The 72089-nt window shown below is 41.4% G+C and overlaps 1 protein-coding gene across 1 annotated transcript; it reads left to right on the forward strand.

Moving 5' to 3' along the window:
- Nucleotides 1-26798: 26798 nt before the first annotated feature.
- On the forward strand, nt 26799-33359 carry b3galt2 (UDP-Gal:betaGlcNAc beta 1,3-galactosyltransferase, polypeptide 2). The gene is made up of 2 exons (XM_080860639.1): nt 26799-27475; nt 31058-33359. Exon 2 carries the CDS (start codon nt 31419-31421, stop codon nt 32706-32708), a length of 1290 nt encoding a protein of 429 aa, XP_080716765.1. The 5' UTR covers nt 26799-27475; nt 31058-31418; the 3' UTR covers nt 32709-33359.
- The last annotated feature ends 38730 nt before the right edge of the window (nt 33360-72089 follow it).

Genomic DNA, 72089 nt, shown 5'->3' on the forward strand with positions numbered 1-72089 from the left:
CGTAGTCGGCTACATTGTTGTCCTATAAGGCCTTACACTGCTACTTTTAACATGTGCATGCCTATGACGTACAGTGGGGAAAATAAGTATTTGAGCCCCTGCCGATTTTGCAAGTTTGGCTACTTGCAAAGAAATGCGTGATATATAATTGTGATGGTAGGTCTATTTTAACAGTGAGCGACAGAATATCAACAAGCACAGACATCAGACAGTTCTTCTAGTCGGTCACCAGGTTTACATGCATCTCAGGAGGGATTTTGGTCCACTCCTCTTTGCAGATCCTCTCCAAATCCTTAAGGTTGCGTTTTCAATGGGAGGGAATGAGGTTCACGCCTTTTATTCCAGGTAAGCTTGAAGGTGTGTTTCTTTTATACACGTCACCAGTTGAGATCAGGTGTACCTTGTTAGGCCTAATGAGGACTGATCTGTGTGCTTTGTGGGCATATAACTGGTCTGTGAAAGCCAGAATTCTCGCTGTTTGGTATAGGGGTTAAAATACTTATTTGCCACGATCAAATGCAAATCAATTCATAACTGCAGTTTTCTGGATGTTTTTGTTGATATTCTGTCTCTCCCTGTTAAAATAGACCTACCATTACAATTTATAGATCACGCATTACTTTGCAAGTGGCCAAACTTGTGAAATCGGCAGGGGGTCAAATACTTATTTCCCCCACTGTAGTTACTGGTAGAATTAATTTTGAAAGACTGTTAATGACTTAAAAATGTACGTATTAATCAAGTTCCTTGTATTAATAATAACCCTGTATGAATCATGTGCTTATGTAGGCAGCAACATGGCTTTTCTGTGTGTGTGTAACTTCAAAAAAGTCAAAACATTAAGGATATATATAAGAGAGATATATTCCTGTTCTAGTTAAAGGTATATACAAAAAGGGGTATTCCTGACTCTTTGTTGGTTGAAGTCAAAACAGTAAATAAAAATGGGAAAACAGGCATCTAAACTTGAAGTTATACTGTACATCAGTTAGATGTGGATGCGAAATTAATGGCCTGAAAGGTGGTTTACAGTGGCAAAAAACCAGACATGACTAATATCTAATTATAAGACTGATCTGCCTGGACCCGTAAACCAGTAGGGGACTGATCACCCCAGGAAAATTCCCTGGCCTCAACCTCCTCACAAAACGAGTGAGACAGGGGACCTCTGGTCAGGTATGGGTTGACTCAGCACTGCAATCCCAAAATGAACAGTGAGAGTCTGAAAGTAAAAACATAACTAACCCTAGTGTGGAGATCAGACAAAGGTAATAAATAAAGGTAATTTAAAGGTGTAAAGATCAGTTAGAGGTAATATGATAAATAAATACAAATACTTAAAATGGGTCAAAGTACGTCCAACTCAGAAGACGTACATGATGATGATAATGAGAGGTGGTTTAAAATGTCTACAACACAGACATAAGAGACTTCTCATTTGTCCGACTTGAATTGAATGCTCAGTCAGCAGCAAATGAATGTCATTCAGGATGAAAACACAATAATGAGTTCTCTTGTTATGTCTGTTCACATATTATAGTCTAATTAAAGTAAGATCTCTCTTCTTGGCCATAACAGAACTTGGCATTTTTGTAACATTGAAAGGGATGCTACCTTAGTGCTTATCCAACTGCAGAGCAGAAGCTTTGTGTTAATTTATTTGTGTGTGATTTGGGCTTGGCACAAGGTTTGGAGCAACTTCTCCACACCATGATTAATTAGTAAGTATTAAGAATGAGGCACATTCCACTTTACTCTATCGCTAAATCACAACTTGAGTGTAGACAGAACTACATGGCCTCTCTGTGTGCGGATAACATGTAATAGTATGCCATCACCTGGTCAATAAGGATACATTTTTCTTCCATAAATAATGGATAAAATGTCATCAAGCCGCAGACAAGGCTTCTCCACAGGAGGCATTTTAAGATTAGAACCTTTTAGTGATAAGGGAATCATTACCGTCGGGGAGAGAGCAGCTTATGCTATATCTCACATGAGCCGGCTGTTGCTGGATCAGTCGGATACATTGCAGAGATTCTAAAACACCCAGACTTTATCTCCACCACTCTGAACATTCTTACTTAAGTAATGGTTAAACGGTCATGACTTTGGAAATGTATCACGGCAAAATCAACATAGGCAAGGTTGTCTGACATAGTAATATAATAATAAAGATGCTAATAAACAGGTTTATTAGCAAGCGTTAATTTGCTATTTACCTTATAACCACTGTTTATCAGACATGCTGCTATGTGTGTAGACTAAAATGTAAAAACTACTTTTGTAGCATTTATAAAGAGGTAATAAAGATGTTATACCTTTCTCTACAGTAGAATACGATGTTCAAAGGCAGGTGTTTTTAAAAATTTACGTATTATTATGACTGCCGAGTTTTTTTCATTTTAATTTTTTTTTTGTTTGCCGATTTTCTGTCAACCATTCCCGGGACACTGAAACACCGGGGTGCACGAAATTTGGTGGGCATGTAGCCCCACTAGATTAGCGTGGAACCATTGATTTTCGTTTTGATCCGTTGCACCCCCGTCAGACTGGACCCCTTTTAAACAGGGTGGGGCGATTCAGTTTTCTGTGAATAAGTCGAAAACCGTAGGGCCTAGGAGGACCAAATTGTTTTGGTATGTTGGTCTTTAGAGGCCACGTCAACCATTCCACTACCACTTATTTCATGTATAGCGCCACCTAGTTACAAATGAAAAAGCAAAAATGGAGTCTTGTAAAAAATGTTAATTGTAAGTTGACAAGGTCAGAACTGCACGAAATCGGAGGTGTGGGATCATTATGACACCTTCTGATTGCACGTTAAAGGTGCAATAAGGATCAATAGCTATTGGCTAAAGGTATGCTAGCAGCTAAAACTAACGAAATCTCTTGAAATTTGCTGACTTTGACATTATGACAAACTAGTTACTCAACGACTGTCCTTACACAGTCAAACATCAAGCAAGTGCAAAACAAGACTAAGCAAGACGGCAAATAAGCTACTTACTAGATCGGCAGAAGGTAAACAACTCAGGTCGGCGGGCTGCGGCAATACACAGAACGCAGTTATATGCCTATCGACCCTGCTATGCCAATGGCACCGACGCTATTCTCCATATTAAATGTCATTGTAGCGCCCCAATTTTTTTTTAAGCTGTTATTTTAAGTTTAAACTGCTTATCCTAACCCTAATCCTGAAGCATAATTGTTGCATAATGCACCTTTAAGTTTCGTGGAATTCCGTTCACGGGGGGGCATGCAATACATTGATTTATATGGTTATACACCAACTGGCGCAACACAGTTTTCTTCGAATATCCCGAGAACCGTAGGGCCTAGGAGGGCCAAATTGCTCTTGTATGTTTGTGTTAAGGGGCCATGTCAACCCATACCATAACCAGTCATTACATGTATAGCGCCACCTAGTTAAAAATTAAAAAGCAAAAATTAGGTGTTTTAATCGCATATACGTCAAAGTGCTCGAAAAATTACCAAATTTGCCAGGGACATCAAGCCTGTAACCATCCATCTTCGGTAGAGTTTTTGTCCATGGATGGAGCTAAATGTCTCTGTAGCGCCCCCTAGAAACATTGCAAAAAAACCTGCGCATTGGGGTTATTTTGGCGTAGGTTGACGGAATTCGGTACACGTCTTCATCATGCTTGGACGCACCAAAAATTCTCTTGACGCCATGGTGGCAGGTCCACAGGAAGTCGGCCATTTGGAGTGGAAGATACGTTTTGATGGCGTTTGCACACCTCGCATCTGATCGAACTCCTCCGACAGATTTAATGGTAACGCCTTGAAATGTGGTAGTTTACTCTTCAGCCATGGGCGACTAAAAGTTATTTAAGATTTTCTCATTAGTTGGAAGGTGTGGGTGTGGCAGACCCTCAAACTTTGCCAACTTGTTAGTGCTTGCCACAAAACACAAAGTCTCTTATAACTCAATCGCATATATGTCAAAGTGCTCGAAAAATTACCAAATTTGCCAGGGACATCAAGCCTGTAACCATCCATCTTTGGTAGAGTTTTTGTCCATGGATGGAGCAAAATGACTCTGTAGCGCCCCCTAAAACATTGCAAAAAACCCTCCGCATTGGGGTTATTTTGGCGTAGCTTGACGGAATTCAGTACACGTCTTCATCATGCTTGGACGCACCAAAAAGTCTCTTGACGCCATGGTGGTAGGTCCATAGGAAGTCGGCCATTTTGAGTGGAAGATGCGTTTTGACGGCATTTGCACAACTCACATCTGATCAAACTCCTCCGTCGGATTTAATGGTAACGCCTTGAAATGTGGTCAGGTTACTCCTCAGCCATGGGCGACTAAAAGTTATATAAGATTTTCTCATTAGTCGGAAGGTGTGGGCGTGGCAGACCCTCAAACTTTGCCAACTCGCCAGTGCTTGCCACAAAACACAAAGTCTCTTATAACTCTTGCGTACATTGTTTGATCCAGAGAAAATGTCTTAGGGTGGACGCTGGATCTGGCCCGAACGTGTACATATGCCTGACTGATATCACCTATAGCGCCACCTGTTGGTGGTTGGAAACTTCACTTTGTTTCCACACCTCTTTATGTGACCTGTTTTAACAAACTACATTGCAAAAGAAAAATATACCAAAACAATCCACAAAAAAGTAGTACACAAAACATTCCATAACCAAATCATCAAAATCTATCACAAATAATTCCTTTAATACATAAAAATGAAACACAAACCAATTTACACACACAAAACACATACAAACACACTGACAACCATGACTCATTCTGTGCCAAAACCTACTAAACAGTTCGGCGGTCCTATTTTGTAAAGCTTTGCGTTCCGTCTAGTTTATTTTATTATTGTTTTATGTATTTCAAGTACATTCAGTATTGCACAGATCTGTTGTTGCTAAGGTCAAACAAGGGCAGAGCAAAGGCAAGCCATGCTCTGTCTACCCAGTTTTCATTTTGGTTTGTGCGGGGATATTTCCCAAACAGTAACAACAATGGCTCTAATGACTTTACAATGCAACGGCCCATGGCAAGAATATCAAACCAATCTATCGATTTATTCCTCTGCCTCAAAAGTGCAGTAAATGCTGACACATAGTCTCATGCATGTCATTTCCCTTGTATTACTGTTCTTCATTGGAATAGTCACAAGACAACCGTATGTCAGTTAAGCCGTTCCTTTTCATGAGTATCCTGAATAAAAACATTTGTTTGCGAGACCATATATAACTTATACAGTGTGCCTTGGACATGGTTATCAAGCCAATGCATTGACCACATCTAACTGCTGTCAGTGCATTTCAGTTTAATGGTAATATTGAAAATTCCCAAAGCACCTTGATATATTGTGTGCCTGCTTTCTCTCTAGTATGAAGGATATGAATGGGTTAGATTTGCTATTGCTGAAATATTCCACATTACATTCACATTTAAAGCATTGCATCTCCCTCCTAACACAGCTCTCCAGCAATACCCTGAAGCTTATCTTTCACAACTTCTTTGCACTGGCAAATTTCCACTTTTAGGCAAGTCATTAACTGATCTTCCCTTCATCATATGTTACGTGGTGAGAATCAATTACCATTTTGTTGGTGCTAATACAATTGCAGTACAGTTGCAGTTTCAGATTCATAGCCCTTATTACTTTTCCTGTTCAAATGGGAGCATGGCAAGTTCAACTGAGGTGATACAATTTTTATTGTCACTTTCTGTATTTCTTTAGCTACTGTGTAGCACCATTACTGGGGCCCACTGGCAAATCAATAATCATTAAAACTGCAAAATCACAGATACAAAAAGGCCTATTAGCAAACACATGGCTTTATTATGCAAAATTCTCACAGCGTAAGTATTACTTGATAGAATGAGAGACACTTCCATGAAGATAAACTGAGCAGTTTCTGTTGGCACAGTTGTCTCTAGAATGATGACTAGCTGACGTTTGCAGAAAATACTTGCATACTTGTACATTTAACCAAGTAAGGGCAGTTAGACTAAAGCTGCTGCATTGAAAGGGCCGTACGTGACAAACCGGTGCAGCTTCTGATGTCAGCTGTATTCACCATTGTGGGGTTGGAGGTAATTAAAAAAAATACCACCGTTTACTTTAGACTTGTACTGAAAGTCATTCTGAGATGAGCTTACTGGGTATCGACATCCCAGGTCCTCTCCCAAACAGAGTTATGCATTACCATGTGCTAATGAACACCTGCTGGTTCTCAACTCCTAATGGCTTGCACTGATGGTGGTCCATTGTTTTTTGTTAATTAGATCCAATCATACATTAACCACTTATTAGTATCTCAGGAGCTGTACAGGCATACTGAAAGTCAGTGTGTCTATTTTCCTATCTAACACTTCTTTACCGATGGTTTAGGAAAGCCTTGTTTCAACATGCATAGATAGAAAGCCTTATTTTCACAGAGGTGACCTAAAGCTGAGATCAAACATCTTATCTTGTTTAACACAAGGCAAAGTCCTTTGCCAGGCATGGGTCATATTATCAGAATGAAGGCCATTGTGTAAAACAGTGTTTTATGGGTTGTCGGCCTGAAATTGCCATGCATGCTTGCCCTTCCATATTTGGCACCCTTTAATAAATTGTGGACTACCTGTCAAAAAAGCCCAGTGGGAGTGACAGTATCATCTCCCCTGTGCATAATGCCTCACTTGGAGAGTGTGCAGCAAAAGATTGGACATGGCCCTGCATGTAAGCCTCTCAACATGGAGAATCGATGAGGCTGCCTTTAGTCTGTCTCACAATTGAGCCCTGGCATTGCGCTTATGTCATGTCGCTCAGGATACTTCTGATATGACAGCGCAGAATATTTATCATTTGAGTGGCTGTGACAAGCAATTCTCCACTGGAACAGAATAAAATAAGGAGACAGAGACTTTTTTCTGTGAAAGGGGCTAACCTTTATTATTCTGAGTGAGCATGTCGGTGAAATGGCACGCACGCACGCACGCACGCGCACACACACACACACACATACACACTGAGGCATTTACCATGCAGGTAGTGGTATCCTGCAGGAAGGGGGTTTATATAATGATGAAATAAGGTCACCTGAAAAAAATGAGTCTTCTTTCAAGAGGAAGTGTTTCAACGTGCAAGTACTGCATAAAGACAACAAAACACAGTTGTTTGAATGCTTCAAATGATTTCTACATACTGCAAGATCTGTAACGTCTGTAGGTTATATAATAGAATAGAATAGATATTATTAAAAGCAACCTTGTGTGTTCTCTATGTGCTGTTCTCTTTTCTAGTAATACTTATCTGCAGAAGCTATTTATTCAATTTACAAAAACGTTCCAGAAATTATTTCCTTTGTGCCAGGGTTTTAAATTCTTTCTCCCCACATTCTTTGGCTAATTTTCCAATTCAGGCATTTACTATTAAATATTCTTAAATGTGTTTGAAACTAGTGTAGACTCTATGTGAATTTGATCCCTCATTATTTTAGATGGACTGACAAAACAACACCCATTTTCCCTTTTTGTCTGACTCTCTAAGCAATATCACTTTTGTGGCTTGATTATAGAAATTACACAAGTAAATTCCCCTGAATACAAAACTGCCTGGGACAGCCATTTGGCAAGCACACCAAACAACAACATGGTTTTCATCGGCATTGTTAAAGCAATCTGTCCCCATCCAAAAGGTTGCTGAGAGTAGAGTGAAGATGACGATATGGGAGCTTCACACACACTTCAATAAGCCCAACTCATTGAGAATGTCCAACTCACTAAGAATGTCCAACTCACTGGGAATGTCCAACTCACTGGACATGCCTCCAGTGCTGAAGTGCTGAAGCCAGTTAAGGAATAGCCTGGGTCTGGCATTACAAGGCATGGGTTTAAAAGCAAAGTTGATTGAGCGCCAACCTTTTTGTGTTTATTATTTTGGTATTGCTTTTTGTAATTCTGTGTGTGTTGGGGGTGGTGGAAGCAGTACCTCATTATCCTCTACAGCTGTTGATGACAATAAACAGAATATGAGAATGCGCCAGACCAGGATACCAGGACCAGATCAACAGACCCAGATTCCAAACATCAAACAAATGAAAGAATCAGCCTCTCCTGCTTTGGCGAGCAACACACAGAGGCATCACTGCTCACGGTTGGACCTCAGAAATTTAGGATTTATTTATTTATTTGTTTCTTGGGTTGGTCACGTGGGCCCATAGTCATGGTCTTACGTGTAAGATCTGAGAGCTTTTCCTAATGGCCAAAGGGATCTTTATCCTCCGTCGAGTCGGACAGTCAACTTTGCACATCAATCCCTCTGAAATATAAATGGTGTGGCACAGGGGGAGTGAAAATCTGCACCATGTGCAAAGGCAGACTGAGCTCTCGGGTAGCGTGTTCATGCGTCATTCTCACTTCTCAGACAAATGAACAGTGGCATTTTTTTTGCTGTTGGATTTATTGTTTCAGTATAGATTTTTGCCAGATCCTGCAACAGCTATTGAAGGGTTTCTCTTTTTCTCCCCCTGTGCGGCTAAAATGTACCTCTGTCTCACAATGGGACGAATCAATGCTGATGTACCAGGGCGTTTAGCTTTACATACATCACACTGTCATAAAGTCTATGAGCTGTCAGATTGGTGCGCCACACATCAAATGGGGACTCCTCACACGTTATGTATATGAGTCTGACATCGAGATACTGTATGGTGGTCCCCTGTTTTCAAAAGCAATATGCTCTTTTTCATATTACATTTTCCACCAGATGGAGAAAACTCCCTGTATAGAAGTACACACAGTTCTCTTCCTCCAACCTCATCCAAACGGTCACAGATTCATGCACACATTACCAGTCGTGAAATTGGGGCTGCACTTCACTTACAAAGAGGAAGAATCTGCCTGTGCTTTCAAATATCTCTGCTTCTATGCCTTTAAAAAAAAAAGACGGTCTGCTGCCTGACTCATCTTTCTATTGATATCCACTTATTTCACGTAAAAAGAGACAGTGTGCGAGAAAATGAAAGAGAGAGATAGAGCGCATGTGACTGTTCCTTGATTATCTGAAAGATTTCCATATACAGTACTGTGCAAAAGTTTTAGGCAGGTGTGAAAAAATGCTATGAACTAAGAATGCTTTGAAAAATGTAAACAATAAATGTTTATTTTTTATCCATTTACATGGTAAGACTGAGCACAGCAACAAGACACAACGTAGTTATACTGCATCAGCAGGGTCTCTCCCAGACAAAGATTTCAAAGCAGACAGGGGTTTCAAAATGTGCAGTTCAAGCTCTTTTAAAGAAGACTTTGAGGATCGTAGACGCAGTGGTCAGCCAAGGAAACTTAATGCAGCTGATGAAAAACACATCAAGCTTATTTACCTTTGAAATCGGAAGATTTCAAGCAGTGGCATCAGCTCAGAACTGGCAGAAACCAGTGGTACCCAGGTACAGACATTTACTGTCCGGGGAAGTCTGGCCAGAAGTGGTCTTCATGGAAGAGTTGCAGCCAAAAAGCTCTACCCCGACAAGGAAACAAGGCCAAGTGACTGAACTAAGCACGGAAACATAGAAACTGGGGTGCAGAAACATGGCAGAAGGTGCTCTGGACTGATGAGTCAAAATTAGAAATATTTGGCTGTAGAAGAAGGCAGTTTGTTCGCCGAAGGGCTGGAGAGAGGCACAATAATGAGAGTCTGCAGGCAACAGTGAAGCATGGTAGAGGTTCCTTTCCAGTTTGGGGCTGCATTTCTGCAAGTGGAGTTGGAGATTGGGTCAGGATGAATGGTGTCCTCAATGCTGAGATACAGGCAGATACTAATCCATCATGCAATACCATCAGGGAGGCGTATGATTGGCACCAAATGTATTCTGCAGCAGGAACATAACCCCAAACATACAGCCAATGTCATTAACAACTATCTTCAGCTTAAAGAAGAACAGAAAGTCCTGCAAGTAACGTATGAGCCCTACAGAGCCCTGATCTCTACATCATCGAGTCTGTCTGGGTTTACATGAAGAGACAGAAGAATTTTAGGAAGCCTACATCCACAGAAGATCTGTGGTTAGTTCTCCAAGATGTTTGGAACAATTTACCGGCCGAGTTCCTTCAAAAACTGTGCGCAAGTGTATCTGGAAGAATTGATGCTATTTTGAAGGCAAAGGGTGGTCACACCAAATATTGTTTTAATTTAGAATTTTCTTCTGTTCCTTCACTACATTTTGTTAATTTATGAAGAATTGATGAAAATAAACTGTTAACACTTCCATTTTTGAAAGTATTCTTAGTTTACAGCATTTTTTCACACCTGCCTAAAACTTTTGCAAAGTACTGTATGTGTGGTTTGATGTATTGGAATTTATATTATGTCATAGCATCATCTTATGACATTGCTGACTTTGGGTTTCATATTCACCATTTTTATTGATGCATATACAATGTCATGTAACATGTCATATTATCTTTACAATACTGCCATAGGCTGACCATAAATACTCAGATGTTTCCCTTAGGTATTAATTTCAAAGTTCATGTCTGGGCTTTGACATCCCTATGTGCATACACATACCCGCGTCCCAATGTCTTCATTTTTGAAGCTGAAAAGAGCTAAACCTTTCAGTCAGCACATACGTATACTACACATGTAAAAGTTACACACTTGTATCTTAGGGGCCTCTGACATCTTTAGCATTTGGACTTGTATGATGTATATAAAACTGCTGTCCAGTTCAACTTTCAAATTTGCCTAAAGAGAAGAAAGCATGTTCGGGGATATCTCTATCCAGGGTCCTGAAGTGCATCGCAGGGATAGGGCAGGAGACTACTGCGCAGGCAGCATTCAAGCAGAATCCATGAATACACCCCAATGATTGCGCGTAGATAGGGAGACCCTGACCTGGGCGACGAGAACGTGTCTCAGCAGGAAAGCACGTGCTGAGCTTGTCTAAGAGTGGATAGATTAGATTAGTGCAAGGCATCTGTGGACCACCAGCCGAGAGTTTGAGAGTGTGTTCTGATAGACTGTTGTTTCCCCAGTGGTGGCTGCACCAATCATAAAATGGGTTGAGTAACGGTCTGCAGGTCTCCGTGTCAGGCCGTGGCATCATCAGAGGCATATATAGGGGTTTGATGGAGATGGAGACTGTAGACTGAGACCGGCCTTGTATTGAACCCACTGCCTTGTTAAAGACTGTTGCTGCGGGTCTACTGTTTGCAGAAAACTCTGTATAGTAGCAATATGAAACTAAAAGCACAAGGCACTGAGCACAAATTGGTTTATCAAAGACATGTGCTCCAACAGAAATGGCAACAATAATGCCTCAGTTATTAGTTATCATTAGGTGCCGTTCAGAAAAGGTAGTGGCACGGCTCCCAGGAAAGAGGGGTAAGAGATAACCAGAGAGACAGCCTGAACACGTTTCAGGCTGGCAAGAGATGAAAGGTGAAACGTGGCCACCCGGTCACCACATGGAGAGGAGGCAGAGGAAACAGCACAAATGTGGTAAACCAAGGCAAACCTAGAAGGCAAAGGTGTAGAAACGTAAAATGTATCTGACAAGGTAGAGGGGAGAGGAGCACCCTTAACTTGCTAAGCTCATAAAAGGCCAGGAATAAGTAGGAAACCTTTATGAAACTGATGAGAATTCAGAAAAGGGACAATGGAATTTAAACTAAAATGTTAGAATAAATTCAAGGCTTTAATTCACTGGCACTTTGAACACACAAAGGAGGCGAACAAACTCCTAGGTTCAAACATCCTCCCTTCATGGCCGTAAACAAAAGACATAAATGTACGACTTGTAGATTCACGACTTTAAAAAAAACTTGCGTGAACATCCACATATTTCCCACACTTTCATAGTATAACTACTGGTTGGTGGCGCAAATAAGATAGGCAGAGATGCTTTAAGCTGAGCCTATGGGATGGAACCGTTCCTGTCTAACTGAGAAGCTTCACAGCAGTCATCTGGCGTGCAGTGTTGCCATTGAGTGTTAGCCATCGATAGAAAACTCCCTTTAAAGTCAACTGAACCTGCTACACATCCCACACCATGTCCGATGGCAGTATCCAGAGAGCATCCAGCATCAACTTTCGCCTTTAACAAATTTCTCAATGGCCGAGACCAAGGCACACTATTTTGTGAAAGGAAATAACAGCCTATAGCCTGCCCAATCAATCACCTGGATGTTTATGATACTGGCTATCAACTTTAATATAACAGTCTTTTATTGGCCGGGGATAGGCCACACGTTTGAGAGCCATGTATTATTAGCAGACAAAAATGAGCACCGAAGCTTGACTGGGAATACAGAGGATGATGCTAGAGATGTGAAAAATTCTGTCACGCTCCCCCTGAACTTCTGTTTAGAACGCCATTTAAACAGTCCCTGATAATGCACACAGTATAACATACTGTATACAGTGCAGCAGATTTTGATCAAAAGTGATGGGCAAAACGGTGAATAAATACAAAGGTAAATGATAAGACGTGAAATAGGGCTGCAGCAAAGGCTTTGAAGAAGTATTTCTTTTTTTTGACTTCCACTTTGTCTCATCATTAGATCTCTGTCTCTTTTTGTATTTGCTCTGATGTCTCTGATTTCTTTTAACTCCTTCTTAAATGGTGTTGAGGGGTCAAATGTCCTCATCTCAGACCGGACTCAAGTGACCAAGGTTTTATAGCTCTCCTGTATTTAATAACTTCAGGGTAGCTGAATTCAGTGAATTATTTTTGCCTTTTTTTTTGCTTTTTTATATCAAGACAGACCAAATGAAGGTACTGAGGCCAGGCTGCCTCTATAGGTTCATTTAGAGGCTTCAGCTGTGGAATAGTGCACTATTTTCATCTTTATTTCATTAATGTGATGTACAAGACTGCTTCAGAGAGTATTCCCTTTCAAGCCCTCTCCAATTACTAAAAAATCTCTGTCTGCCCATTGAGGGATGACGGCAAAGGCGAGAGGTGAGAAAAGCTTTTTTTTTTTCTCCATTTAATCCAAACTGCTCTTCATGCCTTGAAAACACATTGTGGTCCGGAATTGCAATTATAAAACCTATTGTTAAACCATGACATTAGGCCCAGGGGAGACACATATATATGAATAGCATGGTAATTATATGTTCAGCTGAAAGCAAAGGGATGCTCGGTCCACTTCAATGCCCCTCAAGCCACGAGAATTTTTTTAGATAAAGCCAAAAACATGGGTCATTGCATATGCCTGTCAGATGTGCCACTGCAAACATGTTCCAGGAAAATCATTGGGTACCTGAAGCCTTGATTTGAAAGCCCTATGCCAAAATGAAACCTTCTTTTATTTCCAAAAAAGACTGTGAAGTCTGTTTAGGACTGCATGACATTTTGTCAGAAGTGATCCTACACAGCTTCGTGTCCACAATTGGCTTTTCTACCTGTCCTAATTAATCTGGTAAAAAGTAAAGAACAAAGGGACAACACAAAGACATAGAGAAAATGCTATTGCATGTCAGTGCCCCTGATGACATTGCTCTGAGATCGTAAGAAAGTGTAAACCTCAGAGACCCCCTTCTCCATTTGATGTTTGCAATGGACTTAAACACTTCAATCCTTGAGTAGTGCCTTGTTTTTGTGACTGGTACAGTCGTTTATGATAGCAGAGTTGTATCATGAATTGAGCAGGGGGCTTTGCCCTTGGCAATTATTATGTTTTTAGAGGAGTTCTAAGTTGTCTCCAGTAGGCACCGTGGTGCAGTGCCATGTACACACATACAGCCGCGGAAAAAATTAAGAGACCACTTCAAAATTATCAGTTTCTCTGGTTTTACTATTTATTGGTATGTGTTAAAGTAAAATGTACATTTTTGTTTTATTCTATAACCTACTGGCAACATTCCTACCAAATTTCAAATAAAAATATTGTCATTTAGATCATTTATTTGCAGAAAAATTACAATTGGTCAAAATAGCAAAAAAGATGCAGTGTCTTCAGATCTCGAATAATGCAAAGAAAACAAGCTCATATTCATTTTTAAACTACACAATACTAATGCTTTAACTTAGGAAGAGTTCAGAAATCAATATTTGGTGGAATAACCTTGATTTAAAATCACAACTTTCATGTGTCTTGGCATGCTCTCCACCAGTCTTTCACATTGCCGTTGGGTGACTTTATGCTACTCCTGGCGCAAGAATTCAAGCAGCTCTTGGCTCAGAGCAAAAGGAAGCAAGTTTTTCTTCCGGGACAACGTTGTACTTTGCCTGGCTGAGGTTTGTAAAAGACCATAAGGATTGAACCAAAGCGGACTGGAGGGTCTCCTAGTTCGTCTTCTCTGATGAGTCCAATTTTCAGCTTTGCCCAACACATGGTCGTCTGATAGTTAGACGGAGACCTGGAGAGGCCTACAAGCCACAGAGTCTTGCACCTACTGTGAAATTGGTTTCAATCCTTATGGTCTTTTACAAACCTCAGCCACGCAAAGTACAACGTTGTCCCGGAAGAAAAACTTGCTTCCTTTTGCTCTGACAATGTTCCCCAACTCTGAGAAGTGTTTTTTCCAGCAGGGCAATGCTCCATGCCACACAGCCAGGCCAGTAAAGGTGTGGATGGAGTATCACCAGATCAGGACCCTGTCATGGCCAGCCCAATTTCGAGACCTGAATCCCATAAAAAAAACTCTGAAATGTGATCAAGAGGAAGATGGATGGTCACAAGCCATGAAAAGAAGCCGAGCTGCTTGAATTCTTGCGCCAGGAGTAGCATAAAGTCACCCAACGGCAATGTGAAAGACTGGTGGAGAGCATGCCAAGACACATGAAAGTTGTGATTTTAAATCAAGGTTATTCCACCAAATATTGATTTCTGAACTCTTCCTAAGTTAAAGCATTAGTATTGTGTAGTTTAAAAATGAATATGAGCTTGTTTTCTTTGCATTATTCGAGATCTGAAGACACTGCATCTTTTTTGCTATTTTGACCAATTGTAATTTTTCTGCAAATAAATGATCTAAATGACAATATTTGTATTTGAAATTTGGTAGGAATGTTGCCAGTAGGTTATAGAATAAAACAAAAATGTACATTTTACTTTAACACATACCAATAAATAGTAAAACTGGAGAAACTGATAATTTTGAATTGGTCTCTTAATTTTTTCCGCGGCTGTATATTTATTTTTTTAATCCCTGTGGATTTTTAGTTGATGTAGAAAAGGTAATTGCTAAGTCAATAAACCCAAATTCAGGGATTCAAGAGTTTATGCCTCAGCCTTTTTAGCACTGTGCATTAGATTTAATCCTTTGTCGGAAAAAATAAATAAATGAAATAAATAAATAAATTGGCAAAACTCCATTTGCCAGCGGAACACTTAGTGAGATGAAAAAAACCCTGCCTCCTAACAGGCTTGTATTAATGTCTTTGTAGATTACACACAGCAAGGGGGCAGGGGGGGTCACCGCCAGAAGCAGGTAGTACAAGGCGCTCTCAGCCTGTGCCCCCTTTGCCAAACAGCTGGACTTACAATGCACCACTGGCGCCAGTGATTTAAAAGACTGCCCATGTCCTGCTGCTGACTTTCCAACTCCTGACAGGCCGTAAGGGGCATCTGTTTATTTGCTGGTTAGTGGGACTAATAACAAACAAGTAACAACCCTGGCTCCTCGGTAAGGTGCATACTTAGGATGGGGGGATGCACAGAGGGGGGTAAAAAAAAGAGGCCACCCCTCTCTGTGTTTGCCAGAGGCCTCATGTTTTTGAGTGAGGCTATTGAAGCGTTTCAACCAAAGGGAACAGGAATAACTAATTGTATATTTCAATTGCAAAAGCGCTCCCACTGGGGACTTTTGAAGGACTGCGTGAAACAGGATTTGCGTGTCTTTTCCCAGGGGAAGCCAATACATCTGCATGCCAAACACCCACCTCGCTTGAGTCAACATCGCAAAAAAAACAACCAAAAAACAAAAACAAAAACAATCAAATGGCAGCCATTATATTCCTCTTCCAAAATGCCTTGCTGGGGTTGATTAGAGTCTCTGTCACTGCAGCAACAGCAGCTGCATGAAGGCAACATAACCCCTCTCAGGGAGAGAGAGGAAAAAAAATTATGTCAAAATGTCACTGTTGTTTTACACATGCAATCCATTTTGCAATGCTGGATTTCTCCATTTTAGCATTGGTTCAGCTTGTCTACCGCAGAAATTCTTGAGACATGCTTGAGAGGCATCTGTACATGTCAGTCCTTCCTGTTCAAAGACGTTCATGCAATCCAAGTCTTTGATAAATAATATGGAATCAGATCAATGCCATAAATATTTTGTAATCTGTAATATAGATTTTGTATCTGTGAAACCATCTACACTTTCAAAACCTATCTACAGATACGGATTTCAAATACGAAATGTATCTACACTTTCAAAAACTATCTACACTTACAAAAACTATCTACACTTTCAAAATCTATCTGCAGATATGGATTTCAGTTACGGATTTCAGTTACGCATTACGGATACGGAGACGGATACGGATTTCAAGTACGAGTTACGGATTTCTGTTACGAATTACAAAATCTTTTTGGCACTGTCTTTACTTCCTTTCTAAAGAGCCAATCAGCGCTTTTGGCAGATTTTCTAAAGCGCCAATCAACACATTGTATCCTGTACTGACTAGCCAATCAGCGGCGCTAGCTTGCTGGTAACTGGGAAAGTTGAGTGAAACGGTGTATGCAGCAGTCATGGATCAGAGACCGAGAAATGGCACAAGTAAGAAGTCCTATATTTGGAGTTGTTAATAAAGTCATTGTAAAACGCACACTGATAGTCAGTGGTTTTCACTCCACACTTCGTTACACCTGTTTCAAAGATCCTTGTCGTTGTATGGAAGATATTAGGATCTGCTTTGGTAGCTAACGAAAGCCAACGTTAGCATTTTCGTGACCGATCTCCTATTCACATTTAATTAAGTTAACAATGAACAGTATTCATATGACCCATTATCACGATGAGAACATTTAGCAGACAGACTGCTATTGTCTTGTTCTCCAGACACATGCAAAGTGATGGTGGGGGTATACCGTTAAGTGCATATGCATCCTCAACAGCTGGATAATGACCAGCCTGATTTCAAAACCACCTTGTAATGTCATTTTCGTTTCTTTTCATGGCACTTTAGGGTAGGCTTGAAAACGTTTTATTGTGTATTTTGTGTGGAAGCGAGTTTTCTAGCGTCTCAGTGGAAGAGTTATATGAGACCAATTTCTTAGTTACAATGCGTTCTGCAGCCAAGCGATCTCTGAATCGCCAGAGCCTAAGATTAACTAAATAGTACAGGTGTTCATCAGCCCTTTGGGCCAGACATAAGGCATGCTTGTTTAACTTCCCCCACGGTGTTCGTACACCGAATTGTATTCAAACCGTGCGGGGGAGACCCCAGATCTCTCCCTAGGCAGAGCGGTGGCAGATTTAGGTTATAACTATTGAATAACGAGCGGGCCAGCAGCAGTTGCCAGCAAGCTAGCGCTGATTGGCTAGTCAGTAGAGGATACAATGTGTTGATTGGCGCTTTAGAAAATCTGCCAAAAGCGCTGATTGGCTCTTTAGAAAGGCAGTAAAGACAGTGCCAAAAAGATTTTGTAATTCGTAACAGAAATCCGTATCCCTATCCGTAATGCGTAACTGAAATCCGTATCTGCAAATAGATTTTGAAAGTGAAGATAGTTTTTGAAAGTGTAAATAGTTTTTGAAAGTGTAGATAGTTTTTGAAAGTGTAGATACATTTCGTATTTGAAATCTGTATCTGTAAATACATTTTGAAAGTGAAGATAGGTTTTGAAAGTGTAGATGGTTTCACAGATACTAAATCTATGTTACATATACAAAATCTATATTACAGATTACAAAATATATGGCATTGATCTGATTCCATAAAATGACTGCATGAGCGCAATCTTGGTCATCCTGTTATTTTTCTCTCTCTCTGTAGAACTGTCACTCGTTGTGTGATTGGCAGCTGTGGATGGTTTCATGGGTTGCGTAGGAGGTCTTTTTGGTATTAGGATTGATTAAAGATGTTGCAGCTCCAAGTATTATTTAACGTCTTGACAACAGAAAGCTACAAATGAAGAAGTGTGCAGACTTGTTCTCCCTTTATATATTTTTCTGTTTCATTTTCCCCCTTAACACAGTCCCAGAGCTCCAGAATTCCCACTGAGATTCTGAACTTCAAAGCCATTGGAAATTGATTAATGTATTCTCTTTGAGGGTTTCCATTAAATGGGCAATTTTTAACCCAGATCTGTATTTGGATACAAGTTAGAATACCACTGAGGTCCACATATAAATGAATACTCTTTGAAAATGAAGCTTTTTTCCCCCTCCAAAGACACATGAGAAGATGCATCTGCATAACACAATAACAACAGTAACAACAATGGCAGCACAGTTAGGAGAATTTAGGCCAATCATTGTATTCATTATGTCAATGTAATGAAAACAATGCATACAGTGATCCCGCATGCATACAACTCCTCCCTGCACATTCTTGTTATCGACAATCTGACTGATAACCACCACCAATTTTGGGATCAAAGCTGCCTCATTAACTAGGATCTGCAATGTATGTAAACACCAGAGCTTACCCTGAAACTGTGAGGCTATCTATTTACCTCAAGGGTCGTGACCTATTGGACTGTCTGTCAAAACGTAACGCTGTTTTGATTGAACTCAAAATCTCAAATGTTTGTTTCAACATTCATAATGCAAAAAAAGGTTCTGATTCTATGTTTGTCATTGACTGCTATTACAAATAACGTCAAGACTGGGGAAGGATCACAGACTTGAGACAGCTGGTGATATTCAACCTGCGTTGGTATTTTGTTTCTTTTGTCACCTTTTGGAACGTATCAAACAGCCATCTGACATTTGGGTCTCTATCTCCTTTTGGTTTGTTTGTGTGTATGTGTGTGTGTGTGTGTGTGTGTGTGAGTGAAAGCCCTGAGTGACAATAAGGGCCGAATGCAAACTGGATGGCAGCTACCTTCAAACAGACAACACTGCCTCTCTCACTGTTCATATGTAAATATCTTTGTCACTGACAATAACCTACAGTATAAATAAACTTGAAGATCATAGGTTACATTCACGCAGCTGCTGTTTTTTGTAATAGTTTTCTTTGTGATTTGTTTTAATTGTAAAGGCTTTCCACAATGTCGGCAAGTCCAGACAAGTGATTTATATAACCTTGGTCACCCCTTCTTTCCTAGTAGCCTGGAGTGGTGAAAGAAGTACTGAAGTTTAGTACTTAAGTAAAAGTCCAAGTACCCAGGAAAATAAGAGTAAAAGTAAAAGTACTACATCAACTTTCCTACTTAAGTAAAAGTAAAAACTACTTACTAATTACAGTGCATGAAATGCCCTGTATTGTTATTCCTAGGCTTCTTCTTCTTCTTCTTCTTCTTCTTCTTATTATTATTACAGTGCATGAAATGCCCTGTATTGTTATTCCTAGGCTTCTTCTTCTTCTTCTTCTTCTTCTTATTCTTGTTACCTTTTTCTGCGATCAATTCAGCCCGAACCACTTAACGTAGAAACTTCATTCAAACGTTGACGCGTAGGTCTTGTAAACGACACTTTTCTAAACTTTATACTTTTTAAGATATTAAAGAAAAACGAATATAAATGTCTCCCATTGACTTACATTGGGCCATTATGACATCATAATAGGGTCTTTAAACTGGCTTGCACCTGTGCTTTACTGACACCTGTGCCAAATCAAAGGAACCTCTTCTCTCTCTGTCCCTCTCAATTTAACTGTAACTAGGAACATTAAGACACCATCCATTCTCTATTTTTTTTTCTCTCCATCTCTCCATCTTTCTCTCTATCCCTCTCAGTCTACTTTCTCTCACACTCAATCTCTCTTCTTCACTCCATTTTTATCTCCTTTTTTCAATATTTTCACTCTCTTTTTCTCTTTATCCAGAGCCACTCTTGTTCACTCTTCTTTCCTTCTTCCACTCTTCTTTCCTTTCTTCTTCCACTCTTCTTTCCTTATTTCACTTTTCTTTCCTTTCTTCACTCTCCTTTCTTCTTTCCTTCTTTCACTCTTCTTTCCTTTCTTCTTTCCTTCTTTCACGCTTCTTTCTTTTCTTCTTTCCTTCTTTCACTCTTCTTTCCTTTTTTCACTCTTCTTCCCTTTCTTCACTCTTCTTTCTTTTCTTCTTTCCTTCTTCCACTCTTCTTTCCATCTTCCACTCTTCTTTCCTTCTTTCACTCTTCTTTCCTTTCTTCTTTCCTTCTTTCACTCTTCTTTCTTTTCTTCTTCCTTTCTTAACTTTTGCATTTCATGCACTGGTATTTCCTTCAGGAAATGCATTTTCTAGTTGTGCTTACCCTCTGTAATACTTTTCACACTCTATCTTACAATTCTGCGGATGACAAGTTATCTACCACGGATCATCTGCAAAGTTAATACCATTAAGCCAAACCAATAAAGACAACATGTTATATCTTTAAATATTGTATTTAATTGTAAACTTGAAAAAATGGAAACATGGAACATGAAAAACAAATGTAATTGTAAAACTGGACAGAACAAGGCATGCTAGCTTGACATAGCTAACCTACCAACTTTATCTTACCACTACAAATATAACAATAATAATATATATAATATAATATATATATATATATATAAGATACAAGCATGTTATTTTGATGCTATTGCTGTATGTCAACATGCATTTCGCTAGATAACAGTATAATATCATGTCAGTAACCAAATTAATATTCAAAAGTCAGGGACATTAACTTAGCATAGCAAGAACTCTGAAAACCTCCATGAGTCATTCTTGGGGCCTTTGAACTCGAACATATCTTTTAAATATGGCCAAGGGTGGCTCATATCAGGGCTCAGTTGAGGCTGACTCTGGATCCTTGTTGAATAGGCAGTTGGTCAGGCTGTCTGTTGAATGTTTAGTATAACATGCAAGGCTACCGCTAGTGCTGCTGCCAAACGCACATTCAGCTATCATTGGAGCTGATAGAGCCACCTGATTGGTTTTAACTTCCAAAACAACAACGCAATCCATATTTTGTGTAGGAAAATTTTGGCGAAACTGTTTTAACGGCAGAGTAACGACACAAATTGTAGAAATGTAGCGGAGTAAAAGTAAAGATAATAGCTGCAAAATGCAAAACTATACACTATTATTTTTACTTAAGTAAAGTACAGATACGTAAAAATGTACTGTGTTTGTGTAAGGTGCTATTTATTCTAAATTTTGTCATTATCTGGTGCACAAACTGTACATTGTGAGTGGGGAGTACGCCAATGATAATGACACAACTATTCCTTGCATCTGTCTTACACACATTTTACTTTGCATCATGGTCTTGGTTTGCTTAAGTCTGCTTAAGTTCTGCTTTTGTAAAATTAGATGACAACCTGATATGGCTCCACGCAAAAAGTTGAAGATTCAACGTTATGTAGTGAGGATTATGTCTTTCACGTAAGCACAGTAAATGTTTTGTCTGTTTTTTCTGTAATCTAATAGTCTATCAGCTTGAACATAATTTTCTTGGTGAAATCCAGTTTGCCACTGCTTTGAAAATTTAAATAATAAAGTAAAATAAAGTGCTCAAGACTCTATTCAAGATTTGTTACCTTACATTGCAGCCTACGTCTTGCCCTCCTGTCCACAGTGGGGTTAGTTTAGGCCCATCGCCCAACAAACCGAACAAGGGGCATTTTTTTTTCGCCACATTATTTGGACAATAAATCCCAGTTACTGCTAACCCAAACACTTACACTCATTACGCATACACACAACACAGTTAACAGAAAACGAATGCATTTGCATAGTGGTGTCCCGTTATGTTGTTAAGCATATTATGACGAGAAACACCACAAAAATGCATGGGTAATGCTGTTATAGTTGTTTTAAGAAGCCCTTTAGCTTCACAGCCAGTATTTTATTTTTTAACTCTGCCTTCTAACCAGGACTGTATGAAATCAATGAGCCAAATGGGCTACTATAAATCGGGTATTGGTCAAAAGCAGCAAATTGTGGTTTGTGTGCACAGAGACGTGCCTGGAATAGTTGGGTTGACCACAGAGGGTTGGTCCATATCTGGTGGCAGCAGACTGAACTGTACCCTTAATAAATCCATCCTCTCCCCCCTAAAGCAGTGGTCCATTTATAAGGTGCCACCACTCTACTTACCTTGGTACTACTCAAAAACAAAAATGCAAGACCATTTTTGGTGCATTTAATTGGTTTCCAAATAACAGAATCTAATCAGGATTACTGATGTCTTTATTACTGCAGTGAAATTAACATCATAATTGGAATGCTATAATAATACATCCTCTAGTGAGAATGAATTAGTTTGGATTTGGGATTCACTTTGTGGGTGTGTAAATCCCATTGTTAATTGCCTATAATTAGACACTATATTTTCTACAGTGAATAAGATGTTTTTATATTATTGAAAGCACTGTGTTGTACTATCAATGTATGTATTACATGTCTTTGTGTAAGAGCTTGAGAAGAGCATTTTAATAGCAAACATTTAATCTGCCAGTGGTTCTTACTGTAAGTCTCACCCACATGCCTTGTATCCATGGACAAGCTTCTATAATTAGGTAATCGCTCACATGTCACATGACAACCACAATTTGCACCACATTCGTAATGAAGGGTTCTGTAGTGTGTTCCACAATGTGCTGTATGAAATTTCACTTAACTGATGAAGTAAGGAAGTAGGTGTGAGCACATCCGGTTATACATTCATTCATTCTGTCTGTCAGTCCATCCATACATCTTTCAAGAATCACTAACATCTGAAATAAATCATGTGAACGCTATAGTTGTCTCAGAGGTCCAATGGCAGTCCTGAACGTTTCTCTTTTCTTTTTTGCCTTTGCCGAGGACCATAACTGTTTGCCAGAAAGAGGTTCTTGGGTTAAATCAGTCACCTTGCCTCTTCTGTTGCTTTGCTTCTCTTTTCACGCTTATGAATGTTTAATTGCGTCCAAAGCAGCATTGCATGATAGTGTATTTGGGCCATCTCTGTCTCTCAGTGCTTTGCCTGAAAAAAACGAAATATTACCCACCATAGTATTTTTTTTCCAGAAATCAAATAGCTGTGTTCTTCTGCTGTCATCACTGTTTATTTGTTTCGGTTCCACTGGGCACATTATCCCTGGAAACTGGTGGGAGGGATAAATCACACTAATGTGAGACATATAGTAGCTGATTTTCTCCAGGCGGAGGCAAGACAGACATCGTAAGCTTCTGTGTTTGCGTGTCTTAGAGGCAAGGAACACAGAGAGCAAAATGTACTCCAGAAGCACATGCACATTGCATCTCCTCTGAATACACAACCGGACACATTTCCAAGGCCTTAGGGTCAGATGTGCAAGGGTATATGTGCAAACATAAGGAGCAAACCGACGAAAGAACGAATATTCAGTGGTTACTCGGGATACAAAAACGCTGGATAAATTCAGCTAGTAGACAAGAATATGTGTGTTATTCAACAATGTTTCGTCATTGGGAAGAAGGCAAGGGGAGAGTAACTGAATCCTACTTATTGATCATCACTTCATGTTGTCATCCTAATTCAGTTGCAGCTTCCTCTGTCTTTGACACTTTGGAAGTGGCTTCTCTTGGTAACATACGTCTCTGTACGAGCTTCTGTCTTTCTGTAACATTATATATCTGCTTCACTGTTCTATTCGATATAAGTCACACAGTGCATATGAACACATTTGCTCATTCACAGGTCCAGTTTGTAATTGCTGTCCCTAGCTGTGCTACACACAGTCAGGGGCTCCTCTCGAATGCTCCCTTAAAATGTACAACTGCTATATTTCTGTATGGTCCATAGGTCATCATCAGATATTTAAGGTCCTGTGTGTAGTAGATGAAATGGAATATAATTATTTATGTTTTGATTAGTGTATAATTACCTGTAACTATGAATCATTGTGTTTTTTGTTAGCTTAGAATGAGCTCTTCGTATCTATAGGGGAGTGGGTCCTCTTCCACGGAGTTCACCATGTTTATACAGTAGCTCAGAATGGACAAACCAAAACACTGGTTTGAGATATGTCTTTTTGAATTGTTATGGTATGTGACGGCCACGTAGGTACTCACACACATTTGTAAAGGGAAGGGTATTCAGCTAGTTGCAATTCAGCAAACTCACCAGTAGACGCCACTAAAACCTATACACTGGACCTTTAAATAAAACAAACAACTAACTTTGTCTCAAATTGCTTTGGACAATGTCTATTGCCGTTATGCATCTCTTCTCATGCTCAATTTTACTTACACTGTCTCTAAGTAAAATGGAGATGAATATTTTCATGAAAACAAATACATTATGTTGAAATGATGACATTAGGGCATTTCATAAGCCTTCATAAGCACTTTGCTGAGTGCAATGTAATTAACTTGTCATAATGATCATTAGTGAATATTAATAATCATGACTAGCCTGTAATGACGAATCTCCCACTTCAAAACAACACTCTGTGGGGGGATGCTAATAGATGTAAAAAATAACCAAAGTGAAGAAGTATGCCTGTCTCAGGTTGCCACTCTTCACACTAGAAAACTGCATCACACACACCTATCCAGTCTTTTTTCCCCACATAATTTTCTTAAGATCTCAAGACGTCCCAAGACGTACTGCAACACTCCACCGACGGCTCCTCCTACGGCTGACCTGATATGTTTCATGAGTAACTACATTTAGAAGCATAACTACAGAAACACTACAGAGAGCAAAATGTCTTACATGTGAGTTAAGCTGGATTCCTCATGCCCTGCCCTCAGTTGCTGGCATTAAAAGGCTCAGGCTCTGAAGAAAAGTGAAGAAGAGTTAATGCTACAGTCTCAGGTCACAGGGTTTTTCAGTGACATTCATGGACCTTCAGCAATTGAACCATTTTTCAACACTTTTCTACCATTGACCCCCCCCCCCCCCACACACACACACACTCCCCTCACAACCCCCATATCACTCCCTCCCTCTGCCAAATTTCACAATTTCCCGGTATTCCTCCACCAAGGACCACCCTCTCCCTCACCAGAGAGAGAGAGAGAGAGAGTAAGAGATTTTCACAATTTCTCAACACTCTTCTGCTATTTATGTCCTGGCTTTTCTCACAGACTATCATGATTTTACTGGCCTGCTCTCCAGCTCTTGCTTGGAGCCATGCGTATTGCAGTGTGGGAGATGTAGATGACAGTATGTTTGTGCAGAGAACTTGACATACACACCCCCCAATGCTATGTCAACACAGTACTTTGGAGATGCACTGGTTCACATGGACAGCAAGGTTACATGCATAGAGAGAAACCCTTGCATAATCGGAGCTCAAAACAGTTGTAATTTCCCCAAGGAAAAGTACTTTCATCTAGCTCAAGGACTCGTAGACACCTTGGCTAGATTGGTGATTTTCTAGGCTACAGGTTAAAGGAAAGAGAGAAATTTCAGTTGTATCACTTTGTCCTGGCTGTAGATAATATAAAGTTTCTGTGTTATTCATTATTCATTTGCTGTCTCATTCTCTTACCTCCTGTGTATGAGTTTGTGAGTGTGTGAGTGTGTGTGTGGTTCTTTAGAGTGCAAACAATTAATGATGACAATTTGCATTCTGATACGCATCTCTTCCCAGAGCAAGCCAAGCCCGACGTTTAGGAAGTCGTATCTTTAATAGATGTCACCCGATATTAATGTGCAGACACCGATTCTAACCTGGCAGCCAGAGGGGAATCAATCATCCCCCCCTCCCGAATGTTACTTTCTTCTGACAAATATGCTGGTGCCGGCCAGATAGCCGAGCTAATGGCCTCCACAGTATTTCTGTCAACGGGAGGCCCTCCATTAATTATTCAATCTCCTGTGCTTCCGAACCGCTGTGATATCTTACAATATTTACAATGTGCCTACGCCTTGGAGACGCGGCTAGTCGCACAATGTGCAACACGAACCCCTTAGCTGGAGCTTTTCTTTTTTACTGGAGTCAATTTTCATACCCTGACCTTGCAAGCCAGGTTGGTTTGAAGTTTTGAGACCGGTGTATTGGGATCAGTGCACAGTGATTTCGAGCAAGGCTACACATGTGGTTTTCAGCTTCTTCTCCTTTTTAATTATTAGTCCAAACTAATTTAGTTTGTCAGCCAGCAAGGGATGTGTGTGTGGATAAAGCTAAGTAATACGGCACCTTATTTATTATTATTTTTTCCATTTTCAATACTCTAGTTACAAGAGGCTCAACACTACTGATATGTTCCAGCACACCGTCTATACTTACTGCAGACAATAGGCATAAAAATAATTCTACATTTAGGTCTGCAACTCATTCCTTTTTCCACAGCAATTCTTAGTCACAGTAAAATGAGCATGGTTTTGTTTTTATTTGCTATTCTTGAGACAGCAGATTTCCTTCATCAGAACACATGTACTTCATGAACAGATCCCTCTTTTTCTCACTCTCTCTCCTTCTCCTAGTCTCTCCCTCACCACTGTCTCCCCCTCTCTTCCCCAGCTTGCATTATGCGACCAGCGAGTTAAATTCCTTTTCTCTTTTTTTTCCCTCTCTCCTTCACGGAGAGGGGTTGGGGGTGGGAGTGAATCTAAATGGGTCACGTGGGATCCCCTGCTAAGTAGGCTGTGACGTCAGCTCCCCCAGTCACTGGAGCTGAGTCCGTCAGAGAGCATTTCAGCAGCTGCTTTTTCCCAGCCCCTATCTGCCACTACAGGGGGAGAGGAAAAGAGAGGAGGAGAAGAACGAAAGCCCTTCCCTTTGGCCAGCCCTGAACCAAAACAGAGGGGCAGTCTTCTTTGTGCCTCAGTCAAGCTGTTTCCCTTTTTTTCCTTTCATTTTTGTGTTATTTCTTTTTAGCTGGGAGGGAAAAAAGGACCAGGCAGCACGACCATCGTTAACATCAGTGCTGAGGCTGCTTTTGCCGCTGCTTGTTCTGCTGACTGCCTTCTCGTCTGTCTGAGGAGAGATTAATATCAGATGCGCACTGTCCACAGAGGAGAGGGCAAAAGAAGGGATGCTGAAGTTTTTTCCCCTCATTTTCTTCACTTCTTTTCACCCTTGTCTTTCTTCTTGGAGAGACGGAGGGAGACAGAGAGGGATTGATGTAGAGGGGGAGAAGTAGAAGTGCAACCAGGAGGCAATAAAAATAACCAGAGAGGAAAGGAGCAAGAAAAGAAAACAAATAGGCAGAAGCTCCGGAGCAGGCAAGCGCACAAACAGGAAATGATGGCCTCTGAAAGACCGTGGCAGATGGATGGGTTCGTGCGCCAAGACTGATGCATGCAGAATCAAGCCGCGGCTGATGTGCGCCGATGATTAGGGAAAAGGGGAAAGAAGCACATTATCCCAGATTAATCTTTTTTATCTCCAGAGGTAGTGGCAGAGAGGAGGGGGGGAGATGGCGTGCAGAGTGTGTCGACAGACGGCATCAACATCCGTTCACTCCAACTGCCTGCTAGGAATGGAGGTAGGTTTATTTAGCTCTTTTCCTTCATTTGTTTCTTTCTTCCTGCTTTTGAACTGTGTTTTGATTTGATACCCCCCCCCCAAAAAAAAACATTGAACGGCAAGTACTGCAAATTGCACCGGCATGACAAAAAAGAGCAGATCAATTCCACTTCAATTAGCGTTGTCACCCATCATGTACATCTCTCTTGGCTTATTCACTCCTCCGCAGCTGCTGTTGCGGATCAGTTGTTTTAATCAGCTGTTCAGAGTTCATCACACTCTAAAGCACATATAAGGAGTGACAGGAGAAGGGAGTCTTATTAAAAGAGAAGTTTGTTTGAAGTGGGTTGGACGCTGCAAAGTGACACGAAAGCGAGGCTGCTAAAAACCAGAGGGAAAATATCAAACATGCCCCAAATTCACTGTACTTAATCTGGTGCTCTTATCTAAAAACCGTTATACAACGTGATGAGTGTATTAGTGAGAATGTGTGTCTTGTTGAGAATGTGTGTTCCTGGCATACAGTGAATAAAACAAATCCTATCCATGCTTGCAAAGCCCATGTCAAAGGCTCTGATGACTTGCCCTACTTCTGACTGGCCCTCGGGCAATAAAAAATGGAGACACCTCTGCAAGCCCGGTGACATTAGTCAGCTGAGTCTCAGGACTGCTTCCCCAGAGATCATGCAGTTCATGGCAAAAGGGGGAGATTAATGCGTGAGTAGTTCTTTAGTGCGTCATGTTCCAATTTTGTTTTCTCAATTCTTCCTTAACCGCTAACCAGATACAAAACATAGCAGTATCTCCAAGTCAATAAACAACCAGGACAGTTAAGTCTACCTCTGCCGCATAACCCTATCTGTACAAAGGAGTATGAACATATCATAGCTATATCACATCAAATCAAATCTACACTATATATTTTGCAATATGTCACTGTAACTGAGCCTAGACTCAACAGGGGGTCTTTAAATATGTTCAGACATTTTAGCCTATTAAGAATTTAATCATTCTGAAGCTCTCTCTCAGTTCACAGCATTCCCTTGACCATGCTTGCATACTGATAAACATCTGGAAGTGCTGATGACATGTGTTCACATTTCCTTCCTCTCAGAGCCACTGAAGCAAAGTAATAAATTGCCAGTAAAGTAAAGTAGTTGAGTTCTCTATTTATTATCTTTTAGTCATAGCTTAGACCCACCCACCGCCAGTGAGCCATTTCCTGTGATCTGTAGTAAGGCCGTGTTGTGTGACCAAACTGGGGTTGGCTCATTGACACTTAGGGTACAGAAAAGTGTGGTGTGAGTCTACCATGCTCAAAAGCGTCTTCTCTGATGAAGAATGAGTCGTCATGAAAGGTTGGGCTTCAAAACTGCCGTGCCTGCTACGGATGAGTACACTAGTTGTTTGTTAACCATTTTAATCCTGTTTAATCTCTTTTCTGTCCAGCTAAAATATCAACATTGTGTGATTCTTATTTAGTCTTCTACACAGGTCGAAAAGACCCAGGGAATTTAAAGGGGTGTATTTATCATGGGTTTCATTTTGAAATTCAAGCATATGATAAAGTGATGAGTGGTGGTAGTTGCATATACGATGAAGACTGTTGAATAATGATGCGGATGGAGCAGTAGCTTTATAATATGTGAATACAAGATATAGCATTAATGGGAATATGTTTACGGCTCCATGGTGAAACAATTCTCTCTCTACACGTCGATTACAAAGTGGCCTTCAAGCCGAGTTCAGTCGCATAACTACAAGGAAGTATTTGATATTCTGACTGGAAAAATCATAAGAAGTTGTCGTATTAAAAAAGAAATTGCCAGCATTAACACAATGTTTTGCCTCTGCTATTTTTCTTAATGTGAATTTTCTCAAAATGAATATCAATAGCACATTCCCACACCACAGGGACTGCTTTTCTGCTTTGTGCATCCATGTCACATTTCTTGTGACTCCAGGTGTTTCCCCCTGCATATGTCTAATGATATCATGTAGCTTCTCTAATTATTGGCCGCTGTGGCGTCTCCCTGTCTCTTAATTAGACTAACTATTAAATTGAACCTGACGAAACAGACATTGATGTGGGAAGCAGGAAATTACTAAATGGAGGAGAAACATGTTTGACTGAAAAATGTCTGGGGTTTTTTTTGCATGCATGCCACACTGGAAGTATGTGACGGTTTGTGGATATTTTAGACAACAGCAAAATGAGGTTCGGGAAAGAGGGGAGGTGTGGGTAGGGGAGTGAATGGTTTGTCACATATCTGTGTACATGTTTCGGGATGCCTGATAATTGGATCTCACGCTGCAGACAACAGAAATCTTTCCGGCTCTGTTCTGAAGAGTATTAACCTTTAAAGCAGAGGCAGGCTCAGCTCTTTCCATTTCCCTGTAATTGCTCAAGCTGGAGAAGCACGTTCGGCTGGAAAGGTTAGCATGCTCTGATCCAGTCGTCATTTACTTCTTAAATGAGCATTTCAGACACATCCGGAAGGGTGGGGAAATGGAATTGTCAGTCGCTTCAATATTCAATACGGAGTTTTCAATATCCGAGTGAACCAATCAACAATCAAAATCTTCACACAGTATTTGTCTAGAAAGCAGGCTAAAAAGCTAACCATTCAAATCCAGACATTTGCAAAAATGAGGAAACAATCATGAATCCCAATGGCTAATTATGCAGGGGCAGTAATGTGTCAGATAAAAATGAAGGCTAATTTAAAAAAAATAAAAAACAGAAACACAAAGAAAAAAATAAGGGTGTTGAGAAGGAGCCTAAGCAAGCAGTCATGGAAGGGAGGCAGAAAGTCTCTTTCTGGCCTAGAGCCTGGCCTCCCTTTTGGTTCTGGGGTGATAAGTTAAAGGCGTTGGTGAGTGCTAGGTGAGAGCTGTTATCTCCTAATGCTGTAAGTGGATATCCTGTAATGCTGCTTGCTGGACCCTGAAAATTCATTTTGATGGCTGCGTTCTCACCAGTAGCCAGGGGTTCAGGAGCTGGGGGTGTAACGAGACAGGAATGGGGAGTGTATGTGCGGAAGGTACAGATGGTAGAGGAGCCAAGGGGGGGCTGGGGGAGATTGGAGGGTTTAATGGCAGTGTGGGCTCTGGACTTCCGGCCTCCGCACTCTCTGTGTTTCACTTTCCTTCCGCCCCAGCACAGGCACAGTATTTCACACTTCTTTCATTTTGGAGATGCACATGGAAAGGTGATAAGTAGCATCTGTGCGCGCGTACACACACATCCAAGCACACTAATTATAAAATGCCAGAGGAAAGGAGGCAGGGGGGAAATTGTGTACTCTCGACATAATGTGACAGAAAATACTTACACAGAAAATACATACACTATCTTAGTTGGGGGAATCGCACCCATGACATCCGCGTTAACTAGCACCTTGCTGTACCAGCTGAGTTACAGGAAAATCGTTAATTAGAGCTTTCTCTTTTTTCATGGATTTAATTAAACCCCTGTTGATATAGTCATAGAGTAACATCCACGTATCACGTTTTGTTTCTGTCATGTGAATACAGACGACACATATACTTTTTTTTCTGTGCTTGCAGTCACAGCGAACATTTATTTTTTTCTCCCCAGATAACGAAGACGCTCATCTGAGGGTGGAGCGAGAAAAGGAACCAATAAGGCAGAAAGGGCCGAGGAGACGGCTGTCCCTCAGAGGAAGAAGCTGTTGCTTTCCCCACAGCATGTACGCCTGCCACTCTCCACAGCAGCCACAGCAGCACTTCTTGGCAGTTCTCATGACCAGCGTGTCACTTCCCTCCTAGCTCCCCAGTGGCAGGGTGGAGTGGGGTGGAGGAAGTGAAGGAGAGGGCGGGAGAGCCCTGAGAGCACCCATCTGCCAGTACAGAAAACCCTTGGGCTGTTTTTTGCTGCGCATGTTTGACACGATTGGATGTGACCGCTACGTTTTGCCACAGCGGTCCCTCTGTGCACCATGCAGTGGCGAAGGAGGCACTGCTGCCTGGCCAAGATGACCTGGAGCTGCAAGCGGTCACTCTTCCGCATCCATGTGGCGTGGCTGCTGTCGCTGGCCTTGCTCTCGGCCGCCATGCTTTTCTTTAGCCAACAGGACTGGCTGCCCCGCCACACCGGCCTCCGGGAGAACCCCGTAGCCTACACGATGCAGCACGGCTTCCGGCCCAGGAGCGAGGGCAACCAGAGCTCGCTGAGGAGCCTCTGGAAGGAGACGGGCTACGCGCAGCCAAAGCCACAGGCCAACCTGAGCAGCCATCAGGCTGAGCCGCCTCCCCCGGCTGCCGAGCTAAGCCTGGAGGACTCGCTCAGCACCAACAGCAGCCTGCAAGGCGAAATGGGGGTTGGCGGGAAGCTGGCAGCCCAGCCCTACCGGTACATCCTTAACGAGCCCCACAAGTGCCGAGAGAGCAGCCCATTCCTGGTGCTGCTGATCGCTGCCGAGCCGGGTCAGGCAGAGGCCAGGAACGCCATCAGGCAGACGTGGGGGAACGAGAGTGTGGCAGCTGGCCTAGGCTTTGTGCGGCTTTTTCTGCTGGGCACAGGCTCGAGCCGGTCTGAGGCATACCCGCAGAGCGCCATCGAGGACGAGAGCCACCAGTTCCACGACATCATCCAGCAGGACTACCTGGATACCTACTACAACCTGACCATCAAAACGCTGATGGGCATGAACTGGGTAGCCACACACTGCTCGCGAGCCAGCTATGTGATGAAGACCGACAGCGACATGTTTGTCAACATCGAGTATCTCATTCAGAAGCTCCTCAAACCCGACCAGCCCCCGAAGAGGAACTTCTTCACCGGCTACCTGATGCGGGGCTACGCGCCAAACCGCAACAAAGACAGCAAGTGGTACATGCCATCCGAGCTCTACTCCAGCGAGAGATACCCCATCTTCTGCTCGGGAACCGGCTATGTGTTCTCGGGGGACCTGGCAGAGAAGATCTACCAGGCCTCTCGGAGCATTCGTCGGCTACATCTTGAGGATGTGTATGTGGGCATCTGCTTGGCTAAGCTGAGGATCGACCCAGTGCCGCCGCCCAATGAATTCCTCTTCAACCACTGGCGCGTGTCCTACTCCAGCTGCAAGTACAGCCACCTCATCACCTCTCACCAGTTTCAGCCCAATGAACTTATCAAGTACTGGAACCACCTGCAAAGCAACAAGCACAATGCATGTGTCAACATGGCCAAGGAGAAGAACTCACGCTACCGTCACCGGAGGCTGCATTCGGACAGGTTCTTATGATAACTGGCCACAGGGTCAGCCTGGTTGTCAGTGGTGTCAACAGGTCAAAAGTCAAATACAGAATAGGAAAGGTGATGTATATTCCTTCAAGCTCAGCGCTACACTGAATAGGCAACAGCACAGTGTTTTTGGTATTGTGTACAGTCGACTAATACTATTTTTTTAATTTGAGACAGATGTTATGTATTGTGAATCTGTAACTCTTTTTAAAAGGACAATGTGATACATGTTGATGTGCAATATTGAGCATGCACAAAAACAAAAGGAAAATAAATGTGTATAGCAACATAAATATATATGAATATATCTACAACAGTGGTTTTAATCATATCAGGTGCCAACAATGATGTATGTGGTGAGGCTGTCAATATTTTCCTGAAAATTTTAATTTGGTCTATGCACAGTTATACCACACTGGGTCCAATTTGATTGAGTCTATTTGTTTTGACTTAATACAAAGGCAAAGCAGTGAAGTAGATAATTGCATGAAATGGGGATATACACTCTGCAACCACTTTTAGTGTGACATTCCAAAAAGCAGGACCCCAGGCTGATTCCTAAACTGCCCAGAACACACCAAATGATCATCTACCTGAGAAACTGCATATGGTCAAATTCTTATTATACACAGTATTTAAACACAGAGTGAGCGGGTGTATCGTTCTATACCAATGTTGTCAGATATATTATATTGAGATTGTATTTTTCAGAGCTTTACATTTGCACTCGAGGTAGTGTGAAGTGAGAATTATTGATTAAATGTATTTCCTCCACTAAAGTTTCCATTGTTTGCCCTCATTTCAATTGGTCAGAGCTTTACACTGTCGACAACACAGTGTTACAGGTGTTGGAACGTTATTCACCATGGAACACAAAAAGAGAGACAAGCACGCATGCTATACAATAATATAAGCCTGACTCCAATTCGTACAATTAGTGTGAGTATGCAGTCATTTCTTCTGTTATTATTATGGCGAAAATCTAAAAAAGTTATTCTTTTTATGACATTAGCCCATGTTTTATGCTGAGGAAGAGAATTTAATACACCCTCGACCTTCTGGTCATATTTAAAGAACATTCAGTGTTTGAATTAACCTGCACCTCCACTGCCATGGGCACTGCTGCATCACAGACAAACCTCTACCACACATACATTATAATAACACAAAGGTAGCATGAAATATCATTCAATTAATTCATTAATTCAATCAGATGGAGAGATGATGATGAGAAATGTATCGTGTCAGAATAATTCTGTCCGTGAGGCAGCAGCTACCCACAGCAATAGGCCATCAGCTACATCTACTGACCATTACCACAAACAATACGAAAATCCACCTTAATGCACAGAAAGATCACTATCACTACTGATACTGAACATAAAGGAAACAATATGTTATGATGACTGCCAACGAAAAGCAGGCTGAAGAAGGGATCTCCCTTAAACATCTGCGCAGCCTTAAAAATAAAAAGTCAGGATGTGCACCCTGTTTATTAATTTAACTCATACTGCTGTGCATCACAATTATTAAGCAAAGACATAAGACTTTCACATTCACTGACTGTCGACACTGCCTCACAAAATACATCCTAGCATCAATTATCACATCACAATTATCACTATACACATTTGGTAAAACCACATGGTGAAGTCAATTTGCTCTTGTTTTTAAAATGTTTAGACTTTCTCTCCCTGGTAAAAATGTAGTCTCTTAAGTTGAGGCAGGCGATTCACGTCAGCATATCACTGGATTATTTTCAACTGCTTCATTGAGGTTTTCGTAATAAACTGTCAATGTGTGCAAGCATAATCCTGCACAGCTTGAAACAGAGAGCGCACTGGCGCCTTAAGGCCGATTTTTACTTCTCCGATTCGGTCGTAGAGGGACACTTTGGCACGACTTGGCACGCCTTGGCAACACCTTCACCCAGGTGTTAACGCCCATCCGAGCCCTCGGAGAGCTGGTCGGAGAGGAACGCTTTTTTCTAACTTTTCGTAGAGAGTCGGAGAGAGTCAGATACCCCCTTGGCTGTGATTGGTCCACCAACGACATTATTTCCCAACGACATCATCACCCACCGAGCCAATGTCTCTCATAAAAGAAAATAATCGCCAAGTTCTCCAACAGCTAATTCTAGCTGATTCCAACCAGTATATATAACACTTGTTGTCTATCTACATCTCGCTCATGGTGTGTGTCGAACTCACTTTCATTAATCCAGCCAACTGATTTTTGTTTAGCCTCCTATCTTGATCTATTTGTTTTTATTCAGACGTTACATAACTTTCATAACCACAAATATAAATTGGCCAGCGATTTAATTTGTTTCTTAATGTAGAATGGTCAGAGAAAAGCCTCATGGGAAATGGGACAACTCCCGCACAGTTAAACTGTTAAACAAACACATAGGAAGAAGGCTGTTATCCTAAATGGGATTTATTTTATTGTCAAAACGCTAAGTGGAGTTTATTTACAGCCAACACCATTGTATTACAAACACTGACAACACACACGCATAATGAGAAGGTAGCCTACACCTGCCGATTCTCTTGCCTTTAATCTTTCACCTTTGAATAATGTAAAACGTCGTTTTAAAGCGCTGCTGCTGTCCTTATAATTATTATTGCCGCGGTAAATTACTTTCAGCACCCACATCCGTCGTAGAAGTGTATAGGGCCTGTAAGTACGATCAAATCCTTTTGAATCCGACCACCTGCCCATTTATTTTCGGGGGGCGGAGTAGGTCGGAGAAGGATGCAGAAGTATATTTCACGCTTTACTTAGCACTGGTTCTTACTACCAGGGGAAGCTCCAGAGTCTTTTCCGTTACCGGTCAATGCCTCCAGCATGGCCCTCGTGACCAGTCAGCGCCTTTGGAGTGCCCCCAGTGGTACCAACCAATGCTAAGTATAAGGTGTTTGAGCAACAACCCCCTCTCCCTTCCAATGTTGCTGAAAATTACACTGAATGAATTTATCACACCAGTTCTAGAAATTAATAAATACAAGGAAAGAATTAACCGCAAACGTTTAAAGATCGACACCAATTTCCATAAGTGACAACTTATTAGAAGGCTGATAGAATCCGCTGATGCCCACACTGGTGAGAGAGTCAAGTGTGCTGAGTTTGCAGAGTGAGAAACAATCAACGCATAAGGAAGTGGCATGTGTTTGCTCCTCCAACCCTGCACCAAATGAGAAAGGTCCTAATTCAAATTTAAACAAACACTGAGACATTTTCAATCCTAGTTTGATCCTATTTGTGAAGCGTCACTGATATAAGGTTAATAAAGGACCAGACAGTGAAAGAGGGGAGTTCATTCATCTCAAATGAAAGTTAAACACTCAGAAACTATTTGACATCATACTCAATTCCCTCACAAATAAATAACAGACAGTGCTGAACAGGGTCAAAGCTTACAATTACATGGCGACTCAGTACATTTGAACAAGGTAATCTAATTAACATGATGGGGCTCAGATCGGAATACTTTATCTTTTGCCCTCATTACGAGGCTGTCAGTCATGGCTTTTAATTAGCCATATATTTGAGCTGGTAAAGTTGTAGCGTTCTATGAGCTTTAGTGTTTATTGAGCACATAAATTACAGGCTGCTTTAAAGAGGTCCAAATGCACTCTCACTCCCCCACTTTTGTCCCGATAGATCTGAACGGTAAACACCAGGCAAAGGGTTTGGTAAGCATGTAGAGAGAGATGACAAAAGTCAAAACTGTCATGTAAGACGTACAGTACATATATGGGGAATTTCTGCAATCTGTATTGAAATGACTATATGTGTGTGGTAGTGAGTGTTAGTGCTCTGTCTGTCCCTGTACGAGGTTGGCACACAAATTCCATGTAAGTGAGAGAAAAAAACTCATCTCAGCAATACCTTTTAAAAAAAAAAAAATGGAGAACACAAGAATGATATAAAAAAAAGAATTCAGCAGATGTTCCACACAAAAAGGTGTAAGAAAGTCAATTCACTGTGAGAAAGTCATTCCCGAGTGGAGTAATTCATTAATTGTACGCCTCGCCGTAAGTATTCAGACCCACTAAAAGAACAAGAGCACGAGTGGTGACTCTGAGCAAGGAGATATTGGACAAAAGGTCTAGTCCCATTCATCCATGCCTAGCACAATCACTGAGAAAGATTAGCAGGGCCTGGCAAAGCAATTCCTCCTGAACTAGCAGTCTGGGAAGAATATTTCCACACAAAAAAAGAAAAGACAAGTAGAGCACAAGCCAAAGAAGGCAAGGAGGTGCGTGTGGGAGGGGTGGGGGAGGTGAACAAAATTGTGAAAAAAAGGCCCCATGTCGTAGCGAGTGATAAATGGGGAGGAAAGGAGCTCTGACTGATCAGTATTGAAAACCTGTGTAGTCTTAAATGTGCAAAAAGTGAGCCCCAGGAAAAAGAAAAAAAAAGACAAGAAGGAAAAAAAAAAGAAACAAATTGAGATGTCTGCGGTGATGAAGTGTCCACTCCCAGCTCTGGCTCAAGCGCCATGGTTCACACCTCGATGAGACCCGGAGACGAGCGGTAATACTCTGGAGAGCAAGATAAATATCTTGACCCCAACAAGACCTCCCAGGAGCCCTGCACTGGGCTTAGTGTTTCTGGAGCCTGGTACTTCAATGTCCTCCAGGATTGCCTACCTCAATTATGAGTCACAGGTTGTGCTTTGAGACAAACCTGCTTTCACCAGGGCTCCTCAACACATAAACAATCTCTGGTGAAAACCATAAGAAAAGTGGTTCAGGTAAATTGGTGCTGTTGATATACTACAATAAAACCCAGAGAAAAGCTAATGTGGTTTATGAATCCAAGACATATTCACAGCTGATAAGAACTGCGTACGCAATCCCAATCCCAATGTACAACTCAGATGAAAGAATATCATTAATATGGCAACTATGGAAACATACCTCTATGAGTCATAGCATGCATAGGCCCATACATATGCATTATGCCTGCAGTGACCCTGTGAAGATGTTGGATCTACCAGCAGTAGACCAGTGGGCATGCACATTCAGCTTATTTGTTAGAGTGCCCAGATTTCCCATCATGGACATAGAGGCAGAGGGCTATTCAGGCGGGAGGGACACATACCAAACCTAGTGCCGCAAACAAGAACCTCAGAACAACAATCTTCATAACACCAATACCTCCCAATGGCTACGTGAAATAATATGAGAAAATGTAACATAATAATGAGCTCTCCATGAATGTTTTATGAATGCATTTACAATTTAAATTGGATATTTGGTAGAAAAATTAACATAATAAAGCAGTCAGAGTTGCACAACCCCCTCTCAAGCGTTAAAAGATGATCATTGAACTTGTATATCCAGTGTGCTGTCACAAATTAAACTATAATGGCAAGGTGTATGGCTGTTCAAACTAACAGGATACCAAGAACACACATGGAGAGTATATGCTGCTCACACTCCCATTCACTAAACTGTCATAACGTTGCCAAGTGTGATATGTGCCAAATTTCCATTGTCTATGTTTGGATTCAGAAAATGCCATGGCTGCATGGCGACCAATCAGGGCACCATACATGGCCTGCACAGCAGCAGATGGTGCATTCCTACCAAGTCTCTGGGCCACGAAGATAGGGGCATTTCCCGTTTGAAGCCAGCAGCTATTTTTAAAGTCTGATCTGACAGTGACACTGTTGATTTCCCCTGCACAAGTCACCCATCAACACAGGGCACACATGCTCACACACACACACACACAAACAGGTGGTAATTCCTGAAGGAAATACTCAGAGGAGTCTCCCATTTACTTTCCATTTATGATTATGATAATAAAAACTAATAGGCTGTGACAAGCTCTCATTGGCAGCCCATGTGCCACAGACACCCTGATTTCTGTTTGCTTCCTTGGGACACGTTCCTCACAACATTTCTCAGCGCGTGAAAATAATTTGATTTGCGTCTCATCACGCTCTTTTGCTATCTGAACCATTTAAACCCCTCACTCCCTAATTAGAGGCAAGCTATTTCGCAGGGCATCTATTCCTCTCATTCATTTTGTTTTAAATGAAAGAGGGCACACGGTGAGGAACCGAGCTGGCTGATGCCACTTCTTTATGAGTTTTCCATTTTGCTTGTGTTGTTTGTGAGAATCTAGTCCTTTGCTGGTGAGCATGCAAATACATTGTACAGCGGTTAAAGTTCTGAGCACGAGTCAGGGTGGGTGACCTTTTGTCACCTACGGGAATTGAGACACATGACGAGGTCCAGGGGAGCGATATGAAATGCCACCTGACAGAGGTTAATCTTTACGGGGGACGTGACCTTCAACTCTCTGTGTGTCTCTGGGTGTCTATCTGTTCGATTTTCAATGCATTTTATGTGCGTATGTATGTAGGTCTGTGTGTGTGTGTGTGTGTGAGACTATATGTGTGTGTCTGTGGGACTGAATGGGTGTGGTGTGAACGTATGCTCACATTGCAAAAATAAATTAATTAATGAAGATATATGAGTGGCTCATGAAATATTTATGAAGGGTTGCTTAAATAGGTCACAGTGTATTTCACCATTAATAACACACAGAAATCCACACAGAAATAATCAATAAGATGCATGCAATAGTTTGAGTAATAGATGAGCACAATATCACTTTGTAAATTAGCCAACTTAAATGGAGCATCGGTTCTGATGAAAGTGTTTCTCTTCTGTTTGTACCTCTCCCAGTGATGGAAGTTTAATAAGGAAATGGCATGATTTAATTTGTGATTGAACAAGCTTGGGTGTCTTTTGGAGGCCATGTTATGTGTAAAATAAAATAAAAGCATGTGAAACAGAGGGGATGCAAATTTAACAAGACATAACGCACCAAAATTAGGAACTGATACAATCAACACACCAGAACCTCAGATCCCGCCCAGGCCACCTGACAGAGCCCTTAACATGTCACATGTCATTGTTGTCTAACTACCTCATTTCCCTGAAGGACCAGTATTACTGAAATGTGTGCTAAATCTAACATAATGTAACAGCAGAGGCAGCAGCAAAAATCAAAATAAGAGAGGCTATTTCGGCAAACAAAGAGAAACCCTTGCTTTCAAACAGCAGACGTACAGACTAATTATGCAGTAATTAATCACATGACTAATTATAGCAACACTGCAAACACCAGTAGAATGATGAAAGGTACAATACCTCTTTTCGAATTTATTTAAAATAGAATTCCAACTCTTATTAAACGCATATAGTCAGAACTGTCAGATAAGGTAAGTTTTGTCTGTACCTTGAAATGTTATTTAGTATGTCTATACACTGACGTTGCTTTGACATTTCCAATTGCTGCTGGTCAGTGACATGGCTAGGTGAGGGTACATCCTAATTGGAATTTTCATTGGAAATGCTCATGTACTCCTACAACAGATATGAGCTTGTCACTGAGGACAGTCACGAAAACTTAAAATTCAGCAATAACTGGATTGACTGTCTAATCACTTGGATTGAAATAGCTTGATGAAATGCTGATGGTCCATTTCTGTACATGACACACACACACACTTAAAGGACAGATCTCCACATTAACCCCTGTCATGTGGCATACCATGTTTGTCCTGTAGACCTCACCTTGTGTTTCTATTCAGCAGAAAGTCACTATCACAACGACACACACTGACCTATAACCAGAATACACTGGTATGGTCACAAAAGGGCACACACACACACACACACACACACACACACACACACACACACACACACACACACACACACACACACACACACACACACACCAGCGTTCCATTACAAAGACTGTAAATCTGAGGTTAACACATACAGAGATAAAACTGAGTCACTGTAACAAAGCTGCACACATTTGAGCAGGCTGAAGCACTATTATGTACATGCATCGCTAATAAAACTCACATTCCTCTGTATTTCTGTCTTTTAGGTTTAAGCAGTCTAGGACTGCCCAGCCTACATTAAAAATGTTCTCATCAAAATCACATTTTAAAATTCTAATCATGGCCTTAACCCCAACTAAATATGCCTAACCCTAATAAATATTCCTCTTAAGTCTCCAGCCTTATTAAGCAAGGGTGCATGTGTTTGGTGATAATGAGCCATCTAGTGATTGACAACACAGCCGGATAAAAAGGGAAAGAAAAATAGGGGAAACGTTACAGTGCCGTTGGGGATTTGAAAGTGTAAATAAACTGAAAAGCCTATGTAAGGTTTAGGCAGAGGAACTGAAACTGTTGAAACTGCAAAGCAGCTGTAAGATGAGGCTACCCTTGAGAGTAAGGCAGTGTGCATTCACCGACCCAAATACACTTACAGCAAGAGAGAGGGGATTTCAGTTGCACAAAGTCCCTCAACAAGCACAACGCTCGGCAGAAACCTGCATTTGGTTGGGGGAAGGGGGAAATCAGAGAGTTAAACTGCTGTGAGTCAGGAAGGAGAAGACGTATGCAAGCGAGTCAAATGATGACAACAAGGGGCAGACGAAAGAAACAAGCTTTAACCTACTTTATGCTAGCACAACTTATCTTATGGTAATGGTGTAGCACATCAAATTAATGTGGTACTCATAGATTGGGGTAGGGGCCAGCTCAGCATTGTTTGTCTGATGCGCTAGAGGCAACAACAACCTAAGACATGTATGAGAAAAGTGACTGATCAGCATAAATGCAATGCAGGCTCTGTTTTCGCGTTCTCACACAGCATTGCATTGTCATCAACAGCAGATTATCCACAATTAGAACAGCACCATTATTGAGCTAGCAAATGGTGTGAAATATCAACAAACTCCAAATAAACCCATCAGATGCAAGAGATATTTGCCACAGTGTACACAGCAGTATCGGGGTAGAGCCAGGAAGTAGAGAGAGAGAGTCTACTGTACTGTAATTTCAGGCAATTAAATAATGGGAGTGAAAAGCATGGGGGGTGGGGGGTGGGTGGGGGTCTTGAAGGAGCAGCAGCCACCGTGGTGCAGATACCGGCACATTTGCTATGCTCAAAGCCAAAAAGCTCATCTTTTCCATTCACGACAGTGTCCAATTTCTGCATCTGTGAGATAGATACTACAACAATACGTGACAGTGTCATGGCCTAATAGTAGACTACATGTTCCCCCTCTCCGCTCTCCTTTTTTTCCTTGTTAGAAGTCAGGAAGTCAGAAAAAAATATTTGGAGCATGCCTTGAAATTATCACAAGGGTCCACCTTCACACAAAAATAGCATTGCGGGAAAAGGGCTGGTCCTGCTTTTCCCTCAAACAGATGTTAATCGTTCTGTTTAAATGACACAGTTCCAAACTTCTTTGTTTCCATGTACTATCCATACAAATTTCAGTTATTTTCCTCCACAGCCTCAAGGTCACACTGTAAGGATGTCACTACACTACATGACATGCTGTCATATTTTGAATAGAGCTTGCCTATTTTAGTTTTTAAAAGAGGGCACAATCTTATCATGCTAAAGCCTAGCACAGCTCCTAATCTACTGCATAGCACAGAGAGGTTTTCATTGTCTAACGTTAACATCACTGTGACAGCTAGAAGAAGAGCGCCAGCATGAGTCAACATTGACATTATTAACTGTCTAGGGCTTTTTAAAATAATCAGTCCATTTACTCACTCATCCCTTCTGGCACGTTGGCAGTGTCACATGGAGTATGCAGTCATGCCAACCCACTTGTTAAATATCACAGATGTGCAGTTTCATAAGATATGGTGGTGAACATTTTTTTACAATTTTTACTTCAAACATTTCATGCAGCTATCGGAGTGTTTTGATTCTATAGAAATAGCTTTGAAAAAGCCAGGGTGGAATGTAAGAAAAACAGTAAGTCTTGATGTTGATGGTGCGGCTTTGTTATTGCCATTGTGCCGAGCCATAAAGCTCCACAGAAATTAAATCAGTGGAAATTACCAAAAGGCAACACAACTGTGCACTTCCTGCTATGCCGGCATAAATAACACTGTTACCCATGAAAACAAAATGCAGCAGCAACTTGAGAATGCCCCAGGGACTCGAGAGTTTTTAGATCAAATATTTTACCCCATAGACTCACTGATGAAATCAACTCTGCATTATATGAATTTTTTATTAAATTTTTCACACAGGCTGAAATGGCTCAAGCTTTTGTATCAAAAACGTAATCGTCTATGCAGTGCCTTCTGTCACATATAGATTGAATTTAATCATTTTTAATTGCCTGACATTATGGTTCAATTCTAAATTATGAAACAAACATTATTCATGTCAATGAGAAAAATACACACATTCCTTACAGCACATCTCTTTGTAGTCTTCACTTAGTCCTCATTCCTTTTATGCCATTACACTTTCAATATTGCACACTTATGGTAAGTACATTTTCAGTGGTTCTGGGTTTTTTGTAAAGCAAAGAGAAAGTTGAATTTATGGGTGCCAAACGTCCATTCACCAAGTCTCTTCCCCGGCTCTCTGTGAATTGTTTCTTCTGCACAGAGAATGTTGTATATGTAGCCTGTTTCACCTCCACACTCCTACACAGCTCAACGGGATATCAGGCCTGACTGGACTCTGCTCTGGGTAATTTGACCCTGGCTGGATCTCTGGTGTATGAAGCTATCGCTTGTTTTGCAGGGCTGACGTCTGCAACACTGAGCCGGGAGGGAGTTTACTCAAGGCCTTCAGCAAACATCTGACTTCTTGAACTTTTTTTTTTTGAGCGATCTCAAGAGGGGAGTCGAGATGAGAGCGCTCGTGCCAGCTGCACAGGAAACATGTCAGTGCCGAGTGTACATCCAAGCGTGCACATCTGCTGAAAGTTCCAGACCCTTCTGGAACATGACTGAAAGGTCTGAGAGCAACAACCAAATATACATAAACCCACCATCCTGCCCATACGACAAAAATGGTCTCTCTCTTTGCTGTCTGGTTATAGAAGCAAATGAAATATGTCTTCACAACTCTTCATTATGCAGACAGTGTCCAGTGTCAGTCTGAGAGTGCAAGGATATGCACATTTATAGAAAATTGCTCCTACTGTGAGCAGCAGCATTTAGCTGTCAGATATTCTTTAAATGCCGAGAGAAAACTGGGGACATTGTATAAATGCCATAGCATTAAAACTGTCGTCTGTTTTGCATGTTGCCATTGAAATATTTTGGATGTGCAAAATAAAATGCTCCGACGGGCAGACAGAAAGCAGAAGCAGGATAATAAGTCTTTATTATTTAATAAAGTTGAATAATTCAGCTCATTCATTAACTAGACTTCAGTTAATTGATTTACATATGATCTGCATTAATTACGGCAACCAGCTTCTTTTCCAGCACTTGAATCCATATTTGAATTTCACAGGGACTATATTAAGTATAAGAGTAAATATGAATCAATTGCATATGCTATATTTACAAAGCAGGGATGTACCCAAATGTTATTCAAAGAAGGCACAAACTGTCACCATATGGCCCAGTCCTTCCAGATCCTGATCTATGTATTCTGTCTTGTTGTGTTTTGTTGTGTGCCATGCTTGCTGTTTGTCCGCTCAATGTTTTACTTAGATCCAATTCTTCCTGGTCCACATGTACTGCCGCCAGCACACCTGTGATTGATCTCCTCATTATCAACAGCATTTAAACTTGGCCACTGACTACATGTCTTGCTCATGTGTTCAGGGTCTTTTGACATGATGTTTTTTAGGACCCTGCCTCTGGATTGCTTTTCCCAGTCTGGTCCGCGAGTGCTCTGATTAGAGCTCAGATTCTGTTTTCTGGCTACTGCCTGTTCAAAGCCCTCTGCACCCCTAGTATCTTCTTCCTTGTGTTGGATTTCTGGAGATTACGAACTGTGGCCTGACTAAGCCTGATGATTTTCTGCTGTCTGTCTGTAAGGAGACTTGTTAAACCCTCGTTTTAGTCCATCTCCGTTTATTGTGTCTGTTTTTAGGGTCAAGTTCAGGTCTCTCGCCTCACTGGCTGTCACAGAATAATTCATCCATCATGGATCCAGCACACTTGGATACCGTTAAGGCAGCAACATAGAAACAAGGCTCTCTCCTAGGGTTATATCAGCAGGAGATCGCTTAAGTTTACCATGCCCTGGCTTATATTAATTGGAGAAATGCTACAAAATCTCTTCTCGGTGGTGCAACAACTCCAGTCCTTTGTCCAAACTCCACTAGTCTACTTATTTGTGCATGTCTCTATATCCATTCATTCCTGTACCAGTGTACACTATCTATGGTGTTAAGGGTGTCTGCTGTTACCCCTTTGAACATTCTCACATTGCTTATGTCATTACACAACTAACAGAGAGGGCTCGGAAACAGCTGCCTTGGATGCTAATGCTCCTTGTTGCTAAAGTTTCAAGAATTTTCTAAAGTTTTTGATCGCTCCCCTAAGGGAAGGGAGGCAGCGAGATTTATTGAACTGAGACAGGGAAGTTCCATACCATGACTGCATCTGTCAATTAGGACGCCAGCGCTTTGTTTGATGCTTTTGATCATGGTTTGAATAACTATATTTTGGATGAGATTGCCTCTCAAGAGTTCCCAGGTGACCTGGATGGCCACATAAACCCTGCCAATTGGTTGGATTCCCACTTGCAGCAGCGATACTTAAGGAGAACCAATAAACCTGAGTCCAGAGCCATCACGTCCTCCTCTACCATCGCCACTTCTCCAGATCTTCACCCCATGCAAATCACTGATTATTCTGATTACGCTGATGTTGTTGTGAGCTCAACTGCCAATATGCGTGCTTTCACCCCTCTTTCATGTCTCAAAGTAACAACAACTGGTTTTCAGACCTCCATCTCCCCTCCCTGCAGCATCATCGATGGAGGTGAAGCTTATACAGTCAAGAGGCTCCTCTAGGTTTGTTGCCGTGGTCAGTGTTGGGAAAGTTCACTTTCTACATGAACAAGTTCACATAATAGTTTACAAATTTTAAAATGAACTAGTTCAGTTCATAGTTCAACATTTTGAACTAAGTTCACAGCTCCAAAAAATGAACTAGTTTTTTCAATATGTTGCAAGCTATATTTTTTCTAAATCTCTATAAGTCTGCAATACCGCTCTCGGCCTCTACGCATCTCGGCGCTCTCTCACTTGCCAGGCATAAACAGTAGAAGAAAGCACACGCAGCGATTGGATACAGGACTGTTAACGGTGTATTTTTCACCTGGAAGTCTCTACCCCGCAAACAGGGAACGTCCCCAGGACGTTAACAGGACATTCGCAAGGTCCCCAATCGTCCCCAATTGGTCCCCGCCACAACGTTCGCTAGAGGACGTTACCAGAACGTTTTTGACGTTCGTAGCAAGTCTAAGTTTGGTCCTTCTGTGACGTTCGCATGAGTCTTAAATCGGACTTTTAGGGAACCTTATAAATTGGTCTGTCAGCACACCTCCCCAGGACGTCATTTAAAAACGTCCCCATAACCTTTACCTGCAGGTCCTCTGCGTAACGTTCGCATGAGCCTTAAAACGGACTATTAAGGAACGTTATAATTTGGTCACTCAGCACACGTCCCCAGGACGTCATTTAAAAACGTCCCCATAACCTTTACCTGCAGGTCCTCTGCGTGACGTTCGCATGAGCCTTAAAACGGACTATTAAGGAACGTTATAATTTGGTCACTTAGCACACGTCCCCAGGACGTCATTTAAAAACGTCCCGTAACCTTTACCTGCAGGTCCTCTGCGTGACGTTCGCATGAGCCTTAAAACGGACTATTAAGGAACGTTATAATTTGGTCACTCAGCACACGTCCCCAGGACGTCATTTAAAAACGTCCCGTAACCTTTACCTGCAGGTCCTCTGCGTGACGTTCGCATGAGCCTTAAAACGGACTATTAAGGAACGTTATAATTTGGTCACTCAGCACACGTCCCCGGGACGTCATTTAAAAACGTCCCGTAACCTTTACCTGCAGGTCCTCTGCGTGACGTTCGCATGAGCCTTAAAACGGACTATTAAGGAACGTTATAATTTGGTCACTCAGCACACGTCCCCAGGACGTCATTTAAAAACGTCCCGTAACCTTTACCTGCAGGTCCTCTGCGTGACGTTCGCATGAGCCTTAAAACGGACTATTAAGGAACGTTATAATTTGGTAACTCAGCACACATCCCCAGGACGTCATTTAAAAACGTCCCGTAACCTTTACCTGCAGGTCCTCTGCGTGACGTTCGCATGAGCCTTAAAACTGACTTTTAGGGACCGTTCTTATTTGGTCCTCTGATGGTCCTCTCTGAACCAGAAGTTCCGCTAGAGAAAAATGATTTTCATTTGCCCGACATTTTAATGATAAGCCGGCCAAATATCTAGCCTATTTCTGCTTCTAAATTAGCCCATTGAAGAAAACTGACGGCCTGCATAGCTTAAATAATAACATAATCAGGTAGTTTAGAATGCAACATGTTTATTTTCCTAAGTTTACAATGGGAAACAAAAACATTTATGTCTGATGCGCGTCAATAAGTGGCCTTTAGCGCAACCTGCTGTGGCGTTAAAATGAGCGCCGCAACATGGTCATTGCTCTGTTCAATGAGAGCAGAGATTCTTAAATTATTCGACCCTCTTGTGAATCCTTTGCACATTTTACTGTGACTATCAATTACCTCGCACCTGAGCCAAGAGAACTTGTCACTCCATAACGACATAAACGCCCGACATTTCAGCTTTTTCTTTGGTGATGCTGTTCGAACATCTAGGGCTTCAGGTATTCAGTGTTTGGAAAGTTCACTTTCTACATGAACTTGCTCAGTTCATTGTTGATAATTCATAATTTTGAACTACGTTCACAGCTCCAATTTTCAATATGAGGCGAGTGCTATAATTTTTCAAAATCTCTGTCTGCAATACCGCTCTCGGCTCTTCCGCGCGCTCACGCACGGTAATAAAAGGAAACGCGCAACACTGCAGGTATTACAGGTTCATCCTCGTCAGAAGGTTTACCCTCATCAGATGTTTTTGGCCTCTGAAAAAAAGATTTTAAGGCTAGTCTGCTTGGCCATGTTGGATCCTTCTCACTCAGTTCGCTCCTCGTTTGAAACCGAGGGTTTGCGCTTTAAAATGCAGCATATGCGTGTTGTTAAATAACTTTCTAACGGCAGATTAGCCTGTTCCTTTTAAACATAATAAGGGCAGTGCACGTTTGCTTTATAGGCCTTACCTAATATTAGGATTGTTGTCAAAATTGTGTTTGCGAGACGGGATTTTTAAAGAAATTCCAATCAGACAATTTGACCGGTGAGCTCTTCGTTCTGTTGCACCATCTTTGAAGGCCTGTGGAAAGCTCAATATGTTAAAGCTAGACACTTGGTCACCTTCCTATGTATGCATTGTATTGGAATCATGCAGACATTACATTTATAGCACAGATCAGTACAGAAGCATTCATATTTATTTTATTTCATCATTCTTAGTTTGGCTAGTTATTCTGCCTCCCTGCCCGCACGTCCGTGATGTGCCATGGATGTTAATTAAAAAAGGAATCATTACGGAAAACCCTCAATGCGTAGTGACTGAGATTGCTACAATATGCTTTTCCTCAAACCCTCGGAAAAAAAGACTAAGTTTGTTGGCTGTCTCACACTGTGATAAACCTGTTAAAGTGGCACTATAGTAATCAGACAGTGTTAGGACAGTAGGTAGCGATCTCGTTTAGTAATAGGAAGGTTTACGGTTCAATTCCCATGCCCGCAATCAAGTTTGTAATCGTGTGTGTCTGTGTCTATGCATATCATATGAAATGTGTAATATAAATGAACTTGTGTGTGTGTGCGCACTGTAAGCAAAATGACGGCTCCGCGATCTATTATTATTTTATTTTCTTCATTTAGCTCAGCAAAAACGGTCGTGCCTGCTACGTCCGCGGTGCATCCTTGAATAACGTACCCAGGACGTCTAAAATAGGTTTTGTAGATGTCACCACAATGCCCTCAGGACGTTCTTGCAACTTCCTGCAGAACGTCCCCAGGACCTATAGAAACACGTTCCCCAGACGTAACCACAATGCCCTCGGGAGGTGCTTGCAACGTCCTGCATAACGTCCCCAGGACCTATAGAAAACGTTTCCCAGTTGTCACCGCAACGTCCTCGGGACGGTCTTGGAACGTCGTGCAAAACGTCCTAAAGTTGTCACGGGAACCATACACATTTACGTTTTTAGAACGTTCAGAGAGACCATTACGGGACGTCTAGGGGACGTAATTTTGCTTACAGGGTAGAAATCTGGCACCTTATTGATCGAAATTAAAAAGAGTGAACGTGTCTTTCACAGACACCAGAATGTCTGGTTCACAGTACCGTTCATCAGGCAGTAATACAGTATAAGTTCAGTTCCTGTGTGTTCGTTTTTGCCAATTTCTAGTCTTCAATTCGGATGCAGAGACAGATCATTTTCTTGGTTGAACAGATACAGTTTCAGATCTAATCACATCTCCCTACACCTCAATTACAAAGTGCTTAATTCACCTCTATGAATATGAATGCATAATAAACAATTGAATGTTCTGTAAGATGCCATACTATTATTTAATATTTCATGCATTTCATGTTTCAGTCCTTTGCTTATCAATACAGCACCAGATACGTTATTGTCAAAATGTCAGAGACCAGAGGGTACTAACCACCATTCATCATGACCATAATATCGCAAACAAGCTGTGCTCTAAAAGACACTCTGTTTTTTTTGTGTTACACCGCATTAGAAACCTAATGCTGGCATGAGTAGGATAGAGATGAGTGGATCAGGGACAATTCTGTTTCAGTCCGTTACTACCTGGACATTTCTTTCATCCTGCGCATAGCTTTAAAAAAAATCATGCTTTTAAGCTATGCTTCAGTTTCTTGTCCCAGTGCTTGAACTGTCAACAAGCCCATAATTTCTCAAGAGGCGGAATACCAAATCAGCTCCGAACCACATGATGTAGCTGACTGCATAAAAGCCAAAGTAACAGAAATGTCACTTTCTGCCTCGTTCTTCCTCTTCTAAGAATTTGGACTGCTAGAACTAGACTATTGCAGTTGAGTGTGCAACCTCAGGTGAGCAGGTAACCCATAAATGTCTCCCTGCATTCCTTTTGTCCATTCAAGTGTCTACACTACAGAAACTATGCCAAGGTTCCAGTGTGTGCAGCGCAGTGGCTCTTTGTTGGTGGCTCTGTCTTTATCCTCAGCTCCACTCTTTCCCTGTCTGACATCATGTCGAGCTTTGGTGATTACAGCCAGAGCAAGCAGGGTTTAGTCTACAGTTCAGTGTCCTGTATAGCCCTGGTTTGTCTTACGCAGGACAGTACAGATCCCTCAGAACCAAAACTAGATAGATATGTACACACAGATATTCATTTCAGTGCACTTCATAAGAACAGTCTGCATTGACATTTCCTCATCATGCAACCTGATGAGGCACAACAGGCAGTATCTAGGCCCATTTCACACTGCCTGCATGGCAGCTGTGTTAACTGTTGATTTGAATTGTTAACAAGTTAGAGCATGCACACTGCCTGTGTGAGATGGGCGTGTCTGAGTGTGGAGCATGGAGACAGTAAAAATATGTTCTGATAGTCATATTGACATCATACCAGCAACATTACATACAGTAACTGACACCTTTCATTGCAGTTTCAATGTCTGCTATATGTCACAGACACAACAGAAATATAAATATAAACATATTATTTATCATATTTGTATTATAACCATTTTAGCAATTGCATGTTATGAAAGGGGAAAGTGGAGGCTACATGTGTACTATATAGTAATCCAATCTAGCCTTTAATTACGTTATGTTGATAAGTTAACAGAACATTGGGTGTAGGGCAGTAGTTTCCTCTTGTGCTCTCTCAGTTTTAACGAGAGTAACAAAAATCACATGACTGTTTTCAGGTTAGAACCGGTTAACAGTCAACTTCCTTTTCTTCACTTTTCAGATCATGCACTCATCAACAATGGATGATACCAGACTGATTGTATAATAATGGCCATTATCAAAGGCAGACTCCATGCTCATCGCTGACACCGCTGTGGAGCCGGGCCAGGCTCTCTTCAGCCCAACAGTAGCCCGCAGGGGGTGATCAAAATAATAGACAAGGACTACAAAATTCAGTTCCGAAATCCCCATTGCATCGCAACGGTATAAACAGACGAGAGCTCAGATCGCCTTCTACAGGAGGAAATCAATTCTCCAAGCTCACCAGGGCTTTTATTCACAATAGTTCCTTGTTCCAAAGGAGGGCAGTTTACTATGTCCTATCTTGGATCTCAGAGTGTTGAACAGACATTTAGGAAAATACCATTTCGAAATTTGAACATACAGCACTCGATCATGCTCAATACATCAGAATGACTCATTCACATCAATCGATCTGAAAGATGCCTTTTTCCACATAGACATTTTTTTCATCCTTTATTTGTTGTTGTTGGTGGTGGTGATTTTCACCGATTTTTGGTTGATGATATCATATACTAAGATTTACCTCCCTGAAGTGGTCTAGGCTCAAAGCACTCTTTCGGCAATAGCTCATCAACCGTTTCACTAAAAATCCTTATCATAGGCACCCAGATGTACTCATCCCTCACCAAATGATTATGGTCAACTTGAATCTCTTTGTCAATGCATTGGTCAGATTAACAGCTGGATCTCTCAAAATTTCCCTCAGCTGAATAAAGACAAAACAGAAATAATCTTATGTTGGAAAAATGAAGAGAGGTTCAGGATTGCTAAACATCTTGACACCAAAGATCTTAAAGTGAAGGACACTCAGTGTGGACACGTGTCCAATTTCCGATTTCAGTCCGATTTAAATTGGAGATTGGACACATGTGTCTCCCCAAATCTAGATTCATTGTGTCCGACTTGAGTCCGACTGGACTCCGATGTAAACCCCTGGATACACGATTCGATTCCGCTGGGAATTGGACTGGGCGCGCATGTGTCTCTCGAATCTAGATTCAAATTGGACAACAACAACTTTTGCACGTGCTTGAGATCGTGCCCACAGACATATACATGCATCATATATGTCTATGATATGATAATCGCTGCTAGACGCTCAGTTCTTGTGCTCCCTCTCATTCACTTTGAAATACTGAAACCGAAACTGAAACTTTGAAACTGGAACGCAACTGTTTGGGACAGAACGCGCTAATTCAGTGAGCAAATATTTTCATATTACTTTTCCACCAGTTGTTAGTCATGTAATCCATTCATATCGATGTGAATCAATCAATACTAATACAACTTTAACTGTTGTGTGTTTTTGTTTAATTTCACAACGTATTTACTGTATAATCAACGGTAGCAGATGTAAACATTCCGCATTTGATTTGAACTGACACGGCCAAGACCTAGATTTGTCACTGCCATGTGCTTTGAGATAGAGCAGTTAACCCCCCATGGAGACCCCATGGAGAGAATCGGATGGGATCGGAGTGCTGCCATCATGTGCCCGCACTGACTGTTAAAAACCTTAGGCCACTGCCACACTAAGCCGATTTTCATACTTTCCGGAACGAAATCTAGACAAACTGGCCTCCCGGCCAGACAAATCTGCCATTTGGAGCGTCTCTTACCGTCAAGGTTAGAATCCCCTCTCCAGAGTGGGAAGGTTGCAATCTACCCTGCTATCAGAGCCTGTCTGACCGCAAATCGGGTTTGAATCCGCGAATCTGATGACGTAATTATCCCACGTGAACGCTGGAAGCTGTCAAGTAGTCACGTTCATCTTCCCAATCGCAATAAAAACAAAAAACTTTAAGTCTTCTGTTCTGTTTATGGCTGGCAAACAACAATCTAAGAAGGGCACGTATTATTCACTGAGTTACCAAAGCAGTCTTCTTTATGGGGACTAATTAGCACTGCACTGAATTACATTAACATGTGTAATTGTTATTGTGTAGCAATAACTCAACTAATATTACTAGATACATATAATAGTGGACATTACACTAGGCAACATGGATCTCATTCATATCTCATCCAGTCGAAATCTTAGCAGGATTGAACACATCTTTATTACAGCGTATCAACATAAGAACAGAACATAGATAAATCTCCGCTTAGCATTCTAATCACTACTAATAGCACTAGAAGGTAGCCCAAAATGTGGTATTTAATTTAATACACGATCTATCACAGTAGCAACTTCATGAAAACCCTTACTTTCATTAGGTATGCACATAATGCATCACATACAGGTCGAACAATGATGATTTAAGCATTGGAAATGTATAAGGCACAGTATGGTCAACTACTTGGCGACAAACTGAACTGTCACTAACTTAACTAGTTGTAACTTGTCGTCGTCTTCTTCTCCGAGTCTTATTCTCCGTTTCCGGTAGCACCCTTCACAGTGCCACCAACAGGCCTTGATTATGTACTACAGCAGATTCACCAGTTTCAATGGGTGTGTGTGGCCGCAGCACAGCGCAGCACAGCTTTGTCTGGCCGCGATTGACTAACCCCAAATCCGTTCCGGAAACTATGAAAATCGGCTTAGTTTGGCAGTGGCCTTAGTGTCTTAATTGATAGTAATCTCAGGTTTAACAGCCATCTGACAGCAATAACTAGCTTTTTACCATCTTAAAAACATGGCTTAACTTACACGCCTTATATCAAATCATGATTTTGAACAATTTATTCATGCCTTCTCCAGCAAGATTAACTACTGCAATGGTCTCGTTACACGGTCTTCCTAAAAAGACCATGTAACCAAATAGCTTCATCTTCTATAAACTGTTATGGGAACAAACGTTCCAAATGCAATATTTGTTTTTGTTTCTAAAATGTGATCAATACATGTATTGATGTATTGTACATCAAAGCCTAATGTATCAAATATGATACAAAAAAAAACATAATATATGTAAAGGACTACTCCCCCCCCACCCCTTTTTTTTCCTCAAAAGGTCTAATAAACATTAACTTTGAAAATTATGATTTTTCTGGCTAATGTTGATGTGTCCGTCTTTAAATTATTCTGTCTTTTTATATATTTTTTTATTTTGTTTTTATTTCATAATTTCACTTTATTCTTGCTTATTCTCTCACTTCATTTCATATAATACATCGCTATGTGGTACATCTAGGTAACCTTTGTGTTCTTTATCAAATGTTATTGAATTTAGAATGCAACCTTATTATTACAGAGCCAAGGCCAGGTTAAGGTAATCTGGGGCCCTATTACTTTTATCAATATATATTAGACAGAGAGAGAGAGAGGGATTGGAAATCAAATTATGACAGACATGATGTAAAAAAGAAATTTGCATTTATTTATGTAACCTATAACCAACATAAATGCATTGGAGCACGCAGTCTAGGGTGCACTCACACACGGCCCAGCAAACACATATATACAAACAACTCAATTGAACAATTTAATTATCAGGCTGTGGCCGCCTATTAAAAAGCAATAGCCTATATCATCACTCGTCTACTTTTTTGGAAGGCAAAGTCACGGATCAAATTGTTGAAGTCTATTTGGCAAAGCAGGTCAAACTCGGTTGCCATCACAGTCAAGAAGTTCAATCTTGTCTCCGTCATGGTCGTTCGAAGACGAGCTTCGAAAACGATCTTTCACCGGTAGCACATTGTAGCTGCTGTTCTTTTAGGAGCCTCATCATGTTACTGGGTGAGAGATCGGTGGTCATGTTCCTACACAATGAAACAAACTGGACAAGCTCATCTTCAATTTCGGGCTGCAGGTCTGTGCTGTAAATCTGTATGAGATTGCGAGAGGCTGTGCGCATCTCAACAGTGGACAGGGTATGCAGATTAGTCAAGAACCCAAATTGACCGAAGAGTTCTCCATAGGCATTGCATCTCTGGCGCAGCATGCTCACAAAAGTGTCAATGATTACATAAAACACCTCAGCCCGAAATTTTGCGCTAAATTTTGCGAGGATGTGGTCATCAGGGGTGCCTACTTCATCGGCTCTCTTCTTTCGTGTCACTTGACGCGTTGTTTCTGCCTGTACTGTTCGGTATAAGACCAGTTCCAGTTCTTCAAAGCTGTTGCGCAAATCCTGAACGAAATCGATCAGTGATTGAATCAAGGCTACAGCCTTCATGAGATCCAAGTCCGGCATTTGAAGGATTGTGCTTGTCGTCTGGAACCTCTGCAGGATTTTGTTCCAAAATATGCTCAAAAAAGCATTCTCTAGTCGGTCCATTTTCTTGACAAGAGATCTTGCTTCATCTCTAGTGTCAGCACTCTGAGTTGTATCATTTGACAAGCTGCTCAAGACGTAATGTATATTTCCATAGTTAATGGAAAGCGCTTTAGTGGCCACCTTGTGCATGACAGTGACTTTAATGTCTCCATGTGATTGTTCTCATTTGGTTCAAGTCCATCCATTTAAACCTTCCTTTGCCGTGGAGATCCTGAGAAAAAATTGTAGCAGGACTGCACAAATCTGAAAAATGATATTGCCTCTGCGCAGCAGTCAACACTGTTCATTCCAACCAGATTAAGCGAGTGCACTGCGCAGGGTATCCAGTTGGCCAAGGGGTTTACCTCTTGAATTCACGCTCTCAAACCCTTGTAGACTCCTGACATATTAGATGCGTTATCATAACACTGTCCCTTACAGTTTCTGATGTCAAGGTCAGTTTCGTTGAGAATCTGCGAGACTGATCTAAAACAGCGCGTCGCCAGTGTGGCTGAAAATTGGAACGAATGCCAAAAATCTCTCAAACACCTCGCCCTGTTCTGCCACATAGCGGACCACAAATGACAGCTGATCGATGTGAGCCAAATCAGGGGTGGAATCAACAATCATTGCAAAGTACTTGGATCTCTGTACTTGGCTAATAATTTCAGTTTGCACACGTTTGCCCATAAGTGCTATGAACTCCTCACAAATTGTGTTCGAGAGATAGGCGGTTGTCCCCTTGCCCTTGTTCCCATATTTTTGAATGTGTTTAGCTAAAAAAGGGTCGAACTTGCTGAGCAGCTCTAGTATGCCGAGGTAATTGCCATTACGTGGTGACCCGAGTGTCTCTTCACTTCCCCGGAATGAAAGACCGCGCTCTGACAGAAATCTAGTTACCTCAACCACTCGCTTAAGAACCTGTCGCCAATAGCTCTCATCATCTTTGCACTGCTGAATTATTTCACAGTCGATTCCCCGGGCCTGTGTTCGTGCCAGACAGACCAGGCCAGCGTTTCTGTGCGACTGGCTTTTCTGGTGCTCCACACGGACGGAGCTGTGCTTCCAGTCGAAAAAGCCAGAGCAGGTATCACTAAAGAGCCGACAGAAAAAGCAAAATACATTCCCTGTTGATGGAGAATACACTAGCCAGTCCCTTTGAACATGCTCTCCATTTCGCATTTCACGTGTGAACAGTTTATTGCTAAGGTATCGTTTAACATTTTGGTTCACACGCTCAGATGCTTTAAAGGGGGCATCTTTGTTCTGGCACATCTTAACTCCTTTATGAATCCAGTAGCACTTTGAATCATCTGTTACTGGCCCCCAACATGCAATGTCAGTGGAAGAGATCTGTTCAGGCCTGCTAGGAGAACATGTCAGAAAGTCAGAGGATCTGTCCCCTAACACAGCGTTTCTCAAACTATGGGCCGGTCCGCGACGCCTTGCCTGGGGGTCCGCGAAAAAGTCTGGCTTCCAAAGATTTAAAAAAAAAAAATGTTTTAATGTATTGCGAATGCGATACAGTATACAAAACATATAGGCTAATGTTACACGATGTACCGGTACTAGAAAGGTACCGCGGAAACCTAACGTAAAAAACGATACGATTTTGCATATTTTCAGTATAGGTAATAGCACGTAATCAGAGCGCCCTCACTGTTCCGCTCCCTCAGGGCTGCCTGGACGTCTTGCCTGCAAGGGCGGGGCTGGCCAGCTCTCACACATGCAACTCACAACGAGTCATCTGGCCTCATGTGCAGGAGCTCTTACCGACGTCCTCGGCTTTTTTGAAAACAAAAAAAAGTGAGATCTGGAAGTACTTCGGATAGGAAGCAGACTGTGAAGTAAAGTCTATCGACACACAGAGACCCGTCTGTAAAACATCCTTCAAAGCCACTCAGGCAAAGGGAGGTAACACGTAAAATATGGCTAAGCACGTCTCAAACAGACATATGAACTTTCCAGAGAGTTCTCAGAACGACAGGTTAGCAAATGTGATTATAAACATGAACACCCCCAAGGTCACCCATATACAGCCTAACAGGAGTTGCCTTAGTTTAGCGACAACCGATTTTACCCATCACAGAATGTTGACGATGCGTATTACAATGACTAACATAACGCGGATTTTCACGCTAGTAATGTTAACTGGCAAGTGATGCATTTATTCTTCCATAAATACGGGTCGTGTTTATCGTTGCAGAAGGCGCTTTTTTAAAGATAGGTTAGCCGTAGGCATATCGGATGGCCATATTGCATGTATTCTCGTTTAAGACGTTGATCCAGCTTTCAATTTGTCTGCAAGAACGTAGCCCTGTTCACCGTCAAAATTAAACTCTAGAAAGAAAAGGCTGTACGTGTATAATCAATTCTATGATGTCACCATGTAGTTTTCATTAATATCTTGCTGGATGCTAATACTAACCATACCACCACAGATAAGAGTTAATCATATTTCTTGTAAACAGATTTGTACGGAGATGGAGTTGGGGATACACGTGTTTGATAACATTTGGTGGATATTTCCTATTTGTTAATGTCTTTGTTAAATATAAATCATCTCCGTTGGAAAACCCTACAATCTGAGTTGTATTGGAAAACCCTACAATCTGCTTTGATAAAAAGAAAATGTTTCCATCAATATGTTTTATGTAAGGTAAACATTATTTAGCACATTTTACAAAAAGATCATTTAAAAATCTATCCTACATACTATCAAGTAATGCCAAATGTAATAAAATGACTATCTAAAACTCTTCTGATATTAGTATACGATTTTAGAGTAAAAGAGTCCAAAAGCATATAACATTACAAATAGCTATAAGCCTATATGGTTTAATTTGGGATGCTATTATGAGGGGGTCCTCGGAATATTTTCTGCCCTTTAAGGGGTCCCTGGCCCCATAAAGTTTGAGAACCCCTGCCCTAACACATCAAGAGCCCTTGATGTGCCTGGTTCTCATGCCTCCCCTTCCAGCAGCACCGACACTTCGGCAGGAGCAGGAGGGGTGCCGGGGCCGATTGCGGTAACCATGGTGACACTGTCTGGGACAGGGGTAGTAGACCTGCTATTAAGATACTCTTCATCAGGGGGGCAATCATTACTTTTGAAAAAGGTTGAAAGTTTTGGTGTTTTACTTAAAACATCTGCCTGTCGCTCTCTTTTCTGCTGATTTATTTTGCGTTTTTTAGCCCCACTTTCATATTTTCTGATTGTTTCATGCGATACCATTGTTGTGTTGCATGCTATGATACCGGCAACTAAACGTGACGCTAAGAGAACGTGGACTTCACTACGGGTGGGGAATATGATAATATTTCATTTTTATTTATTTTTTTATGTCCCGTGCCGGGGCCCCCTAGTTCTTCCCTGTGTTACGACCCTGTGGGTCTGTCTATGTGTTTTGCCTGTGCTTCTGTTTTGTGTTGTGTGTCTTACAGGTGAGTTGGTGTGCAGCTGATTGGGGCTCGAATCCCATTGGGCCTTTAGAAGTCCCGGCCCTTTAAAAGCGGTCGACTCCATAACACGTGACTGGCTTTTGGGAATCGCGCATTCTGTGTTGTCTGACACCACTGCAGCACCTCGTTGCCGCTAGGCCCAACATCGGGCCTTGCTCGCGCCACTTCGATGCTATAGGTCTATTTGTTGAACAATGTGAAGACCATGGCAATGAGTAGACTTGGTGATTTGAACCAGTGGCGGTTCTGCGTGGAATTACGCCCCGGGTGAGACCCCCCCCGAAAAAAAATCGTACTTTTTTGACATTATAACAATATAAGTGAAAGACAAACTTAAATATATCAATTGCACAAATTATTCAATAGAACATTTGAATAACACACTTAATCATTGCACACATCATGTACATTAATGTTAGCTAACCAGCCATCTGCAAGTTAGCTTGTGCAAGCACTCAACATGCATTATGGTTAGTTGAGTTAGCTAATCGGTGCCAACTGGATTTCGCTAACGCTTGCTAGTCTAGAGGTGTCAAAAAGAAATCTGTGGTCTAACCAGCTAGCTATCGACCTGTTAGTTATTAATATTATACTAGTACTCTGTATGCTGTTCAATTGCACAACTCCTTCAATAGAACATTTAAATAGCACACTTAAGAGAATCAATGCACACATCATGTACATTAATGGTAGCTTACCAGCTCTCTGCAAGTTATGTTGTGCAAGCACTCAACATGCATTATAGTTAGTTGAGCTTGCTTATAGTGGGTAACGGGATTTCGGTAACGCTTGCTAGTCTAGTGGTGTCAAAAAGAAATCTGTGGTCTAACCAGCTAGCTATCGACCTGTTAATTATTAAGATTATACTAGTACTCTGTATGCTGTTACTGTTACGGTGCGAATCCATACCAGCGACGCGACCTGCTTCCATCGCTGTGAGTGGGCGTGGTGTAGCGTGTGGAAATAGCATACAGTCCTACAATTTTCAAACCATCAAAGACGACACCAAACAATCTCATTGGCCGCTGCCGGAAAAAATCGCTCCTCATTTGCATAAGTTTCAACATGTTCGAATTTTCATTGGTCGCGTCGCCCAGATCGCTGGTCTACGTCACAATGGACTGGCGTCGCTCATAACGGTGGTATGGATTCGCACCGTTAGTTGTGGCTAGCGCGAATTCGCTAACACTTTAGCCTAGTTTCAGATAAATGAACATGTTCATACCCTATGGTCAAATCATAGCTAACGCTAGCTAGTAAACAATTCTGTTGGTGCTCAACATAAGCTGGTTGCCTTAATAGGAATTTTGGTTAAGTTACACTTGATTAAAAAACAAATGTTTACCTTGTCCACTCGAGCATCCTTCAAGCCAGGGCCGGATTAAGACATTTTGAGGCCTGGGGCTAATTACCAGGATGAGGCCCCTATATCGCCCCAACGCACATCATGACACGCACACAAACCCACGCCAGGTGAACTGCCACATCAGTGCTTTAAAGTCCACAGAACCACTCTATAAATATGATCAGTTTAAAGCCAAGGAGCCTATGCCTTTTCAGTGAAGCAACAGCTTGGCTCCGCGCCCACGTTTCAAAGTGAGAGCACGGACGTGCGGTCACCTGTCATCATTAAAGTAAAAAAACAAATAACGATCAAAGGAAACAAATATTTTCTACTGGTCTGTGATATAAATGTAATTTCTGCATGATTCCAATCATTTCGAGCAGTTTTATAATCAAAATCCCTGAATTTGCGCATGTCCTGTTCAAACAGACTGGGTGGCGAGGCCCAGGGCTGCAGCCCCTAAAGCCCATTGTCTTAATCCGGCCCTGTCAATAGCTATACCGATAATGTAAAAGACTACTCTGTAATAGATAGTATTTAATTTCCCTCGGGATAAAAAGTATCTATCTATACGCTGCTCACTACTACCTTCACCAGTTGGATAAGTTGATGCAGTTAGTGGTCTCCTTCCACCAATTAGGCCTAACCTTGCCCGTAGTGACCACATAATCGTTCTGTATTACCTATTTTTATAAGCCATTTCACTCAATTCAGAAAAAAGTATAGGGTAATTATAATGTTATGAATGTGCGTTATTTGGAAGAAAGTTGATGTGTGATGACTTTAGTCCACTAATTGCATTAGAGTTTTGCTCTATACAGTGGATATTGTCCTTGAAGACCAAGAGCTGAACTCTCCACCGCTCCCTCTCTCTTTCCCTCTTTCACCCAGGATCTGCACAGCACCTTCTTAGCGAGCAGGGGCGCCTGCAGCTGCAGGGGGCGCCAATTTGCCAATTCCTAACACAGTGATATGACAGATAATATAAAAGTGCTTCGCCGCCCAGATGATTATTATTATTTTTTTAAAGTGCTCGTGCCGCCCCCCACACGTGATGAAAAAGTGCCGCCCCGGGCGGCTGCCCGGTTCGCCCGTGCCTAAAACCGCCACTGTTTGAACTGTGCTGAGCTTTTATCAATTCACATTTCATTAGTTCACAATGCCAGTTTTATCGTTAAAATATTTTCATAACCACATTCATGCCCTGATGTACTTAAACTTGTGTTTCACTTGGGCAAACAAGGAGAAATACATCTGGTATTGAGTGACTGAGGAGAGTCACTAATGCTTTAATGCACCTATGTCTCCAGATGCTTGTCTGAAAAGACCATTGTTTCAGGTCCTTCTATCGCTGGGTTTGCCATTTGTCTACTGTTGTCCTCCTCACTTTCTCATGCCCTCTCCCTTCTTCCCTTCACCTAATCTACATTTTAAGGGTGAAAAGTATTTCATCAATAAAGGATGGCAGCACGTTAGTGTTTCGTTTAATTTAAATGGTCTCAGTGCGAGGAGTACAAAGGGTCTCAGTTGTTGAACAATAGGGTAAATCTTCATTAGGTTTCCAGAACCATGGGGAAATATTGGTCCTCAATCCACATTAAGGCAGAACTGTCTAATGGTTTAAACACATACAGATTACTGACTGTGTTAAGCTATTAACTGTATTCATACCGTGACAACGGTCCATGAACTACTTTTCCAGACAGCTGGCAGAGTAGCGTTGTTATCCGTGTATGATTCCTTTGTGAACACTTTGTGAGGTTCTTGATGAACAAGTCGTAAACTCTCAGTGGGACATCATATTTCTGATTATCAGATCAAGCGTCTTTGGGTATTTCAAAGGTATTATTATTATTATTACTATTATTACTATTATCATTTGGTAAATACAAGCCACAAGTATGTCCACGGTGGCTAATGGTAATAATAAAATAAATTGGACTCAGATTGGTCACGAGACAGTAGAGTAGTAGAGAGTAGTCTCATTAAGGGGCTGGATAAGACAGACCATGCATTAAACCTTCGGCCAATAGATTGGTGACCATCTCTCTGGGCCAACAGTGGTTTGGCCTACAAAAGTGGCTTGTCATAACAGCACATGTTAGAATTCCTGTTGATATGACTGACTCAAAAGACACAAATTAAACAGCACGCCCACAAATGAATATGCCGTTTCACCTGTCCCACAGGCTTCCTACTACTTTAGCATCCTATGAGACAATTGACAATGACAATGATAATAACAATGACAATGACAATTCTTCTTGACTCCTCTCTTTGATGTTGTGCCATTTGAGGGCTATCATCATGTCACATGTGTAATGCACTCGTTGCCCTCTCAAAGTTTGGCCCCATGTGTCCGTGCTGTAGTTTTTTTTCACAAACTGTTTTGAATAGTGAATGAATAGTTTACCGTTTTTGAAAAATTATGCAGCTGTCACAAAATTGAGACTTGAAGTTAATTGGATCACATTTGTCTGCAAATGTTTCACTATTGGCGGTAATGATGCCCACCATGCTTAATAATGCATCCATAACTTTGGCCGTTACTCAGTTTGCATCCGGCAGGGGTGCCAGAACTGAAAATACTCCAGCAGCAATATTCTAAACCAAGGACACAGTTGAATTATACATGGAAAGGATAAGGCAAGAAGACGGGCAGAATCTGACTTGGGCTGTGTACCACATCCACGGCGTGGAGTCACAAGATAACCGGTTTTCATATACAGAAGGACCAGAAACAAGGCCCACTTCACAAATTGCCACCTGCTAGCCTGGAGACAGAGAAATAGAGCCCTTGAGGCATTGTTTTTTTTTGACAAGAGGAAAAGCTTGGTTGCTTGGCAGAGCTCAGAAGAGTAAACCTTCAAGAAAAACATACAAACAAACACAGTATTCAGGTAGCCTACAGTGTTCTCATGCACACACACACACACACACACACACACACACACACACACACACACACACACACACACACACACACACACACACACACACACACACACACACCCAAACACACATAAATACACACACCAAGATTGACTGTGCTGTTTTGTTTCCTTGGTAACCACCCATTCATGTCTGGGGTTCTGCTATGGGTGGCGGTATTGACAAGACAGGCAGAGGAAGAATGCGATAGTGACAGAGAGAGACATGTCGTTATGCTGAGAGGAATTCTTTTACACAATGAAATTAGGTAAAAATAGGAGTAAAAATGATGTCAAATTAAATTAATATGACAGCATAAACTATGGTTCAAGTCTTGCAGTATTCCATAAAAATTTAAATATTTGCTCTGGGCAGTTTCTTGCATGTAATACTTGTGTATAGAGTTAATTCATAATATAAAATACTGTTTCTCTGTACTGTTCACCGTGAGCAATGTTATCTATCTTAGAATATTTAAGTAGTTAATTAATATTTTTTACATAATTGATACAAGATATGATCAAAGAGTAGGCAGTACAAGGTTGATTAAATCAGTTGCTAAGGGAAGAGAGCCTGTGACATGAAACATCACTATTGTGACAGTACAGTTAATGGTATTATTGTCAATTCAGTGTGTGTAAATGAGTCAGGGGAAGAGTATCCATTGAACCCATCAGAGTGATACATACAGAGCAGGATTGGGGAGTAACTAGTTACTAGTTACTACTAGAGTTACATAATTAAAATAACAAAATAAAGGAAATTGTAATCAGATACATTTACAGAGAGAAAAAAATACAGTTTTATGAATCAGAAGGGAGTACAAAGGAGTGACAATATATTATTTTTGGTGTCTTGCTGTCTAGAAATGATTTTAAGATCATTTTAAATGATACTAGCAATGAACAGATTTCTCTGAAAGAGGCCTGGAGAACTTTAGCCCTGACAAAACGTAGCAAAACTATTTTTTTAAACCGAAATGTTGTGTTACCAATTGTTGCGACAATGGCAACAGGGCCATTCTTTGCATTCTTTTCTGAGAATTGTCTGAGCCTGATGAAATCGGTTTTCAATACATCAATTTTTCAGCTTTTCATTCTTTTCTTCCATTTGTAAAGGACTTTAGTTGAATCCTTTGTGCGCACAGCATTTTCAATACGGCGGGTTTAAATACATTGCTGCTGATTGAGTAACATCTCAGACACAAGTACCCAACAAGAGAAAACATATCTTATTATTCAGACTGAACATGCCCTTGTTGTGAGTATAAAGCCACGTTTGTCTAATTAACAGCTGTGATTGGCCAAGAGGACGTTCTCTTAAGGGAAGATGGAGTTGAGGAGGAGGCTACTCCAGACATTTCATGAACAAATGACCACTAATGTACTTTATTGCCTGTCATCACATTGCTGTGTTTAAAAAAAGTTAATATTCTGCATTTTGTGCAAGATTCTAACTAATGTTAAAGAAAGGAGTCAGACACAAGCTGTGCAGGCAAGACATTTTCTATGTCTGTTTGATGTGTTTATAACATTTGCATTCACCAGATTTTCTTGTTTAGAGTCTTGTCTTTTCTCAAAATTGTACAAGTAAGAAGCAGTCGCGTGTGCCCTCCGAACTACACACAGATCAGGCTCATTGTTTGATAATAAATAGATATGCAAGATATGCAGTTAGCCAACACAGACCTTTTTGGGCTGATTCTGGATGAGACTGAAGACACCAAACCCAAACTCTAAATACATAATAATACAGTACTGATACTCAAAGATAGATATTTCCACATTTCATACAGTACCCAAACACAAAGATAGATATTCCAATATTGACTCACAGGCAGGACACCCGTCTCTGTCTCTTTTTTCCCTTTTATAATTTTTCAGATTTTCCAAAAGCAAGAAGATTTTCCAAATATGTCACCCACTTTTCATGGGTGCTGCATGCATGATCAGTAAAGAAAAACTTGAAATCCTAAATTCTTCGCCAGCCCTTTTATCTAAAATAGCGCCATGATTGAAATATCTATCATTCATTAGTCCATATACATATATTAACACAGAGATTACATATTTGTATTTCCTGCTTACCAACCATTTTACTGTTGGTAGATTTTAACAACTATTGATAATATTTCTTGTGCAATGGTTTCAGTTCTGTCGTCATGAAATTAGTTGAGGCTATGCATTCCACTGGTCATTATAGAGCATATCAAGATGCAAATGAAAGTTAAGTGTGCTGTTGTTATGTTATGCCCACCTGGTTTGTTGTTTATCATATATTTAACAATGATGTTATTTGTTTTTGCAGATATCCAAATGGAAAAAGGGAGGAAAGGGCCCAGTCAGAGACCATCTTTATCTTGTTCACTGGTATGATAATTACACTTAAAAAGATCATGAATTAAGCAACATATGTTGGGAAACAAAACAAATTTAAAATGAGAAAAATAGAATAAACAAAACATTTCCCCCTGTATCATTCGTCAAAAACAGGAACAAGACTTCCTGAGTTGTGAGCTCTGCTTGTGCGAACGTTCTCCTGAGGCTCTCAGAGTAGTACTTTCATTTTGGTTCATCAGGCCTGGAGTGCAGGAGATCTGATGACACACAGCTGAACAAGCTTAAATATTCAACCCTAGCGGTGGCAGTCCATAGGAGGCCATTTTACATCTGGCTAGGCATGACAGCCAAACCAGAGGACATCACCAGCGCAGGACGGGAATGGTGGGGTGGGTTGGGGCTATTTGGAGGTTGGAGCATCTCCAGCAGCACTTTCCTGTGAAAACCGATGCATTTGAGCTCAGGAGGAGATTATTCTTATGCTGATAAAGAGTCAGGGCGGAGGCAAGGTCAGCGGCCGTCTCAGCAGAGATAAACGTGTCAGCCCTCCCGTTAGACCGCTGGGGTCCCTGAAGCCAGCAGATAAAGCACCTGTGGCCGGCAGCCTCCCAGTGTCTAGGCTGTGAGAGCAGCAGATAAGGACAAAACAGTGGCATGCACGGATTTGGCCTCCCTGACAGTTGGAATTTTTTGTCTTCTTATTAAAACAGTGACATTTATGTTTGTCACTTTTCCTACAAAAGTATACGTTTTTTGTTATTGTACTTTGCAGAGAACAAGACTAAGACTATATTCCACAATAGAACGGATTGGTTAGAGTGCCACCAGAGATGATCATGGGAAGAGGCAGTAGCTGGCCTGGCTCAGTATTGTGTGTGTATTGTGTCAGAATTGTGCCATATTTCTTCAAGCAGTCTTTGCAGGGGACTGGGAGAGGAGAAAGGAGGATTGTGTGTGTGTGTGTGTGTGTGTGTGTGTGTGAGAGAGAGTGTGTGTGTGATAGAGAGAGTGTGTGTGTGTGTGTGTGTGTGTGTGTGTGTGTGTGTGTGTGTGTGTGTGTGTGTGTGTGTGTGTGTGTGTGTGTGTGTGTGTTGCTGCATGTTCCTGTGAACTGTCAATGAAAAATGAGGGTATGGTTACAATACATTCCTAATTATAAGTAAAGGAGCTATTCTGCCATCTTCTGACTCATTCATTAAACTACACACAATCATGAACATGTTTGGACTTGTTGAATTTGAACAAGATTTCCATTTTTTTTACTCATTTCTCTTGAGTTAACTTTTAAACATTTCAGATTCTCTGGCGAATGATAAACAGCCCATGAATGAATGATCTGAATCTACAGCCATCAAAATTCCATTTCATTTCACGCCGCCCTTATCCAGTTCTTCACAGGGAACACCTGGCCAGGTCTAATAACGTCTTGCCACAATCTGTTAGCATTATCGTACTTTTCCCAGTGCCTCACACGGATTTGCTTTATTTGCCACTTTAAATGAACGGCTGTGGATTACTGTGCCCAAGGCACTGTGAAATCCCTGTTGAGACCTTGAACGGCGGTGACCGTTGAAGCGTGACCTCCTTTACAGTGCCCAGATACACGGACAAGAGGAGATGGCCTGAGGAGCCAGCACTGACTGTCAAGAGGAATAGTGACGTTAGTTGTGTGTGTGTGTGTGTGTGTGTGTGTGTGTGTGTGTGTGTGAGAGAGAGAGAGAGTGTGAGAGCTGGTCATGGTGTCTTACCTACCTCCATATTGATCACATTGTTGTCATGACAAGCCGAACTATTTTCCTCAGTAATACCTAAATAAGAAAAATATGAACTGCCACTGCAGCATTCAGAGAATGATTTCCTGGTGATTTCCTGGTAGCCTATGGAGCTTTATTCCTATCTTTATTCGTAAGCGTGTTCTTTTAGTTTGCAAGCATGAAACGCTGCCCTCCCACTCAAAAACCCAGTCTTTGCACGCAAAATGTGCTCTGCTTGCGCTCAAACTGTGTGCTCGCACTCAAAAACCTAGTCTTTGCGAGCAAAATGTGCTGTGCTTACGCTCAAACTGTGTGCTCGCACTCAGATACACCGTTGCGCGCACACATTTCTGCTCGCACTCATATTTTCCGCGTGCTTGCGAAAAGTCTCCTTGCAGATTTTTCCTGCTTGCGGATTTTATCGTGGGCAACCAATAGAATGCCAGATGTAGTGTTGACCAATGAAATGCTCGCTCGCCTGGTTGATGGTGCGTTCGCTTTAGTTCAGGACTTACTCTGTAACCCATAGACATGCATTGAGATCGCCAATGTGACGTATAGTCGTGTTCCGAAGCAAAGCATCATGGGTAAATTGGACAGAGCAGGGCAGAGGCTTAGCCATGGGCTTAGCAACGTAGTTTTGAATTTTGACGATCGCATTAAAAGGAAGATGGGTGGATAAAGAAGATGGCACAGATGTTACAAAGAGGCGACGGATGGCATGGCTACCAGCATTTCATAGGCGGGTTTGCCTGCAAACGCAAAAGCAAAAATATTCAAACACCGATTACTCAATAGTGGGTGTATAGGGACAAACCTCCCTGCCCTGTACTGAGCAACATGTAGGCTAGAACCACAAAACTACAGCCCATGACAACCAGAAGCACAACATTTTTTATCATCCCTATACACGACTATACGTCACATTGGCGATCTCAATGCATGTCTATGGGTTACAGAGTAAGTCCTGAACTAAAGCGAACGCACCATCAACCAGGCGAGCGAGCATTTCATTGGTCAACACTACATCTGGCATTCTATTGGTTGCCCAAGAAAAAATCCGCAAGCAGGAAAAATCTGCAAGGAGACTTTTCGCAAGCACGCGGAAAATATGAGTGCGAGCAGGAAATGTGTGCGCGCAACGGTGTATCTGAGTGCGAGCACACAGTTTGAGCGTAAGCACAGCACATTTTGCTCGCAAAGACTAGGTTTTTGAGTGCGAGCACACAGTTTGAGCGTAAGCAGAGCACATTTTGCGTGCAAAGACTGGGTTTTTGAGTGCGAGGGCAGGGTTTCATTCTTGCAAACTGAAAGAACACGCTTACGGATAAAGATAGGAATAAAGCTCCATAGTAGCCCTCCTTACAAAGATGTCACAACTGATAACAAGATACTTCCCATAAGCAACACAACCACACCCCCAGCCCCATTCCCCCACCCCAGTCTCAAGAAAACAGACAGGGAGTGGGTGGGTGAAGGAAGATAAATGAGGACTCTAACAGTTCCATCACATCCCCAAAGTTTCCTCCACCACCCTTCTTCCTTCCCTCAAACCTTGACCCAGTTTTTATTTTTCCTTTGAGATTTAAACTCCCCCATTGATTTCTAAGAACCATTTAGTCTCTATCCACAGCGACGTGCACAACCCTGGAATAAAAAAAAAGACGCAAGCAATACAAAGCTGTCCTTGCTGTCCACAGAGGAAGTGTAATAAGCCTGTAAGTGTAATCAGAGGTTGTGCTGAGCCTGCCTCCCCCTGAGCAAGTGATGATTGTCCACCAGGGAAGGTGATTTATGAGTGCATCCACCACAGCACCTTGTTGGCTGATTACATGGCCATTGGTAAAGTGCATGCAGCAAACAGATATTAAATCAACAGGGCTTATTGCACTGGGCTCTGCGATGAGGCGTAGGCGAAAGCTGTCTTCTTCGCGGCACTAAAACCAGGGCGGGGGTGGGAGTTGGCGGATGGAGGGGGGAGAATTACACTCTCAAAGGCCTAGATGAGTTTGCCAATATTACCAGATATGGTGATGATTAATAGGCGTACTCTCATAAACAGTGAAGAGAAATATATATTGCCACACCTGATATTTGAAGCTGAGCACCATACACCACAGGGTCATCTTTGAAAGACAGACAGAAAAAAAGAGCATTATGTGAAAATGAAATTATAATGATTAAAAAAAGAAAGAGAGAAAGTGGCCTGGCCTGACTGGTGTCTGGTAGAGGGCAGCTTGATGAAAAATCACATTCTCTTGGCTTTCTCTTATCTGTGTTGTAAGGGCTATGGATTTTAGAGTTAGCTTATTGAGTGCGTGGCTGATAATGGATGATCACGCACTCTGGCAAATGCCAACCATGCAGAATCTCAACAGAGGCTAAAACAAGTGCAAAAGTGTGCGCTCTGATTATTAATGAGGATGACTTCTGGGCATTAAACTTTAAAATATGTAACCACTAAATAATTCAAGGTCTCTCTCCCCATCCCCATAGAGAAGTCATACAAGGCCACAGCTCAGCTGTGAATAGGCGACTAACAACTGGTAGATCCATTTTTGTGCCAACATTTCCTGGCTGCCTTTGATCTCTTTCAAATTGATTGAGTAAACCAAGCCAAATCGAATTATTCTTCATTGCACGATTACACTGAAGTAAGTGAGCACATTGAACATGGTTGATATGCTTGAGTGTGTGTGTGTGTGTGTTTCTCTGTATCTGTCTGTAAGAGAGAGCGAGAGAGAGACCAGGAAAAGTGAAGATCTCTAAGTCAAAATGCCTTATTCTAAATCCATATTTAATTCAGTTAATAATGATATACACACAAAATTGCACACATTTACAAGTGACAGTTCAAACGGTGATTTTTGCTATTATTTTATTGATCACCATTTATTTATCATAATTTACCATCCTCTAAACACAAACACAATATATTCCATATAATGTTTCACATGGGAAAGCGGCTAACAACAAATATGATAATTCGGTATGGAGATGGCATGGTAATATGTACAAATATACTGGAAATATGTAAAAATATACAAATAAAGGAGGAATTTATACATTATTCATTACCATACATTGGATTTATACGGGATTGTATTAATTTAGTGTTATATTTATTTTATCAGTTATTTTATTTCATTTATCTTTTATTTGAGCATGGGAAAATTACAAGAACTGTTGATGGTTGATTGTCATGATAGATAAAATAGCAGATAAGAAATATTTGGAATGAGTAAGTAGCTTACTGACATCACCTGTTGTTTAACAAACAAGTACTGTTTTGCCCAGCTGACCAGCTAGACTAGGGTGATCTCTCACAAAACAGTCATTAACAACAAATTATTACTGATTATTATTGATACAACAACTACACCTACATACCAGTTTATGGGGTATGTATTTACTTTCTGACAAAGCACTTTTGTTTAAACAGGACAACCCCTCTTAATGTCTAAACTAAAAATGAACATACAGTAGATCTGATGATGTCCCCAAGTCCCCATATCTGCCACTAAAGCCCAATTTTTGCTTAAGTGGCCAAAACGTTTGTTAGGCAATCAAACTTGCTAGACTACGTCACAGAACGTGTCGCGTTTATTTGCCGCTACACAAACTTGGACATTACTTGACCACAACTGTGCTCCAGTTATTATTAATACGGTGTACCACTATAATTGACCAGCAGCATTAACGTGATAAGGTCCTCTTTATATGATTAATTTTACCTCAGGCATAACTAAAACAGCTACGCCCTTTAAGTCCTCGAGCAGAGGTATACAACTCTTAACCAATGAGGAGTCGATACGTCAAAATGCGCCACCTTCTATGACGTAGTTTAGCAAGTTTGTTTGCCTCTCAAACTTTTTGCCCACAACAACGGTACGAACACATGCCAGCGACGTGAAACGCTTCTATTGCTTTGAGTGGGCGTGAAGAATCGTGTGGGAATAGCATAACAGACTGGACTTGCGAGCTAGTTAGCAGGCAAACCAGCCAATAGGCCATCTAGTCACTTGTCTTTATATCAAAAATGTAATTCTGTTAAAGTAATCCCAGGATTAAATATCTAATATATCAGAAACAACAACCACCACTTACAAGGCCATCCAAGCCTTTCTTTTGAGCTAATTAAAGGACAGAACGACGCCATAGTCCTGCAATTTTCAAACTGTCAGAAACAACACCAAACTATCTGATTGGCTGCTACCGACAAAATTCGCTCCTCATTTGCATAGGATTAAACTTTCCCCAACTTTTTTCGCTCGCTTCGCCCAAGTCGCTTGTCTACGTCACAATGGCTTATCTCCCAACAGAAATGAATGGGCCGTAAGTCTCCCAAAACACTTTTGAAACTGTCACGGACAGAAATTACATCTTGGTCGACACTTTTAACTGTCGCCTGGAATTGTCTGCTACCAAGAGAAATTTCTACTGTCATAGGTCAGATAGACGGCACCCGCCAATGTCTTCCTTTATTGGGTTTTCGGTGCTCAACGCTGCATTTTTTCAAATGGAGGGGATAGAGGAAAGGCTAGGGGAGCTAGTGAGAAAATATCACCACTTGTACAATGCCTCCCTGCCGTGTTATAAAGATGTCCAAATCATACAAAGTCACGCCTACTTTAGTACGTTGAGTGTCACGTGACCGTTGAGCGGAGGAGACTGTTCCCTGAAGCATACATTCAGCAACATGAGCGCGCTCTCTTTTTTGTCAGCGACCATATGCTGAGCAACACTATCCAATATGTATAAATTAAGCTTAAAGTTACACTTTGGAGTTTCTGGAGCCCCCAGGTAGGGGGGTATTTTCTGCTGGACTATTCAGTAACTTATTTGCGGTCTTGCTTTGTCTTGTGTTGCACTTGCTTGATGTTTGACTGTGTTAAGAACGTTGTTGGCAAGCTAGCCAACATAGCCATCACAATAACATTACAAAGAAGCCGATGCGGGAGAACTTATTACTAGCATTAATGTCCAATATAACAAGTTTCCTAACATCGATAACAAGATGTCTTGCTAGTGGTTGAACTTAATGAAACTTGATGAAATGTACTTAGTTTGTTGATGTATGATATGATAAACTAGAGAGGCAATAACTTTCCTACCACAGTCAAACATCAAGCAAGTGCGACACAAGACAAAGCATGACAGCAAATAAGTTACTGAATAGTCCAGCAGAAAGTAGCCCCCTACCTGGCAGCTCCAGAAACTCCATAGTGTTACTTTAAGTCTTAGGTTAAAGGTGACATGGACGAGGGCTTAACTGATATTGATTAAGGGGTTCACTGATTCCCTTAAGGTTTAAAAGTACTTTCTCAATTGCTTTAATCAACATGTACTTGCTCTTTGTCATGTTTTGGATCTTGGGGCCGTACCTAGCACATTTTGGTTCCCTAGGCAAGCCCCGC

Source organism: Sprattus sprattus (genome assembly GCF_963457725.1).
Source record: "Sprattus sprattus genome assembly, chromosome: 2".
NCBI classification, from domain to species: Eukaryota; Metazoa; Chordata; class Actinopteri; order Clupeiformes; family Clupeidae; genus Sprattus; species Sprattus sprattus.

What these genes read in the sequence shown, in the direction of transcription:
- b3galt2 (XM_080860639.1), top strand. Translation starts at nt 31,419, where the DNA reads ATGCAGTGGCGAAGGAGGCACTGCTGCCTGGCCAAGATGACCTGGAGC.